Raw genomic sequence first — 72,089 nt, forward strand, 5'->3', positions numbered from 1 at the left:
GCTTCGTAAGGGGCTGATTTGGATCCATATGTTTCATGCTATGGTTAGGTTTACCTTAATACTTTTGCTGTAGTTGCGGATGCTTGCAATAGAGGTTAATCATAAGTGGGATGCTTGTCCAAGTAAGGACAGTACCCAAGCACCGGTCCACCCACATACCAAATTATCAAAGTACCGAACGCGAATCATATGAACGTGATGAAAACTAGCTTGATGATATTCCCATGTGTCCTCGGGAGCGCTTTTCTCTATATAAGAGTTTGTCTAGGCTTGTCCTTTGCTACAAAAAGGGTTGGGCCACCTTGCTGCACTTTATTTACTTTTGTCACTTGTTGCTCGTTACAAATTATCTTATCACAAAACTATCTGTCACCTATAATTTCAGTGCTTGCAGAGAATACCTTGCTGAAAACCGCTTATCATTTCCTTCTGCTCCTCGTTGGGTTCGACACTCTTACTTATCAAAAGGACTACGATAGATCCCCTATACTTGTGGGTCATCAAGACTCTTTTCTGGCGCCGTTGCCAGGGAGTGAAGCACCTTTGGTAGGTGGAATTTGGTAAGGAAAAATTTATATAGTGTGCTGAAATTTACTGTCACTTTTTACTATGGAATCTAATCCTCTGAGGGGCTTGTTCGGGGTATCTTCACCCCGACCAGTAGAGCAAAGAGTTGCTCCTAAACCTATTGAACCTACTGAAAATTAAAATGTCTACTTTGAGATTCCTTCGGGTATGGTAGGAAAACTGCTAGCTAATCCTTTTGCAGGAGACGGAACAATGCATCCTGATGAGCACCTAATATATGTGGATGAAGTTTGTGGATTATTTAAGCTTGCAGGTGTGCCCGATGATGTTATTAAGAAGAAGGTCTTCCCTTTATCTTTGAAGGGAGATGCATTGACATGGTATAGGCTATGTGATGATATGGGATCATGGAACTAAAAACGATTGAAATTGGAATTTCATCAGAAGTTTTATCCTATGCATCTTGTTCATCGTGATCGCAATTATATATATAATTTTTGGCCTCACGAAGGAGAAAACATCACTCAAGCTTGGGGGAGGCTTAAATCAATGTTATATTCATGCCCCAATCATGAGCTTCCAAGAGAAATAATCATTCAAAATTTATATGCTCGGCTTTCTGATAACAATCGCACCATGCTCGATACTTCTTGTGCTCGCTCTTTTATGATGAAGACTATTGAATTCAAATGGGATTTATTGGAAAGAATTAAACGCAACTCTAAAGATTGGACCTCGACGAAGGTAAGGAGTCAGGTATGACACCTAAGTTCGATTGTGTTAAATCTTTTATGGATACCGATGTTTTCCATAAATTTAGCACTAAATATGGACTTGACTTTGAAATAGTAGCTTCTTTCTATGAATCTTTCGCTACTCATGTTGATCTCCCTAGGGATAAGTGGTTTAAATATCATCCTCCCATTCAAGTAAAAGTAGCTGCACCTATTAAAGTTGAAGAAAAGACTGCCACTTATAATGATCCTATTTGTCGGTGTTCTGGGAACGGGGGTCCCCAGACTTGCGTGCGTGCGGCCTGCGGCGTGGCTCAAGTGGGGGCCCAGCGCGGCCCATCTTCATCAGCTCAAGCTCAAGACCCTCGCGAGGGGCCAAGCCTCACAGGGCGGACGATAGGAAGCTTCCTCAGAGGCAGCCACATCAGGCAGGCTCGCGAGGAGGCGGAGAGATCAAGGCAGGGGTACCTCGCGAGGAGCCCGTGACGCAAGCCATGACGATCGAGACCAGGCGGGCGCCAAGTGGGCGCCGGCCTGCGCAGTGTCCTTGTTTCCCCTTTGGTGCAACGGGGGCAAGCACAGGCCAAGGCATCGGGCAAAGGTTGCCATTCCAGTGCAACGAGACCAAGACCAACATAGCGGCAGGACGGAGGTCACCGTGGAGCCCAAGACGGCGTCATCACCAGTGCTTTTGGCAGCCAAAGACCACCTTTTGTCAGGATAACTTGTACTAGATGTTCCCGTTGAAAATGGCCAATTGTTGGCGCCCTTCCCGCTCATTATTTGGGGAGAGGCCTAGGGCCTCTATAAATAGAGCTAGCCACCACAGGCTAGAGGATCATCGATCGAGACATCGAGAGAGAGATCGACACACCCAAGAGCAGAGAGAGAGGCGACTGACTCATCCAAGCAGTTCATCACACCAGCTCAAGAACACCTCTCGCGAGGCTGTTCTTCCCTTGTACTATTCATCATCAGCCCCTGAGGTAATCCACCACACCACACACTGGAGTAGGGTATTATACCACAATGGTGGCCCGAACCTGTATAAACCTCGTGTCCCTTGTGTTGTTCGTTGTTCCCAGCTTAGATCACGCGAGGAGATTGGACGTAGATCGGAAGGGGAGAGATCTCCACGCGCACCTAGTGTTCGAACCTCAAGGGTCTGCCGGAACCTGAAATCCGACTTTTGGCGCGCTAGGTAAGGGTGCGCCGGAATCCTTCTTCCTCCGCATCACATTCCGTCACCTCGCCGTTTAGATGTCAAGCGACCCGGCTGCCAACACCGACCGCTGGGCAGCGTGGCCCACCCACGCCGTGTCACCAACCCAGGGTGACCTCAACCTTGCACCTCAGGAAGCCCGCGCTCCGCAGGGCGCTGCGGGGCGCGGGCAACGCGGCCAGACGCCGCCTGCCCTCACACCACGGCAGGTGCGGGCCACAGCAAGGGCCTCAAACCACGTTGCGGCCACGGTGCCGTACACCCGACGGGAGCAAGCGAACTCCAGGGCCGCGCTCACGGTGGCCCGAGAGCTGCTATGGTGCCGGCTACTGGAGGACGGCCACGACATGTTGCTGGAGCGAGTAGCCGAGCTCCTGGACGCCGACGCCTCGGAAACACCTCCTTTCTGCGTCCAGCTGCCACCCCAGGCCCCCGGCGGGCCGTATGGCGGCGTCGTGCGCGCGCACGCAACTTCCAGCGGACTCCAGGGCCCTTTCAGCGTCAACACCTCCGCCGGCACCGGGCGACAAGTCACGCCGGCCTCTTCTCTAGCCAGCGAAGGGGTGCACGCCGTGGCCTTTGGCTTCGGTGGACCGCCGTGCCATCACCCCCAAGACGGCGCTCCAAGCCAGGCTGCGTGGCATGCGGGGCTCTACGACGAGGCGCACGTTGCGGTGGCCCCAGAAGCTTATGTGCCCCGCATGGTGGATCAGGGGTGCGCACTGGAAGAAGATCATGGCTCATTCCTTGGGCCAGGCTGGGGCGAGGAGACGCCAGGGGCTGAGCTCTTTCAGGAAACCTAGGAGAGCCTCGACAACCGCACCTGCGGCGGCAACTATCGGGTACCACTCATCCCTCAGGAGGAAGCTTATGCTAACCATGGGTCGCAGGAGATACAGGTCGCCGCAGCAGGTGGTTGCCCCAATCCTGCAGCCTCATACCCCTCAAGAGGAGGGCGCAGGGGGCTGCAGGAGAGGGGCCAAGATTCGGGTTCATCCCCACGGCGGTCGGAGCAAGGCGTTCTCAGGAGGTAGGGCCCCTGCCGGGGAGGTGCCCCAGGGCCTGCCCCCGGCAGGGGACCCGTGGTCGTCGGGGGAACCGCTGGCGACCGCTCTGCCCCATTGGCGTACTCCTGGTTTTCGGTCACCGTCGATGGCGGCAGAGTGAGGTGCAAGGCGGGGCCCTCGTCTGGCGATATGAAGCAAGGCCGGTACCTGTGAAGAAGGCCCAGTGCCTGTGAAGCTCGCCGCCTGTGACACTCTCACGTAATAATGAGTGGGGTTGTACATGCCCCAGAGTCTCCGGAGAGCCGTCCTCGGGCCTCGGGGGCTCCCGCCCACGCCCAGTGGCAGCACTTAGCTCCGCGCTGGTGAGAAGACGTCGAATACTAGACTAGGTGCCAGACGCGGCCTTTTGCTTTTGCCTTTCCTTGTTGACAAAGTTCTTCGATTTGGATTTAAGTTGGATTTGAGCTCGATGCTTGCGTGTGTTTGGGGGAAGGGGTGTTTAGTCTCGTTCGAGCAATCTCTCACGTTCTGGTTTCGGCTTTGCGTCCAAAGTTAGCATCGGCTGCCCCCCCCCTCGCGAGCCCTTCGCGAGCCGGGCCGGGCCAGGCACGCTTACAACCAGGACCGCTATTACCGCACCCTTTCCGGAGGTTTTCATCGCAGAATCTACAAGTTAATCAGAAGACACCCGAGGTGCGGCGGCCCCCGCAGGCCCGCTCGGGACTCGTCGGGGTCTGAAGGTACACAAGATAGCTGACCCATCACCGGGCCAGCGGCTAAGTTCACATGCAACATTATGCTTACCGGGGTACTAATTGCAAACCTTTACATGAGGGGCTTCTCCTCCCAAAATGCTCTTACATTCTTCAGGGCTAAGCCCGAACCTTCTTCGTGCAGGATAAACAGCAGCGACATGCGGTCAGTCAGACATATCACTCACGGCGTCTTCTTGGGCATCCTCGGAGGCATCACTGGCGTCGTTGACATTGCCACCTCCAGCATCTCCGTCAGCGCCAGGCTCGTCCACAACACCGCCTTCATTGGCAGCCACGACCACGCCATCATCATCAGACGCAAAGGCCCTAATGAGGGCGTCCACATTGTCCTCCACCCATCGCGCCAGGTCGCCTCGGACGGCTATGGGCAAGGGTGCGATGGCAGCGTCAAAGTCGAAGTGGGGGTCCTTGCCCAGTAGATAGCTGAAGACGCGGGAGAATGCACGCCCGAGCAAGGCTCAGCTCCTCTCTTCAACAAGCCAACGGGACCTTTCGGAGTGGTTCTCCAGAAGCGTCACCACATCGGTGAAAAACTGGAGGTTGCCGGCGTAGTTGACCTCGTGCGGCTCCTTAGTGGCAGCCTCGCAGATGTTGCCCAAAGCTGTATTGGCCCTTTCTCTGAGCGTTTGAAGCATGGGGGCATGCTCACGCTCCAGAACCCGCCGCCGACGGATCTCGTCCTCATTCCGCTGCGCGACGGCCTCGGCGTCATCAACCCTCCGTTGGAGAAGAAGCTGCTCGGCCCGGGAAGAGGATAGCTCCGCCTGTGCCGCGCTGAGGGCGGCTGCGGAGGAGTCCACACGCCACGTCGCTTCGGCCTGTTTGGCCCTGAGGGCTGCGGTCCTGCCCTCAGCCTCGGCCCTGATCAGCCCCAACCTCGTCTCGTATTCACGCTCGAAGGCCGAGCGAGCCTCCGCCACGCGGCGATCGACTTCTTCCTGGGCCCGGGCTTCACGCGCGGCAACGTCATCCTCCGCCCGAGCCACTAGGTGCTCCCTCGTCTCCAACCGCTCAAGGTCAAGATTGCACTCGGCGGCCTCCAGCATCAGCGCCTCCTCGCGCTTCAGAAGCTCCACCCGGTCAACAGAGGGGCCCCCCATCGACTCAAGGGCCGCCTGGCACAGTTCCACTTGCTGCTCTAGGGAGTTTCTCCAGGCTTGGAGCTCCCATGCGAGCTCCTCCGCATCCTTGCGTCATCGGTCTGCCTCCCGAGCCTCCTCAACGGCCTGGGAGCAGGCCTCCCGCGAAGCTACCAGCGACGCTTCAGCCTTCGCGTTGTCGAGATCACGTTGGTGACGCGCGAGGGCGACGGCTACCCTTAGTTTGCGCCTCTCCTCAGCAAGGCGCAAACCCTCGGCCTCGAGGCGCGCATCCTCGTCAGCAAGCTCTGCCCCGATCTGGCTCACCGCATCCGCCGCCCTCTGGAGGAACTCTTCGCGAAGGGCGTGTCGCTCCCGGACGCGCCTGAGCACGTCATCCGCATCACCCTCTTCCACCGGAGCATGCGGAGGGCCCCGATGCAGCAAGCCCCCCTCCCGGTGCGGAGCTGGGGGCTGGCGCCCTAGCCATCGCTGAACGGACCTCTCTGGGAATCAGGCCTGGCATCGGTCCACCCACAGAGGAGGAGCCAAAGACAGACTTCAACCATTCACCATCTATGATTAGAGGAGGAACGCGGGGCAAGCCGGATGTGCCCTAGGAGGACTCATGAAGAAAGGACAGCGGGCGCGCAGGCTCGAGGTGCCCTATGGAACGGACCACTCCATCAACCGGTCTGGCAGCAGGGGTGCCGCTCAAGCTCGGTGAGCCCAGGGCCAACGGAGAAGGCGAAACTTGGGGGGATGGCTCCCGGGCTGACTCGGCGAGTCTCATAGGGCAGGACCTGAAAGGGCCACAATCAGTCGCAGGGATAGCAAAGTAAATGAGCAAAGAAAGAAGAAGACTTACTCGTCCATGGCAAAGTACTTCCTGCGCTTCAACAAGCGGCAAGGGTGGTCGTCGCCACCCAAGGCCTCCTTTCTCTTGCAGAGGGCCACGAAGTCTACGCGGAACCGACCTAAGCGCTCAGCGCAGGGGTCGGCCTCTGGTGCGGAAGAAGCGTCAACATAATCAGCGCTGGAGGAGTCATCCTGAGGGGCGCCATCAGGCGTCGCCTCATGAGGAACGGCTGGGGCCTCGGGAGCCCCGGCGTCAGGAACCATAAGCCACGACTCCGCACCCACCGCCGCTCCAGGGTGGGCCTCGGGAGACGCCGCCTTCGAGGCTTCTCGCGGCGTCGGCACCTCAACATCGGTCGCCTCAACTCCCGCCGGTTCTCGTCTCCCCGCCCTGTCGCCCGAGGAAGGACCGCTGTGGGCGGCAGGGGAAGCAACTACGGCGGCTGGGTTCTTGGGGGGCCCCATGAAGCCAGCCGGGCGCAGTCCCCACTCATCAAAGCTGGGCATCTGCCTCACAAAATCGGCCCTGCCAGAGCAAAGATACAAGAGGACACCATTGCTCCGAAGGCTGCCCAGGGAAGGATCGCCAGTCAAGACCCTGAGCACCGTCCGCAGCACTTCAGGCGCCAAGTCCTCCTCCTGAAACCGCATGCGGTCTCTATGCCCTGCAAAGTCCCACATCCGGCGAGAGTGGCATTGGAGAGGAGCAATGTGACATTGGAGGAACTCCTTCACCACCTTGAGCGCTGACACATTGAGCGCCCTCAAACTCTGAAAGCGGTGCCAGACGAAGGCGAGCCAGGGGCTCGCGAGCACCTCATGATCCCAGCCTGGGTTTGGAACAGCAGGCGAGGTCGGGTGCGAGAGCAAAGGGTTGGGCACTCCGACATCCACGTACAGCCAACGCTCTCTGAACCTGGCCTCAAGAGAAGGAAGGCCGAAGTCGATCCCTGAAGTGGTGGTCTCTGGCACAGCGAAGAAGCTCACACACCCTGAGCACTGAGTGGGGTCGCTCAGGCGCAAGGAAAAGAAGTGGTGCAGCAGGGCAACGGAAGGAGGAATGCCTATCATCGCCTTGCAAACAAAAGCGAATACAGCTAGAAGAGTAATGGACTCTGGCCCAAGGTGCATCATGTGGATCTGATAATGGGAGAGCACCGCATTGAAGAAGGCGGAAAGGGGGGAACCAGACCCGCCCATAGAGCATCGGCGAAGAATCGGACCTCCGTGATGATCCTATCAAGGGAGGCATGGGACGCAGGCCAGATTGTGGTCCTGCCGCACTCATTGAAGATCGTGGCAAGGGCGGAGCGGACCTTGTTCAAAGCTTCTGGATTGAGTATGATCGACCGAGAAACGGCGGGGGCCGCCGCCGGAGGTGTGCGGGGCGAAGGCGCGGGCTTCTTTACCCTTCCTTTCTTCGTCGGCGCCATGGCGGTGAAGAGAGGCAAGAACTCGAGCTGGGTTGGCGGCGGAGGCTGGAGCTCGAAGAGGAAGGAAAGGTAGGAGGTGGGCAAGCAGCGGAAAGGAGGAACAACTGTGTGCAACTGCGGGTCTGCTTAGCCGGGCGCACAACAAGGCGTCGTGGGGAAGCACAGACGCCCACGACCAATCAATCGCCACGCGATGCCCAAGGCCGCAAGCTATTGGGGCCCGCGGCGCTTCGCGCTTGCCTCTTTGCTTCCTTGCTAGGCCAAGCTCGGGCGCGCCTTAGGACCGGGGGGTACTGTCGGCGTTCTGGGAACAGGGGTCCCCAGACTTGCCTGCCTGCGGCCTGCGGCGTGGCTCAAGTGGGGGCCCAGCGCGCCCATCTTCATCAGCTCAAGCTCAAGACCCTCAAGAGGGGCCAAGCCTCGCGGGGCAGACGACGAGAAGCTTCCTCAGAGGCAGCCACATCAGGTAGGCTCGCGAGGAGGCGGAGAGATCAAGGCGGGGGTACCTCGCGAGGAGCATATGACGCAAGCCATGACGATCGAGACCAGGCGGGCGCCAGGCGGGCGCCGGCCTGCGCAGTGTCCTTGTTTCCCCTTTGGTGCAAAGGGGGCAAGCACATGCCAAGGCATCGAGCAAAGGTTGCCATTCCAGTGCAACGAGACCAAGACCAACATAGCGGCAGGACGGAGGTCACCGTGGAGCCCAAGACGGCGTCATCACCAGTGCTTTTGGCAGCCGAAGACCACCTTTTGTCAGGATAACTTGTACTAGATGTTCCCCTTCAAAATGGCCAATTGTTGGCGCCCTTCCCGCTCATTATTTGGGGAGAGACCCAGGGCCTCTATAAATAGAGCTAGCCACCACAGGGTAGAGGATCATCGATCGAGACATCGAGAGAGAGATCGACACACCCAAGAGCAGAGAGAGAGAGGGGACTGGCTCATCCAAGCAGTTCATCGCACCAGCTCAAGAACACCTCTCGCGAGGCTGTTCTTCCCTTGTACTATTCATCATCAGCCCCTAAGGCAATCCACCACACCACACGCTGGAGTAGGGTATTACACCACAACGGTGGCCCGAACCAGTATAAACCTCGTGTCCCTTGTGTTATTCATTGTTCCCAGCTTAGATCACGTGAGGAGATTGGACGTAGATCGGTAGGGGAGAGATCTCCACGCGCACCCCAGTGTTCGAACCTCAAGGGTCTGCCGGAACCCAAAATCCGACACTATTGTTCCTACTGCTTATGTTGAGAAACCACCTTTTCCTGTTAGGATAAAAGATCATGCTAAAGCTTCAACTGTGGTTCGTAAAAGCAATATTAGAACTTATACACCTCCTGAGCAAGTTAAAGTTGAACCTAATATTGCTATTGTTAAAGATCTCTTGTCTGATAATATTGATGGGCATGTTATTCATTTCTGTGATGAGACTGCTAGAATTGCTAAACCTTGTGCTAAAGATAAACATAGACCCGTGGTAGGCATGCCTGTTATTTCTGTTAAAATAGGAGATCATTGTTATCATGGCTTATGTGATATGGGTGCCAGTGCTAGTGCAATACCTATTGACTTGTACAACGAGATTATGCATGATATTGCACCTGCTAAGTTAGAAGATATTGATGTCACAATTAAACTTGCCAATAGATATACTATTTCACCAATTGAAATTGTTAGAGACGTTGAAGTCTTGTGTGGGAAAACTAAATATCTTGCTGATTTTCTTGTCCTTGGTTCCCCACAAGATAGCTTTTGTCCCATTATATTTGGTAGACCCTTCTTGAACACAGTTAATGCTATGATAGATTGCAAAAAGGATGTTGTTACTATTGGTTTAGGTGATATGTCTCATGAATTTAATTTCTCTAAATTGCGTAGACAACGCCGTGAAGAGGAATTGCATAGTAAAGATGAAATTATTGGTCTTGCTTCTATTGTCGTGCCTCCTAGTGATCCTTTAGAATAGTATTTGATAGACCATGAAAATGATATGTTTATGAACGAAAGAGGGGAAATAGATGAAGTATTCTTTAAACAGGAACCCATCCTGAAACACAATTTGCCTGTCGAAATCCTAGGGGATCCTCCTCCACCCAAGGGTGATCCCGTGTTTGAGCTCAAACCGTTACCTGATACTCTTAAATATGCTTATCTTGATGAGAAAAAGATATATCCTGTTATTATTAGTGCTAACCTTTCAGAGCATGAAGAAGAGAGATTATTGAAAACTCTGAAGAAGCACCGTGCTGCTATAGGATATACTCTCGATGATCTTAAGGACATTAGTCCCACACTATGTCAACACAAAATAAATTTGGAGAAAGATGCCAAACCAGTTCGTGATCACCAATGATGGCCGAATCCTAAGATGAAAGAAGTGGTAAGAAAGGAAATACTAAAGCTCCTTGAGGCAGGTATAATTTATCCCGTTGCTGATAGTTAGTGGGTAAGTCATGTCCATTGTATCCCTAAAAAGGGAGGTATTACTGTCATTCCTAATGATAAAGATGAATTGATTCCGCAAAGAATTATTACAGGTTATAGGATTGTAATTGATTTCCGCAAATTAAATAAGGCTACTAAAAAAGTTCATTACCCCTTACCTTTTATTGATCAAATTCTAGAAAGATTATCCAAACATACATATTTTTGCTTTCTAGATGGTTATTCTGATTTCTCTCAAATACATGTGTCAGCTGATGATCAATCTAAGACCACTTTTACTTGCCCGTTCGGTAGTTTTTCTTATAGACGTATGCCTTTTGGTTTATGTAATGCACCTGCTACCTTCCAAAGATGCATGATGGCTATATTCTGTGACTTTTGTGAACAGATTTGTGAGGTTTACATGGACGATTTCTCCGTCTATGGATCCTCTTTTGATGATTGCTTAAGCAACCTTGATCGAGTTTTGTAGAGATGTGAAGAAACTAACCTTGTCTTGAATTGGGAGAAGTGCCACTATATGGTTAATGAAGGTATTGTCTTGGGGCATAAAGTTTCTGAAAGAGGTATTGAAGTTGATAAAGCTAAGGGTGATGCTATTGAAAAGATGCCATGTCCCAAGGACATCAAAGGTATAAGAAGTTTCCTTGGTTAGGCCGGTTTTTATAGGAGGTTCATTAAGGAATTACCAAAATTTTCTCGGCCTCTAACTAATTTATTACAATATATACCATTTGTTTTTTATGATGATTGCCTAGAAGCATTTGAAATACTTAAGAAAGCATTGATCTCTGCACCTATTGTTCAGCCACCTGATTGGAATTTACCCTTTGAAATTATGTGTGATGCCAGTGATTATGTTGTAAGTGATGTTCTAGGGCAAAGAGTTGATAAGAAATTAAATGTTATTCAATATGCTAGTAAAACTCTAGACAATGCTGTGAGAAATTATGCTACTACTGAAAAAGAATTTTTTGTTGGGGAACGTAGCAGAATTTAAAATTTTCTATGCATCACCAATATCAATCTATGGAGTTATCTAGCATAGAGGGAAAGGGGAGTGCATCTACATACCCTTGTAGATCGTGAGCGGAAGCGTTCAAGAGAACGGGGTTGATGGAGTTGTACTCGTCGTGATCCAAATCACCGATGACCGAGCGCCGAACTGACGGCACCTCCGCATTCAACACACGTACGGTTGGGAAGACATCTCCTCCGACTTGATCCAGCAAGGGGGAAGGAGAGGTTGATGGAGATCCAGCAGCACGACGGCGTGGTGGTGGAAGCAACGGTGATCTCGGCAGGGCTTCGCCAAGCTCAGCGAGAGGGAGAGGTGTCACGGGAGGGAGAGGGAGGCGCCAGGGGCTAGGGTGCGTCTGCCCTCCCTCCCCCCCACTATATATAGGGCCCCTAGGGGGGCGCCGGCCCTAGAGATTGGATCTCAAGGGGGGGCGGCGGCTAAGGGGGGTGGCTTGCCCCCAAGAAAAGTGGGGCACCCCCCACCCCTAAGGTTTCCAACCCTAGGCGCAGGGGGAAGCCCAAGGGGGCGCACCAGCCCACCAGGGGCTGGTTCCCTTCCCCACTTCAGCCCATGGGGCCCTCCGGGATAGGTGGCCCCATGGACCCCCGGGACCCTTCCGGTGGTCCCGGTACAATACCGGTGACCCCGAAACTTTCCCGATGGCCGAAACAGGACTTCCTATATATAATTCTTCACCTCAGGATCATTCCAGAACTCCTTGTGACGTCCGGGATCTCATCCGGGACTCCGAACAAATTTCGGGTTACCGCATACTAATATCTCTACAACCCTAGCGTCACAGAACCTTAAGTGTGTAGACCCTACGGGTTCGGAAGACACGCAGACATGACCGAGACGACTCTCCGGTCAATAACCAACAGCGGGATCTGGATACCCATGTTGGCTCCCACATGCTCCTCGATGATCTCATCGGATGAACCATGATGTCGAGGATTCAATCAATCCTGTATACAATTCCCTTCGTCAATCGATACGTTACTCGCCCGGGACTCGATCGTCGGTATCCCAATACCTTGTTCAATCTCGTTACCGGCAAGTCACTTTACTCGTACCGTAATGCATGATCCTGTGATCAACCACTTGGTCACATTGAGCTCATTATGATGATGCATTACCGAGTGGGCCCAGAGATACCTCTCCGTCATACGGAGTGAAATCCCAGTCTCGATTCGTGCCAACCCAACAGACACTTTCAGAGATACCCGTAGTGCACCTTTATAGTCACCCAGTTACGTTGTCACGTTTGGCACACCCAAAGCACTCCTACGGTATCCGGGAGTTGCACAATCTCATGGTCTAAGGAAATGAAACTTGACATTCGGAAAAGCTCTAGCAAACAAACTACACGATCTTTGAGCTATGCTTAGGATTGGGTCTTGTCCATCATATCATTCTCCTAATGATGTGATCCCGTTATCAATGACATCTAATGTCCATAGTCAGGAAACCATGACTATCTTTTGATCAATGAGCTAGTCAACTAGAGGCTCACTAGGGACGTGTTGTGGTCTATGTATTCACACATGTATTACGATTTCCGGATAACACAATTGTAGCATGAACAATAGACAATTATCATGAACAAAGAAATATAATAATAACCATTTTATTATTGCCTCTAGGGCATATTTCCAACAGTCTCCCACTTGCACTAGAGTCAATAATCTAGTTACATTGTGATGAATCGAACACCCATAGAGTTCTGGTGTTGATCATGTTTTTCTCTAGGGAGAAGTTTAGTCAACGTATCTGCTACATTCAGGTCCGTATGTACTTTACAAATATCTATGTCTCCATTTTGAACACTTTCACGAATGGAGTTGAAGCGACGCTTGATATGCCTGGTCTTCCTGTGAAACCTGGGCTCCTTGGCAAGGGCAATAGCTCCAGTGTTGTCACAGAAGAGAGTCATCGGTCCCGACGCATTGGGAATGACTCCTAGTTCGGTAATGAACTCCTTCACCCAGATTGCTTCTTGTGCTGACTCCGAGGCTGCCATGTACTCTGCTTCACATGTAGATCCCGCCACAACGCTTTGCTTGCAACTGCACCAGCTTACTGCCCCACCATTCAAAATATACACGTATCCGGTTTGTGACTTAGAGTCATCCAGATCTGTGTCGAAGCTAGCATCGACGTAACCCTTTACGATGAGCTCTTCGTCACCTCCATAAACGACAAACATATCCTTAGTCCTCTTCAGGTACTTCAGGATATTCTTGACCATTGTCCAGTGTTCCATGCCGGGATTACTTTGGTACCTTCCTACCAAACTTACGGCAAGGTTTACATCAGGTTTGGTACACAGCATGGCATACATAATAGACCCAATGGCCGAGGCATAGGGGACGACACTCATCTTTTCTCTATCTTCTGCCGTGGTCGGGCATTGAGCCGTGCTCAATTGCATACCTTACAATATAGTCAAGAACCCCTTCTTGGACTGATCCATATTGAACTTCTTCAATATCTTGTCAAGGTACGTACTTTGTGAAAGACCAATGAGGCATCTCGATCTATCTCTATAGATTTTGATGCCTAATATATAAGCAGCTTCTCCAGGGTCCTTCATTGAAAAACACTTGTTCAAGTAGGCCTTTATGCTTTCCAAGAATTCTATATCATTTCCCATCAACAGTATGTCATCCACATATAATATGAGAAATGCTACAGAGCTCCCACTCACTTTCTTGTAAATGCAAGCTTCTCCATAAGTCTGCGTAAACCCAAATGCTTTGATCATCTCATCAAAATGAATGTTCCAACTCCGAGATGCTTGCACCAGCCCATAGATCGAGCGTTGGAGCTTGCACACCTTATTAGCATTCTTAGGATCGACAAAACCTTCCGGCTGCATAATATACAATTCTTCCTTAAGGAAACCATTAAGGAATGCCGTTTTGACGTCCATTTGCCATATCTCATAATCATAGAATGCGGCGATTGCTAACATGATTCGGACGGACTTCAGCTTCGCTACGGGTGAGAAAGTCTCATCGTAGTCAACCCCTTGAACTTGTCGATAACCCTTAGCGACAAGCCGAGCTTTATAGATGGTCACATTACCATCCACGTCTGTCTTCTTCTTAAAGATCCATTTATTTTCTATGGCTCGCCGATCATCGGGCAAGTCAGTCAAAGTCCATACTTCGTTTTCATACATGGATCCTATCTCGGATTTCATGGCTTCTAGCCATTTGTCAGAATCTGGGCCCGCCATCGCTTCCGCATAGTTCGAAGGTTCACCGTTTTCTAACAACATGATTTCCAAGACAGGGTTGCCATACCACTCTGGTGCGGAACAGGTCCTTGTGGACCTACGAAGTTCAGTAGCAACTTGATCTGAAGTTTCATGATCATCATCATTAATTTCCTCTCTAGTCGGTGCAGGCACCTCAGGAACATTTTCCTGAGCTGCGCCACTTTCCGGTTCAAGAGGTAATACTTCATCAAGTTCTACTTTCCTCCCACTTACTTCTTTCGAGAGAAACTCTTTCTCTAGAAATGATCCATTCTTGGCAACAAAGATCTTGCCTTCGGATCTGAGGTAGAAGGTATACCCAATAGTTTCTTTAAGGTATCCTATGAATACGCATTTTTCTGACTTGGGTTCGAGCTTTTCAGGTTGAAGTTTCTTGACATAAGCATCGCATCCCCAAACTTTTAGAAACGACGGCTTAGGTTTCTTCCCAAACCATAATTCATACGGTGTCATCTCAACGGATTTCGACGGATCCCTATTTAAAGTGAATGCGGCAGTCTCTAAAGCATAGCCCCAAAATGACAGCGGTAGATCGGTAAGAGACATCATAGATCGCACCATATCCAATAGAGTGCGATTACGACGTTCGGACACACCATTACGCTGAGGTGTTCCAGGCGGCATGAGTTGTGAAACTATTCCACATTTCCTTAAGTGCGTGCCAAATTCGTGACTCAAGTATTCTCCCCCATGATCTGATCGCAAGAACTTGATTTTCCTGTCACGTTGATTCTCAACCTCATTCTAAAATTCCTTGAACTTTTCAAAGGTCTCAGACTTGTGTTTCATTAAGTAGACATACCCATATCTACTCAAGTCATCAGTGAGGGTGAGAACATAATGATAGCCACCGCGAGCCTCAACACTCATTGGACCGCACACATCAGTATGTATGATTTCCAATAAGTTGGTTGCTCGCTCCATTGTTCCTGAGAACGGAGTCTTGGTCATTTTACCCATGAGGCATGGTTCGCACGTGTCAAATGATTCGTAATCAAGAGACTCCAAAAGTCCATCTGCATGGAGCTTCTTCATGCGTTTGACACCTATGTGACCAAGGCGGCAGTGCCACAAGTATGTGGGACTATCATTATCAACCTTACATCTTTTGGTATTCACACTATGAATATGTGTAACATTATGCTCGAGATTCATTAAGAATAAACCATTCACCAGCGGAGCATGACCATAAAACATATCTCTCATATAAATAGAACAACCATTATTCTTGGATTTAAATGAGTAGCCATCTCGAATTAAATGAGATCCTGGTACAATGTTCATGCTCAAAGCTGGCACTAAATAACAATTATTGAGGTTTAAAACTAATCCTGTAGGTAAATGTAGAGGTAGCGTGCCGACGGCGATCACATCGACCTTGGAACCATTCCCGACGCGCATCGTCACCTCGTCCTTCGCCAGTCTCCGCTTATTCCGCAGCTCCTGCTTTGAGTTACAAATGTGAGCAACCGCACCGGTATCAAATACCCAGGAGCTACTACGAGTACTGGTAAGGTACACATCAATTACATGTATATCACATATACCTTTAGTGTTGCCGGCCTTCTTGTCCTCTAAGTATTTGGGGCAGTTCCGCTTCCAGTGACCACTCCCTTGCAATAAAAACACTCAGTCTCGGGCTTGGGTCCATTCTTTGGCTTCTTCCCGGCAGCTTGCTTACCGGGCGCGGCAACGCCCTTGCCATCCTTCTTGAAGTTCTTCTTACCCTTGCCTTTCTTAAACTTAGTGGTTTTATTCACCATCAACACTTGATGTTCCTTTTTTATCTCCACCTCCATTGATTTCAGCATTGAATATACCTCAGGAATGGTCTTTTCCATCCCCTGCATATTGAAGTTCATCACAAAGCTCTTGTAGCTCGGTGGAAGCGACTGAAGGATTCTGTCAATGACCGCGTCATCCGGGAGATTAACTCCCAGCTGAGTCAAGCGGTTATGCAACCCAGACATTTTGAGTATGTGCTCACTGATAGAACTATTTTCCTCCATCTTACAACTGAAGAACTTGTCGGAGACTTCATATCTCTCGACCCGGGCATGAGCTTGGAAAACCATTTTCAGCTCTTCGAACATCTCATATGCTCCGTGTTGCTCAAAACGCTTTTGGAGCCTCGGTTCCAAGCTATAAAGCATGCCGCACTGAACGAGGGAGTAATCATCAGCACATGACTGCCAAGCGTTCATAACGTCTTGGTTCTCTGGGATAGGTGCGTCACCTAGCGGTGCTTCTAGGACATAATCTTTCTTGGCAGCTATGAGGATGATCCTCAGGTTCCGGACCCAGTCCGTATAGTTGCTGCCATCATCTTTCAGCTTGGTTTTCTCTAGGAACGCGTTGAAGTTGAGGGCAACATTAGCGTGGGCCATTTGATCTACAAGACATATTGCAAAGATTTTAGACTAAGTTCATGATAATTAAGTTCATCTAATCAAATTATTCAATGAACTCCCACTCAGATAGACATCCCTCTAGTCATCTAAGTGAAACATGATCCGAGTCAACTAGGTCGTGTCCGATCATCACGTGAGACGTTCTCGTCAACATCGGTGAACATCTTCATGTTGATCGTATCTTCTATATGACTCATGCTCGACCTTTCGGTCTTTCGTGTTCCGAGGCCATGTCTGTACATGCTAGGCTCGTCAAGTCAACCTAAGTGTATTGTGTGTGTAAATCTTGCTTACACCCGTTGTATTCGAACGTTAGAATCTATCACACCCGATCATCACGTGGTGCTTCAAAACAACAAACCTTCGCAACGGTGCACAGTTAGGGGGAACACTTTCTTGAAATTATTACGAGGGATCATCTTATTTAAGCTACCGTCGTTCTAAGCACATAAGATGTAAAACATGATAAACATCACATGCAATCAAATAGTGACATGATATGGCCAATATCATCTGCTCCTTTTGATCTCCATCTTCGGGGCGCCATGATCATCGTCACCGGCATGACACCATGATCTCCATCATCGTGTCTTCATGAAGTTTTCTCGTCATCTATTACTTCTACTACTATGGCTAACAGTTTAGCAATAAAGTAAAGTAATTACATGATGTTTATGTTGACACGCAGGTCATAAATAAATTAAGACAACTCCTATGGCTCCTGCCGATTGTCATACTCATCGACATGCAAGTCGTGATTCCTATTACAAGAACATGATCAATCTCATACATCACATATATCATTCATCACATCCTTTTGGCCATATCACATCACATGGCACATGCTGCAAAAACAAGTTAGATGTCCTATAATTGTTGTTGCAAGTTTTTACGTGGCTGCTATAGGTTTCTAGCAAGAACGTTTCTTACCTACGCCAAAACCACAACGTGATATGCCAATTTCTATTTACCCTTCATAAGGACCCTTTTCATCGAATCCGATCCGACTAAAGTGGGAGAGACAGACACCCGCTAGCCACCTTATGCAACTAGTGCATGTCAGTCGGTGGAACCAGTCTCACGTAAGCGTACATGTAAGGTCGGTCTGGGCCGCTTCATCCCACGATGCCATCGAATCAAGATAAGACTAGTAACGACAAGTAAATTGACAATATCGACGCCCACAACTGCTTTGTGTTCTACTCGTGCATAGAAACTATGCATAGACCTAGCTCATGATGCCACTTTTGGGGAACGTAGCAGAATTTAAAATTTTCTACGCATCACCAAGATCAATCTATGGAGGTATCTAGCAACGAGGGAAAGGGGAGTGCATCTACATACCCTTGTAGATCGCGAGCGGAAGCGTTCAAGAGAACGGGGTTGATGGAATTGTACTCGTCGTGATCCGAATCACCGATGACCGAGCACCAAACGGACGGCACCTTCGCGTTCAACACACGTACGATTGGGAAGACGTCTCCTCCAACTTTATCCAGCAAGGGGGAAGGAGAGGTTGATGGAGATCCAGCAGCACGACAGCGTGGTGGTGGAAGCAACGGTGATCTCGGCAGGGCTTTGCCAAGCTCAGCGAGAGGGAGAGGGAGGCGCCACGGGCTAGGGTGCGGCTGCCCTCCCTCCCCCCACTATATATAGGGCCCCTAGGGGGGGTGCCGGCCCTAGAGATTGGATCTCAAGGGGGGCGGTGGCCAAGGGGGGTGGCTTTCCCCCCAAGCCGAGTGGGGCGCCCCCCACCCCTAGGGTTTCCAACCCTAGGCGCAGGGGGAGGCCCAAGGGGGGCGCACCAGCCCACCAGGGGCTGGTTCCCTTCCCCACTTCAGTCCATGGGGCCCTCCGGGATAGGTGGCCCCACCCGGTGGTCCCGGTACAATATCGGTGACCTCGAAACTTTCCCGATGGCCGAAACTGGACTTCCTATATATAATTCTTCACCTCCGGACCATTCCGGAACTCCTCGTGACGTCCGGGATCTCATCCGAGACGAACAACTTTCGGGTTACTGCATACTAATATCTCTACAACCCTAGCGTCACCGAACCTTAAGTGTGTAGACCCTACGGGATCGGGAGACACACAGACATGACCGAGACGACTCTCCGGTCAATAACCAACAGCGGGATCTGGATACCCATGTTGGCTCCCACATGCTCCACGATGATCTCATTGGATGAACCACGATGTCGAGGATTCAATCAATCCCGTATACAATTCCCTTTGTCAATCGGTACGTTACTCGCCCGAGACTCGATCGTCGGTATCCCAATACCTCGTTCAATTTTGTTACCGGCAAGTCACTTTACTCGTACCGTAATGCATGATCCCGTGATCAACCACTTGGTCGCATTAAGCTCATTATGATGATGCATTACCGAGTGGGCTCAGAGATACCTCTCCATCATACGGAGTGACAAATCCCAGTCTTGATTCGTGCCAACCCAACAGACACTTTCGGAGATACCCTAGTGTAGCTTTATAGTCACCCAGTTACGTTGTGACGTTTGGCACACCCAAAGCACTCCTACGGTATCCGGGAGTTGCACAATCTCATGGTCTAAGGAAATGATACTTGACATTCGGAAAAGCTCTAGCAAACGAACTACACGATCTTTGAGCTATGCTTAGGATTGGGTCTTGTCCATCACATCATTCTCCTAATGATGTGATCTCGTTATCAATGACATCTAATGTCCATAGTCAGGAAACCATGACTATCTTTTCATCAACGAGCTAGTCAACTAGAGGCTCACTAGGGACGTGTTGTGGTCTATGTATTCACACATGTATTACGATCTCCGGATAACACAATTGTAGCATGAACAATAGACAATTATCATGGACAAAGAAACATAATAATAACCATTTTATTATTGCCTCTAGGGCATATTTCCAACATTTTTGGCAGTTGTATTCGCTTGTGATAAGTTCAGACCTTATATTGTTGATTCTAAAGTAACAATTCACACGGATCATGCTGCTATTAAATATCTTATGGAAAAGAAAGATGCTAAACCTACACTTATTAGATGGGTTCTCTTGCTACAAGAATTTGATTTGCATATTATATATAGAAAGGGAGCTGCGAAACCCGTTGCAGACAACTTGTCTAGGCTAGAGAATGTTCTTGATGACCCACGACCTATTGATGATAGCTTTCCTGATGAACAATTAAATGTCATAAATGCTTCTCGTACTGCTCCATGGTATGCTGATTATGCTAATTATATTGTTGCTAAATTTATACCACCTAGTTTCACATACCAGCAAAAGAAAAAGTTTTTCTATGATTTGAGACATTACTTTTGGGATGACTTACATCTTTATAAAGAAGAAGTAGATGGTGTTATTAGATGTTGTGTACCTGAGCATGAACAGGAACAGATCCTACGCAAGTGTCACTCCGAAGCTTATGGAGGACACCACGCTGGAGATAGAACTGCACATAAGGTATTGCAATCCGGTTTTTATTGGCCTACTCTCTTCAAGGATGCCCATAAGTTTGTTGTATCTTGTTATGAATGTCAAAGAATTGGTAATATTAGTAGACATCAAGAAATGCCTATGAATTATTCACTTGTTATTGAACTTTGATGTTTGGGGATTTGATTACATGGGACCTTTTCCTGCCTCTAATGGATATACACATATTTTAGTTGCTGTTTATAACGTTACTAAGTGGGTAGAAGCTATTCCAACTAGTAGTGTTGATCATAACACCTCTATTAAGGTGCTCAAAGAAGTTATTTTTCCGAGGTTTGGAGTCCCTAGATATTTAATGACTGATGGTGGTTCACATTTTATTCATGGTGCTTTCCGTAAAATGCTTGCTAAGTATGATGTTAATCATAGAATAGCATCTCCTTATCACCCACAGTCTAGTGGTCAAGTATAATTGAGTAATAGAGAACTAAATTAATTTTGGAAAAGACTGTTAATAGATCTAGAAAGAATTGGTCCAAGAAACTTGATGATGCATTATGGGCCTATAGAACTGCATATAAAAATCCTATGGGTATGTCTCCGTATAAAATGGTTTATGGAAAAGCATGTCACTTACCTCTCGAACTAGAACATAAGGCTTATTGGGCTATTAAAGAGCTCAATTATGATTTCAAACTTGCCAGTGAGAAAAGATTATTTGACATTAGCTCACTTGATGAATGGAGAACCCAAGCCTATGAGAATGCCAAATTGTTTAAAGAAAAAGTTAAAAGATGGCATGACAGAAGGATACAAAAGCGTGAGTTTAATGTAGGTGATTATGTATTGCTATACAACTCTCGCTTAAGATTTTTTGCAGGAAAACTTCTCTCTAAATGGGAAGGTCCTTACGTTATCAAGGAGGTTTATCGTTCCGGTGCCATAAAAATCAACAACTTCGAAGGCACAAATCCAAAGGTGGTTAACGGTCAAAGAATTAAACATTATATCTCAGGTAATCCTATAAATGTTGAATCCAATATTATTGAAACCGTAACCCTAGTGGAATACATAAGGGACACTTTCCGGAACATTTCAGACTCCAAAAAGGAATAGGTATGTGATACGGTAAGTAAACCGACTCCAAAACAGTTCTAATGGCAATTTTTCTCTGTTTTGGAATATTTAGAAAAATAGAAAAATAAGAAGCAGTCCGGGAAGGACACGAGGGATCCACAAGGGTGGAGGGCGCGCCCTACCCCCCTGGGCGCGCCCCCGACCTCATGGGCACCTCGTGTGCTCTCCGGACTCCGTTTTCTTGCACATTACGTATTTTGGTCGGTAAAAATTCATTATATAATCTCCCGAAAGTTTTAACTCCCGTATCACGCAAATATCCTCTGTCTTTGTTTCGAGCTGTTTTTCTAACAGATCCAGGTCGTCATGTCGTCTTCAAGTGTCCCCAAGGACCAGTTCTTCGAGAAGGTCATCAACCCCTACCTCGCGGAAGTGCTGCAACACCCTCAAACCATTGAGATGCGTGAGGGGTTGTTGCACATCCGCGATGTTGAGGGACCAAGGAAGACCGGAAGCACGGAGGCAAGGCTCGAGGCATTGGAGCAAGAAGTTTTCAAGTGTCAAGAGATGGTGGAGCATGGACTTGACTCCAATCACATTATGATCACGGAGTTCACCAACAACCACAAGCTGGACGTCAAGGACGTTGGGGAGGACATCTTCAAGCTTTATGAGAAAATCGAGCACCTCCAAGCCCAGATCTATGACCTGCAAAATCAAAACTGTGAGTATGAATATAGATTCAAGAGGATGAGTTTGGCTGCAGATTTGAGGTTTCAGGAGACTCGATCATCCTTCTATGATGGTGATCCTATGCCTTGGAAGAGGGACGACAAGCCTACGCCATCAACAAAACCATCACCATCTTCACCAACAAAGAAGAACTGAGCATCGGGTATGGGCACTCCCCTTGGCAACTGCCAAGCTTGGGGGAGGTGCCCCGGTATCGTATCACCATCACATCTCTATCTTTATTGTTTTTCTTAGTTCGATCCTTTTAGAAATATCTTGATCTAGCAGAATAAATTTTTTGGTATGATCTAGTTTTGAGTTTTGCTTTATGATCCCTCTATGTAATCGAGTCCCTGAGATATATAATAAAGATTAGTGTTGAGTAAAGGGCTTGATTATCTTGCTATGATCTTGAGTGAATAAAATAAAAGAGAAGAAATAAAAAGAAACAAAGAGATCATATGGATCTTATGGAGAGTAATGAGCTCGCATATAAAGAGTATGATGAATAAAAGTTGTTGAGAGTTGACAAACATTGTTTTGGTCATCGTAGCAATTAATAGGAAGTAATAAAGAAAGAGAGGTCTTCACATATAAATACAATATCTTGGCATCTTTTATGATTGTGAGCACTCATTAAAATATGACATGCTAAAGAGTTGACGTTGGACAAGGAAGACAACGTAATGGGTTATGTTTTCTTACATCTGAGATAAATTATTTTGTCATGGATCATCCAACATGATTGAGCTTGCCTTTCCCCTCATGCTAGCCAAATTCTTTGCACCAAGTAGAGATACTACTTGTGCTTCCAAATATCCCTAAACCCAGTTTTGCGATGAGAGTCCACCATATCTACCTATGGATTGAGTAAGATCCTTCAAGCAAGTTGTCATCGGTGCAAGCAATAAAAATTGCTCTCTAAATATGTATGACTTATTAGTGTGGGAGAAAATAAGCTTTATACGATCTTGTGATATGGAAGAAATAAAAGTGACGGACTGCATAATAAAGGTCCATATCACAAGTGGCAATATAAAGTGACATTCTTTCGCATTAAGATTTTGTGCATCCAACTATAAAAGCGCATGACAACCTCTGATTCCCTCTGCGAAGGGCATATCTTTTACTTTTATCTTCTACCTTATATAAGAGTCATGGTGATCTTCACCTTTCCTTTTACATTTTATCCTTTGGCAAGCACAATATGTTGGAAAGATCCTTATATATATAGCTAATTGGATGTGAGTCTTCATGAACAATTATTGTTGACATTACCCTTGAGGTAAAATGTTGGGAGGCAAAATTATAAGCCCCTATCTTTCTCTGTGTCCGATTAAAACTTCATACCCATAAATATTGCGTGAGTGTTAGCAATTGTGAAAGACTAAAAGATGGTTGAGTATGTGGACTTGCTGAAAAGCTCTTATATTGACTCTTTCCTATGTTATGATAAATTGCAATTGCCTCAGTGACTGAGATTAGAGTTTGTTGGTTCTCAATGAAGTTTATGATTCATACTTGAAATTGTGATTGAATTGTTATTTTAGCATAAGAGATCATATGACAATATATATATGTTGCTGTTCTAAGAATGATCATGATGCCCTCATGTCCATATTTTATTTTTATCGACACCTCCATCTCTAAACATGTGGACATATTTTTCGATTTCAGCTTTCGCTTGAGGACAAGCGAGGTCTAAGCTTGGGGGAGTTGATACGTCCATTTTGCATCATGCTTTTATATAGATATTTATTGCATTATGGGTTGTTACTACACATTATGTTACCATACTTATGCCTATTCTCTCTTATTTTACAAGGTTTACATAAAGAGGGAGAATGTCGGTAGCTGGGATTCTGGGCTGGAAAAGGAGAAAATATTAGAGACATATTCTGCACAGCTCCAAAAGTCCTGAAACTTCACGGAAGCTATTTTCAGAATATATGAAAAAATACTGAGCGCAAGAAGTTCCAGAGGGGGCCCACACCCTGGCCACGAGGGTGGGGGCGTACCCTACCCCCCTGGGCGCGCCCCCTGCCTCGTGGGCCCCCTGGTGGCCCTCTGATGCCCATCTTCTGCTATATGGAGTCTTTCGTTGAGGAAAAAATCATAAGCCAGCTTTCGGGACAAGACTCCACCGCCACGAGGCGGAACCTTGGCGGAATAAATCTAGGGCTCCGGTGGAGCTGTTCTGTCGGGGAAACTTCCCTCTGGGAGGGCGAAATCATCGCCATCGTCATCACCAACGATTCTCTCATCGGAGGGGGTCAATCTCCATCAACATCTTCACTAGCACCATCTCCTCTCAAACCCTAGTTCATCTCTTGCATCCAATTCTTGTCTCTAAGTCCGGGATTGGTACATGTGGGTTGCTAGTAGTGTAAATTACTCATTGTAGTTGATGCTAGTTGGTTTATTTGGTGGAATATCATATGTTCAGATCCTATAAGCATATTAATACCCCTCTGATTATGAACATGAATATGCTTTGTGAGTAGTTACGTTTGTTCCTGAGGACATGGGAGAAGTCTTGCTATTAGTAGTCATGTGAATTTGGTATTCGTTTGATATTTTGATGAGATGTATGTTGTCTCTCCTCTAGTGGTGTTATGTGAACGTCGGCTACCTAACACTTCACCATTATTTGGGCCTAGAGGAAGGCACTGGGAAGTAATAAGTAGATGATGGGTTGCTAGAGTGACAGAAGCTTAAACCCTAGTTTATGTGTTGCTTCGTAAGGGGCTGATTTGGATCCATATGTTTCATGCTATGGTTAGGTTTACTTTAATACTTTCGTTGTAGTTGCGGATGCTTGCAATAGAGGTTAATCATAAGTGGGATGTTTGTCCAAGTAAGGACAGTACCCAAGCACCGGTCCACCCACATACCAAATTATCAAACTACTGAACGTGAATCATATGAACGTGATGAAAACTAGCTTGACGATATTCCCATGTGTCCTAGGGAGTGCTTTTCTCTATATAAGAGTTTGTCCAGGCTTGTCCTTTGCTACAAAAAGGATTGGGCCACCTTGTTGCACTTTATTTACTTTTGTCACTTGTTGCTCGTTACAAATTATCTTATCACAAAACTATCTGTCACCTATAATTTCAGTGCTTGCAGAGAATACCTTGCTGAAAACCGCTTATCATTTCCTTCTGCTCCTCGTTGGGTTTGACACTCTTACTTATTGAAAGGACTATGATAGATCCCCTATACTTGTGGGTCATCACCAGCTGCAAGAAAACGCCCCAGCGCTCCCGGCACCACGACAAGACCGCGTGCCGCCTGCGCCGGCGATGCGCGAACATTAAGGGAAGGCTCCACCCCTGCAGAGGGCCCCAGTGGCCACCGCAGGCTGCCGCACCTGCGCTCCCGAGCTGCACACTGTCGTTTGGCCAGGCAAGTTCAAGATCTGCCTCCGCTCTATGACGGCACCCCTGACCCTGCGGAGTTCCGGCAGCTCTACGAGCTGAGCATTGAGGCGGCCAACGGTGATGAAAAAGTCATGGCGAACTGGTTTCCCATCGCTCTCAAGGATGGCGCCCGCTCATGGCTCCTCAACCTGCCCGCGGGATCAATCTCCTCCTGGGGAGAGATGCGCAACCGCTTCATCGCCAACTTCCAGGGTACTCGTGGCCGTCCTCCGACCGCGGGTGACCTGCGCTGCATCAAGCAACAGCCGGGAGAGACCCTGCAGAAGTACATCTAGCACTTCAATAGCGTTCGTCTCAAGATCCCAAGGTGACGGACGAGGCCATCATATCAGCGTTCTCCTATGGCGTCCATGATGTCAAGATGAAGGAGGAGCTCGCCATCCACGAGGAGCTATGCACAACTCTGGAGCTGTTCAACATAGCAACCAAGTGTGCAAGAGCTGAGGAGGGGCGTCTCTCCCTCCTCAAGCTCCCCGAGGCCAACCTAGAGGAGAAGAAGGCCAAGATCAAGGACGTGAAGCGCAAGGGAGTGGCCGTACTCGTGGCAGAGTCAGACATGAAGCGCGGCCGGGACCACCCCGAGTCGTCCAAGGGCAGCCGTCCGTTCTACGCCTTCCACAACGTACATAGCCACAACACCAACGATTGTCAAGAGCTCAGGGCCATCTGAGATGGACGCTTCGGTTGACGACCCGAGCGCAACGATCGGGGCTATGGCCGAGGAGGAGGACGAGGTGGAGGACGCTGGGACGACCGCGGCCCCCGCCAGGTGTGGCGCGACCGGCCTCGTGAGGACCACTGGCAAGAGCAACCTCGTGAGGGCGCCTGGCGCGACCAGCCTCGCGAGGACCGTCCTCAGGGCAATGTCGGCCTCCCTCCGCTGCCACCTCCACCAAGAAGGAATGACGACCACCATCAAGATGAGGGGGCTGGGGGCTTCCAGGAACCGCGCGCCATCGCTTGCATCTTGGGTGGTGCTCAGGCCCCGACCTCCCAGCGCATCTTCAAGCAGTTCTCTTGCGAGGTGAATGCAGCCCTCCCCAGGCTCGAGGCCACGCGCCCGCTCAGGTGGTCCAAGTACGCCATCACCTTCAGCTCGGCTGACTAGCTCAAGTGCGCGGCAATCGCCGGCGTCCTCCCGATTCTCTATTCACCCGTCATCAGCAATGTCCAAGTCACCAAGACCCTCATCGACGGCGGCGCGGGGCTCAGTGTCCTGTCCGTCGAGACGTTTGATAGCCTCCAAGTGCCATACGATCAGCTTCAACCCACCAAGCCTTTCTCAGGAGTGACTGACGGCTCCACCACCCCGATAGGGCAAGTTCGTCTCCCTGTCACCTTCGGTCAGCGCGACAACTACCACACCAAGCTCGTCAAGTTCGACGTCGCCCACATCCGTCTGTTGTACAACGCCATCCTCGGGTATCCGGCTCTGGCCAAGTTCATGGCAGTGGCCCACCATGGCTACAACGTCCTCAAGATGCTAGGAAGCGGCGGAATCATCACAGTCCCCTGCGAAGAAAGAGATGCGGTGTGCTCCCTCGAGCGCGCCTTCCAAGCCGCAGCAATTGAAGACCCTGACAGCAAGGGTGCGTACCCTCTGGAGGCCACCCCTAAGAAGAAGAAGCAACTACTCTGCACAGGGCCTCAGGGGAGCGGCGCCTCTAGCAGTGCCACATCAGGATCGGCGCCTGCAACTGGGGCGCCTCCCTCCCTCGCATAGGAAGGCACGCCTGGCGCCCTCCTCGGGCAGGGCTTGGGGGCTCTCTTCTGGAGGGCCTCAGACCTGGCCAACATCATGAGGGAGGCGCTCGGGCACCACGTGGAGGCGTGCTTCGCGGCATGTTTCCCACAGGAGGGCACCGGGCAAGGAGCGTCTGGCGATCAGGAGTTCATCGACAAGGCCACCCAGGAGCATCAGGAAGCAAGGGCGATACGCGGCGACCATCGCCCACCTGGTGCAGCTCCCCATCCATGCGAGGGTGGCGAGCTGCGTGTCTGCATCGACATCCCAGGGCTCAACAGGGCCGCGTCTCAGGAGCGCTTCTGGCCTTCGCTTGTGGGACGTTGCGAGGGCCCACCTCACAGCTATGTCCGCATGCCAGGAGCATCCTGGCAACCCAGGAGGCCAAGCATCATGCGGTCCTGGCGGAGAGAGAGATGGTCCTCGGGGAGCCACCCAAGCCCCCAGAGCCTCCCGAGGCTCACGATCTTGGCGGCTTGTGAGGAGCGACTTCTTTAGCGCGCGCCTTCAGCTACCCCAACGCTCCTTCGACAACCAAACCAGGTGATATTTTCCAAGTTCATTCAGCTCGGAGCGCCCCTTGGGCTGCATTATTCCCACGTCGCGTGGGCCTGTCCCTGCGGCATGTATCCTTTTTACGTCTTTAGCTTACTTTACTGGGGGCACCCCTCAGGCTGCATCATCCCCAGGCCGCTCGGGTCCGTCCCAGCGGCATGTATCGTTCTCGCATCTATCTAAGCTATCCGGTTCCCATGCATGGATTATTTATAGTCATCACCTGCTTGGTTGCCGCCCACCACGGGAGCCATTCATGCTGGCACGACGCTTGTGCTCAGGTCCGTCCCTGCAACGCTGGCAAATCTGAGCGGTCGAGCTCTGGCTCGCAGCACGCCCGTGCATGTCACCTCACCAAACCCTCAGTGCCTTCATCTTCTTGCGGAGCGACCAGTGGCAAATCGGCAGTCGTAGTGGCAATTTGTGTCCCACCTCACTGAAGGAAATATGCCCTAGAGGCAACAATGAAGTTATTATTTATTTCCTTATTTCATGATAAATGTTTATTATTCATGCTAGAATTGTATTAACCGGAAACATAATACATGTGTGAATACATAGACAAACAGAATGTCACTAGTATGCCTCTACTTGACTAGCTCGTTAATCAAAGATGGTTATGTTTCCTAACCATATACAAAGAGTTGTTGTTTGATTAGCGAGGTCACATCATTAGTTGAATGATCTGATTGACATGACCCATTCCATTAGCTTAGCATCCGATCGTTTAGTATGTTGCTATTGCTTTCTTCATGACTTATACATGTTCCTATGACTATGAGATTATGCAACTCCCGTTTGCCGGAGGAACACTTTGGGTGCTACCAAACGTCACAACGTAACTGGGTGATTATAAAGGAGCATTACAGGTGTCTCCAAAGGTACATGTTGGGTTGGCGTATTTCGAGATTAGGATTTGTCACTCCGATTGTCGGAGAGGTATCTCTGGGCCCTCTCGGTAATGCACGTCACATAAGCCTTGCAAGCATTACAACTAATATGTTAGTTGTGAGATGATGTATTACGGAACGAGTAAAGAGACTTGCCGGTAACGAGATTGAACTAGGTATTGGATACCGACGATCGAATCTCGGGCAAGCAACATACCGATGACAAAAGGAACAACGTATGTTGTTATGCGGTCTGACCGATAAAGATCTTCGTAGAATATGTAGGAGCCAATATGGGCATCCAGGTCCCGCTATTGGTTATTGACCGGAGACGTGTCTCGGTCATGTCTACATTGTTCTCGAACCGTAGGGTCCGCACGCTTAAGGTTTCGATGACAGTTATATTATGAGTTTATGAGTTTTGATGTACCGAAGGAGTTCGGAGTCCCGGATGAGATCGGGGACATGACGAGGAGTCTCGAAATGGTCGAGACGTAAAGATCGATATATTGGACGACTATATTCGGACATCGGAAAGGTTCCGAGTGATTCGGGTATTTTTCGGAGTACCGGGTAGTTACGGGAGAAGCAATGGGCCTTGATGGGCTTTAGTGGGAAGAGGAGAAAGGGCCAAGGGGCTGCTGCGCCCCCCCCCCCTCCCCTCTAGTCCGAATTGGACTAGGGAAAAGGGGGCCTGCCACCTTTCCTTCTCCTCCACTTCCTTCTCCCTTCCTCCCCTCTTGGTGGACTCCTACTAGGACTTGGAGTCCTAGTAGGACTCCACATCTTGGCCGCACCAAGCCTTGGCCGGCCTCCTCCTCCTCCATCCTCTATATACTGAGGCAAGGGGCACCCCATAGAGACACAAGTTGATCTTCATGATCGTTCCTTAGCCGTGTGCGGTGCCCCCTCCACCATATTCCACCTAGGTCATATTGTTGCAGTGCTTAGGCGAAGCCCTGCGACGGTAGAACATCAAGATCGTCACCACGCCGTCGTGCTGACGGAACTCCTCCCCGACGCTTTGCTGGATCGGAGCCCGGGGATCGTCATCGAGCTGAACGTGTGCCAAGAACTCGGAGGTGCCGGAGTAACGGTGCTTGGATCGGTCGGATCGGGAAGACGTACGACTACTTCCTCTACGTTGCGTCAACGCTTCCGTTGTTGATCTACAAGGGTACGTAGATCATACTCTCCCCTCTCGTTGCTATGCATCACCATGATCTTGCGTGTGCGTAGGAAATTTTTTGAAATTACTACGTTCCCCAACAGTGGCATCCGAGCCTAGGTTTTATGGTTTGATGTTATATGCACGAGTAGAACACAAGTGAGTTGTGGGCGATATAAGTCATACTGCCTACCAGCATGTCATACTTTGGTTCGGCGGTATTGTTTGACGAGACGACCTGGACCGACATTACGCGTACGCTTACGCGAGACCGGTTCTCCCGACGTGCTTTGCACATAGGTGGCTTGCGGGCGACAGTTTCTCCAACTTTAGTTGAACCGAGTGTGGCTACGCCCGGTCCTTGCAAAGGTTAAAACGGAGTCAAATTGACAAACTATCGTTGTGGTTTTGATGCGTAGGTGAGATTGGTTCTTACTTAAGCCCGTAGCAGCCACGTAAAACTTGCAACAACAAAGTAGAGGACGTCTAACTTGTTTTTGCAGGGCATGTTGTGATGTGATATGGTTAAGACATGATGCTAAATTTTATTGTATGAGATGATCATGTTTTGTAACCAAGTTATCGGCAACTGGCAGGAGCCATATGGTTGTCGCTTTATTGTATGCAATGAAATCGCGATGTAATGCTTTACTTTATCACTAAACGGTAGCGATAGTCGTAGAAGCATAAGATTGGCGAGACGACAACGATGCTACGATGGAGATCAAGGTGTCACGCCGGTGACGATGGTGATCATGACGGTGCTCTGGAGATGGAGATCACAGGCACAAGATGATGATGGCCATATCATATCACTTATATTGATTGCATGTGATGTTTATCTTTTTTGTGCATCTTATCTTGCTTTGTTTGACGGTAGCATTATAAGATGATCTCTCACTAATTATCAAGAAGTGTTCTCCCTGAGTATGCACTGTTGCCAAAGTTCGTCGTGCCCAGACACCACGTGATGATCGGGTGTGATAAGCTCTACGTCCATCTACAACGGGTGCAAGCCAGTTTTGCACACGCAGAATACTCGGGTTATACTTGACGAGCCTAGCATATGCAGATATGGCCTCGGAACACGGAGACCGAAAGGTCGAGCGTGAATCATATAGTAGATATGATCAACATAATGATGTTCACCATTGAAGACTAATCCATTTCACGTGATGATCGGTTATGGTTTAGTTGATTTGGATCACGTGATCACTTAGAAGATTAGAGGGATCTCTATCTAAGTGGGAGTTCTTAAGTAATATAATTAATTGAACTTTAATTTATCATGAACTTAGTCCTGGTAGTATTAGCATATCTATGTTGTGGATCAATAGCTCGCATTGTTGCTTTCATATGTTTATTTTGATATGTTCCTAGAGAAAATTGTGTTGAAAGATGTTAGTAGCAATGATGCGGATTGGATCCGTGATCTGATTTTTATCCTCATTGCTGCATAGAAGAATTATGTCCTTGATGCACCGCTAGGTGACGGGCCTATTGCAGGAGCAGATGCAGACGTTATGAACGTTTGGCTAGCTCAATATGATGACTACTTGATAGTTTAGTGCACCATGCTTAACAGCTTAGAATCAGGACTTCAAAGACGTTTTGAACGTCATGGACCATATGAGATGTTCCAGGAGTTGAAGTTAATATTTCAAGCAAATACCCGAGTTGAGAGATATGAAGTCTCCAACAAGTTCTATAGCTAAAAGATGGAGGAGAATCGCTCAACTAGTGAGCATGTGCTCAGATTGTCTGGGTACTACAATCGCTTGAATCAAGTGGGAGTTAATCTTCCAGATAAAATAGTGATTGACAGAATTCTCTAGTCACCATCACCAAGTTAGTAGAACTTCATGATGAACTATAATATGCAAGCGATGACAAAAGTAATTCCCAAGCTCTTCGTGATGCTGAAATCGACGAAGGTAGAAATCAAGAAAAACATCAAGTGTTGATGGTTAACAAGACCACTAGTTTCAAGAAAAGGGCAAAGGGAACAAGGGGAACTTCAAGAAGAACGGCAAGCAAGTTTCTGCTCAAGTGAAGAAGCCCAAGTCTGGTCCTAAGCCTGAGACTAAGTGCTTCTACTGCAAAGGGACTGGTCACTAGAAGCGGAACTACCCCAAGTGATTGGCGGATGAGAAGGATGGCAAAGTGAACATAAGTATATTTGATATACATCTTATTAATGTGTACTTTACTAGTGTTTATAGCAACCCCTCAGTATTTGATACTAGTTCAGTTGCTAAGATTAGTAACTCGAAACGGGAGTTGCAGAATAAACAGAGACTAGTTAAGGGTGAAGTGACGATGTGTGTTGGAAGTGGTTCCAAGATTGATATGATCATCATCGCACACTCCCTATAATTTCGGGATTAGTGTTGAACCTAAATAAGTGTTATTTGGTGTTTGCGTTCAGCATGAATATGATTTGATCATGTTTATTGTAATACGGTTATTCATTTAAGTAAGAGAATAAATTGTTGTTCTGTTTACATGAATAAAACCTTATATGGTTACACACCCAATGAAAATAGTTCGTTGGATCTCGATCGTAGTGATACACATAATCATAATATTGAAACCAAAAGATGCAAAGTTAATAATGATAGTGCAACTTATTTGTGGCACTGCCTTTTAGGTCATATTGGTGTAAAGCGCATGAAGAAACTCCATGCTGATGGACTTTTGGAATCACTTGATTATGAATCAGTTGATGCTTGCGAACCATGCCTCATGGGCAAGATGACTAAGACTCCGTTCTTTGGAACAATGGAGCGAGCAACAGATTTGTTGGAAATCATACATACTGATGTATGTGGTCCGATGAATATTGAGGCTCGCGACAGGTATCATTATTTTCTGATCTTCACAGATGATTTGAGCAGATATGAGTATATCTACTTGATGAAACATAAGTCTGAAACATTTGAAAAGTTCAAAGAATTTCAGAGTGAAGTGAAAAATCATCGTAACAAGAAAATAAAGTTTCTACGATCTGATCGTAGAGAAGAGTATTTGAGTTACGAGTTTGGTCTTCAATTAAAACAATGTGGAATAGTTTCACAAACTCATGCCACCTGGAACACCACAGCATAATGGTGTGTCCGAATGTCATAACCATACTTTATTAGATATGGTGCGATCTATGATGTCTCTTACCGATCTACCACTATCGTTTTGGGGTTATGCATTAGAGACAGCTGCATTCACATTAAATAGGGCACCATCTAAGTCCGTTGAGACGACACAATCTGAACTGTGGTTTGGCAAGAAACCAAAGTTGTCGTTTCTTAAAGTTTGGGGTTGTGATGCTTATATGAAAAAGTTTCATCCTAATAAGCTCAAACCCAAATCGGAGAAATATGTCTTCATAGGATACCCAAAGGAGACTGTTGGGTACACCTTCTATCACAAATCCGAAGGCTAGACTTTTTGTTGCTAAATTCAGAGTTTTTCTAGAGAAGGAGTTTCTCTCGAAAGAAGTGAGTGGGAGGAAAGTAGAACTTGATGAGGTAACTGTACCTGCTCCCTTATTGGAAAGTAGTTCATCACAGAAATCTGTTCCTATGACTACTACACCAATTAGTGAGGGAGCTAATGATGATGATCATGTAACTTCAGATCAAGTTACTACCAAATCTCGTAGGTAAACCAGAGTGAGATCCACACCAGAGTGGTACGGTAATCCTGTTCTGGAAGTCATGTTACTAGACCATGACGAACTTGCGAACTATGAGGAAGCGATGATGAGCCCAGATTCCGCGAAATGGTTTGAGGCCATGAAATCTGAGATATGATCCATGTATGAGAACAAAGTATGGACTTTGATGGATTTGCCCGATGATCGGCAAGCCATAGAAAATAAATGGATCTTCAAGAGGAAGACGGACACTGATAGTAGTGTTACTATCTACAAAGCTAGAATTGTCGCAAAAGGTTTTCGAAAAGTTCAAGGTGTTGACTACAATGAGATTTTCTCACTCGTATATATGCTTAAGTCTGTCCGAATCATGTTAGCAATTGCCGCATTTTATGGAATCTGGCAAATGGATAAACAAAACTGCATTCCTTAATGGATTTCTTAAAGAAGAGTTGTATATGATGCAACCAGAAGGTTTTGTCAATCCTAAAGGTGTTAACAAAATATGCAAGCTCCAACGATCCATCTATGGACTGGTGCAAGCATCTCGGAGTTGGAATATACGCTTTGATAAGTTGATCAAAGCATATAGTTTTATACAGACTTACGGTGAAGCCTGTATTTACAAGAAAGTGAGTGGGAGCACTACAACATTTCTGATAAGTATATGTGAACAACATATTGTTGAACGGAGATAATGTATAATTTTCTGGAAAGCATAAAGGAATATTTGAAAGGAGTTTTTCAAAGAAAGACCTCGGTAAAGCTGCTTACATATTGAGCTTCAAGATCTATAGAGATAGATCAAGACGCTTGATAAGTTTTTCCAATGAGTACATACCTTGACAAGATTTTGAAGTAGTTCAAAATGGAGCAGTCAAAGAAAGAGTTCTTGCCTGTATTACAAGGTGTGAAGTTGAGTAACACTCAAAGCCTGACCACGGCAGAAGATAGAAAGAGAATGAAAGTCATTCCCTATGCCTTGGTCATAGGTTCTATAAAGTATGTCATGCTGTATACCAGATCTATTGTATACCCTGCACTGATTTGGCAAGGGAGTACAATAGTGATCTAGGAGTAGATCACTGGACAGCGGTCAGAATTATCCTTAGTAAAATAAGGATATGTTTCTCGATTATGGACGTGACAAAAAGGGTTCGTCATAAAGGGTTACGTCGATGCAAGTTTTTGACACTGATCCAGATGATTCTAAGTCTCAATCTGGATACATATTGAAAGTGGGATCAATTAGCTAGAGTAGCTCCGTGCAGAGCATTGTAGACATATAATTTTGCAAAATACATACGGATCTGAATTTGGCAGGCCCGTTGACTAAATTTCTCTCACAAGCAAAACATGATCACTCTTTGGGTGTTAATCACATAGCGATGTGAACTAGATTATTGAATCTAGTAAACCCTTTGGGTGTTAGTCACATGAAGATGTGAACCAATCACATAAAGATGTGAACTATTGGTGTTAATTACATAGCGATGTGAACTAGATTATTGACTCTAGTGCAAGTGGGAGACTGAAGGAAATATGCCCTAGAGGCGATAATAAAGTTATTATTTATTTCCTTATTTCATGATAAATGTTTATTATTCATGCTAGAATTGTATTAACCGGAAACATAATACATGTGTGAATACATAGACAAACAGAATGTCACTAGTATGCCTCTACTTGACTAGCTCGTTAATCAAAGATGGTTATGTTTCCTAACCATAGACAAAGAGTTGTTGTTTGATTAGCGAGGTCACATCATTAGTTGAATGATCTGATTGACATGACCCATTCCATTAGCTTAGCATCCGATCGTTTAGTATGTTGCTATTGCTTTCTTCATGACTTATACATGTTCCTATGAACTATGAGATTATGCAACTCCCGTTTTGCCGGAGGAACACTTTGTGGTGCTACCAAACGTCACAACGTAACTGGGTGATTATAAAGGAGCATTACAGGTGTCTCCAAAGGTACATGTTGGGTTGGCGTATTTCGAGATTAGGATTTGTCACTCCGATTGTCGGAGAGGTATCTCTGGGCCCTCTCGGTAATGCACATCACATATAAGCCTTGCAAGCATTACAACTAATATGTTAGTTTGAGATGATGTATTACGGAACGAGTAAAGAGACTTGCCCGGTAACGAGATTGAACTAGGTATTGGATACCGACGATCGAATCTCGGGCAAGAACATACGATGACAAAAGGAACAACGTATGTTGTTATGCGGTTTGACCGATAAAGATCTTCGTAGAATATGTAGGAGCCAATATGGCATCCAGGTTCCGCTATTGGTTATTGACCGGAGACGTGTCTCGGTCATGTCTACATTGTTCTCGAACCGTAGGGTCCGCACGCTTAAGGTTTCGATGACAGTTATATTATGAGTTTATGAGTTTTGATGTACCGAAGGAGTTCGGAGTCCCGGATGAGATCGGGGACATGACGAGGAGTCTCGAAATGGTCGAGACGTAAAGATCGATATATTGGACGACTATATTCGGACATCGGAAAGGTTCCGAGTGATTCGGGTATTTTTCGGAGTACCGGGTAGTTACGGGAGAAGCAATGGGCCTTGATGGGCTTTAGTGGGAAGAGGAGAAAGGGCCAAGGGGCTGCTGCGCCCCCCCCCCTCCCCTCTAGTCCGAATTGGACTAAGGAAAAGGGGGCCGGCCACCTTTCCTTCTCCTCCACTTCCTTCTCCCTTCCTCCCCTCTTGGTGGACTCCTACTTGGACTTGGAGTCCTAGTAGGACTCCACATCCTGGCCGCACCAAGCCTTGGCCGGCCTCCTCCTCCTCCATCCTCTATATACTGAGGCAAGGGGCACCCCATAGAGACACAAGTTGATCTTCATGATCGTTCCTTAGCCGTGTGCGGTGCCCCCTCCACCATATTCCACCTAGGTCATATTGTTGCAGTGCTTAGGCGAAGCCCTGCGACGGTAGAACATCAAGATCGTCACCACGCCGTCGTGCTGACGGAACTCCTCCCCGACGCTTTGCTGGATCGAAGCCCAGGGATCGTCATCGAGCTGAATGTGTGCCAAGAACTCGGAGGTGCCGGAGTAACGGTGCTTGGATCGGTCGGATCGGGAAGACGTACGACTACTTCCTCTACGTTGTGTCAACGCTTCCGTTGTTGATCTACAAGGGTACGTAGATCATACTCTCCCCTCTTGTTGCTATGCATCACCATGATCTTGTGTGTGCGTAGGAAATTTTTTGAAATTACTACGTTCCCCAACACTCACGCTAACCTGCAGGAACCTCCTGAGGACAACAGCAGGCGGACCGCAGGCTCCCTCTTCTCCCATGCAATTCGCGTGTGCATTAAAAGGGGGGCTCCTGAGCATCGTAACTCAGGAACTCTTACTGGCTCTCCAGCCCTCACCCCCTAGCCTTGACCACGGCACCGCGACCTGGCATACTAGCGGGCGGCTGAGCTCGCTCGAGGGCCGGGACCTAAGGACGTAGAGCACATAAGAAGAGCGTGGAGAAGAGCGGAAGGCCCACGCGGGCCTAACCTGGCTACGTTACGGCCGGTGACGCACAAGCCTGGTGCAGCACAAGGAATCAACTCTGGACTACCAAGATAAGTTTCGCACCCGGGTTGACCGAACACTATGGCATAAGATACCCATCTTTCGCAGCCCTGTTGCGGCGGCGTCGCCTCCCTTTCCCACCTTTAGGTAGCTACTTGCGCGCTAAAGGGGACCTCTTGAGCATCGCGCCTCAGGAGCTCTTAATGGACCTCGAGCCGCTCATCTCCTGGCCTTGACCACGGCATCGCGACCTAGCATACCAGTGACGGCTGCAGCCTGCCTGGGGACCGGGACCTGTCGGCGTAGAGCACCAAGCTGCCGCGGGGTTGGAAAGGGGAGACCGAGCCGAAGCAGGACATGCATTTGCAAATTTTTATAATAAGGATAATATCAACAAAAAATATTACGGACCCTTTACACGCCCCCACGGGGTCCATCTTAATTCCTCGCACAGAGCAAAAGAAGGAAGTTTCTAGGGGCCCTATCCACACGTGCCAAACGCTGCCGACGCCATCATCAATAGTGGGCCATGGAGGCCAGCGCCAACCTCATCCAGATCAGTGACGGTGGCAGCCGGACGCTGCGGCCTTGCTCCGGGTGCGGCGAGAGCTCGGGGGCACGTAGCTGTCATCGCTCATCTCCGGAGTCTCATCGGGCTCGGGAGAATCGCTGGACCAACAGGAGTCACCGCTGCCGCTGGAGGAGCTGCTGGCGAGGCCAGCGGTAGGCACGGTGTTGGCCGCTGCGCCGTCCTGGCAACCTCCTTCGGGACAGCACTCCAAGCGGCGGCCTTCCTCGTCGAAGACCTTGAAGAACATTGTGGATGCATCATCGTACTTGAAGTGGATGGCGATGGCGCCTTCCGCATGGCAGACTCGGGCAACCTCGCCCTAGCCACAGGTCATAAAGATCTTGCCTAGGGAGGCGGCTTCGACCTCTGCTCCAGTCGCCGGGGCGTCGCAGTCGGTGTGCTGTAGCCAAAGCTCGAGGGGGGCCCTCGGTGACATCCCGGCGGAGAAGAACTGTGGGAAATGAATCCAAGTGCGCGGAGGCAACGCCGCCCACATCACGAGGTCATTTGAGGAGTCCGCGGCGTGGGCTCTTGGGGCGACGACGTGCATCACCACGGCGTGGGTGGCGCCGCTCGCTGCCCCTCCCTCCGGAGCCCTCGGCTTGGGCGTACAGAGGCAGCAGATACCCAGGAGGTGGCCGCTCACACCAAGGCCTCGACACCTCTGGCCTCACGACCATGCCGTGGTGGTGGGCCAGCCTCTTGTTTGGCGGAAGTGGCCCGGGCTCGTCGAGGGGGGTTTTCCCTTCTCTGCGGCCGAGAACCTCCGTATCGGTGCCATGATTGTCGCTCCTAGAGAGGAAGCAAGGGAGAAGAAGCAGGAGAAGCAAAGGAAGAGATGGGTGATGGGGGCTCCGCTCCCCCTTTCCCATTTATAGCCAAGAGGAGGCCAACCGCCGGCCTCCATGATCTAAGGTAATAATGACCTTTTTTTGCATGCAGTAGGGACTCGTTGATGCGGAGCATCCTACAGTCATCCCCATGGACCTACCATCGCCTCACGAAGTACCAAGAGGACCTATGACTCAAGCGGAGCTCTCGAGACCGAGGTGACTTCTCTCCTTAGTGATATTACATATGATCCTCTCGAGACATGGCTACTACCTAAGTCTGAGATCTTGTGCATGACTAGGTACCAAGAGGACCCTCCTGAAGATGTATGTGAAGACGGACAAGCCGCCAAGTTCATGGATGAAGCGAACCGACGGAAGGAGTCAAGAACAACTCCCAGGCCTCGGACATCCGGGCATGACCCCGGACATCCGGCCCCTGGAGGTGTCACCTGCAGCAACAGACCAGCGGCCAAGTCTATAGGGCCCAGAAATCCGGCGACCGGCCAGGACATCCGGCCCCGACCCGGAAATCCGGCCTCCCGCCTAGATACCACCGATCCAGAAGACAGAAGAGGTGCCCCGTCAGCCCAGACATCCGGCTCCTCCCGAAGGCCCGGACATCCGGCCCGACGCCCGGACGTCCGGCCCCGTCTGTCTGCGCACAGTAAAGGGTCGAAGCCCATGTACCCTTTCACCCCCCTAGACTATATATACTCTCCTCCTACCTACATTTTAGGGTTAGCAAATGATTAGCTTATATTTGTGTGAGAGCTTTGCTCATCCACTTGGTTACCTTCTCCTCAGAGATCGCGCCTCCTTCGGAGAACATCCCCCAAGCAGATTCAAGACCCCCTAACGGGAAGAACTTCAAGACCTCCTCATGGAGAAGATTGTGCTACTTGTATCGTCCTTAGTTGACCGTGGATCATGTATCTCTTATGTGTTTGAGGATCTAGCATATGTGTGACTATTTCTTGTTGGTTTTAGTGATTCTCTCGTGTTTCCCCACGTGATTTCCCTCGTTTTCCCCCTTGTGTTCTTCGCGGGATCCGCTCCTTTCGTGAAAGATCGGCCCCTAAGGTTCCCACCCTACATCATCTTGGTATCTAGAGCCATGTTGATCACGATTTCGGAGCCTCCCCGTTGTGTTTCTAGCCTTGTTTTTGTTGATTTTGTCCCTAATTCAAAAATTTCCCCACAAAAATAGCCCCAATTTTTTTTGTGATTTGTTGGTGTGATGATATTTTGTTGGATTTGATCCGCGGATTTCATGTGTTGCAGGTAGATCTAGCTTTCCATCCGCTTTTCCCCAATTTCCATCTACAAATTTCTCTGAATTTTCCCGGATTTGAACTCTCCACGCGAAGATCTTCGAGTTCGTCCACGGATCCAGAGCCCGGACATCTGGCCGACAGCCCGGACATCCAGCCATCAAGCCCGGACATCCGGCCCCTGGCAGCATCAGTTACATCCATCGCCCGTTTTTCGTCCATATTTCGCCAAATTTTGTTCCGGTGCCCACATACACTTTCGCATACCACCACCACTTCCGCATAGCACCGCCATATACCACATACACCACCATCGCTTACCACCACCAACTCCAACAATTTTGTCCCGTTTTGCTTTGAGAATTTGAGTTGCGGTTCCGTGTCCTATTGTGTTCCGGCTATTTAGGTACGGTTCAACATCAACATCACCGCCGCTCATCTTCACCACGGACGTGTCATCGACAACAACCACTACACCATCTTGACACCATACCGTAAGCAAGAAGCGGTAACCTCATCTTGGTATAGTGATACATCATTCTTGCCATTACATTGATAGCCATCATAGCCTTACACCTTTGCGTCACTTGCCCATCGAGACTAGCCTTTGAGTATTGTCGGCAACGTGACTTGTGCACATTAGTGATCATACTTCCCATAGCATACATACATATCTTGGTATCATCTCTTGTGTCACTAGGTTGTCATCGCATACACAATTGCTTTCTTGGTTCGTGAAGCATTGAATGAGAAAAGAGCTCAAACACAAAGAGCCAAACAAGCTTTTAAGAAAAAAGGAAAGATAAGCAAAGAGCTTTTAAGCAAGAACCATAGCATCATACAACATTAAGATTGTCATACTAGATCATCTTGGATCATATCATCGAAACACCATACATAGAGCATACTTGGGATAGAAGTCGTTGCATTTTTGCTTAGTAGGTTGTGCACAAGTCTTCGTATCCGCCTATTGTGCAATCGTGCTAGCATCTCTCTAGTGTTGTGCAACAAGATCATCTTCGTGGATTCCACATTTTGGCTCATCCTTTGTTGCACGACCCCACTTATCTCTTTGTGTGTGTGTTTCCGTGTACCTTATATTGCTTGGTCTACTTGTTGAATTTCAAACTTGTGAATCTTTTCCAACATTATTGAAGCTCACTAACAATTGCATCAAATTTTGTGCCACCATCCTAACCAAGCTCAACCATAAGCTTTTACTTGTGTAGGTGTGAGAAACCGACAAGAATTGGTACCAATTGTGCTATTTCCTTGTTCCACATTGGAGTGATCTTTGATCCACCTTCAACTTTGGTCCAGGTACATTTGGTATACGTTCTTCTCTTTCTACCACTCACATATTTTCCTTGGAATGATGGATAGGCCAAGTACTTCTACCAACCCACTCTTCATCGGGCAAGACAACGACATGAACTCCAACGTCACAAAGAGCCACCTCTTTGGTGCACAATGTGCTTTGCATCAAGAGAAACAAGCAATGAGTGAACGCATCGACAACCTCGCCACCGACTTCCGACTCTCTGAGCAACGTACAAGAGACTACTTCGACCACAAGCTCGATGATCACAAGCAAGAGAATGATGCAAGAATGGACGAGATTCGTGCTTTGTTGCTCAACCGCCCTTCTTCCACTTCGTCCTCATCAAGATGGAGCCGCTCAAGTCGACACTCCGACTTCACTCTCTACGGCTCAAGTACACGGACATCGAACACTCTTCGACTTGCCACGTGCAACGATCGTCAAGCAAGCCTCAATCCTCTACGCGACAATGACTCTCAAGAGCACCGACACCGTCAAAACCAAGCTACCTTTGCGCAAGCACTAGAACGGCAACGACAACGCCAACGGGAAGAGGAAGAGCGAGCACACCTACACCAAGATGCACAAGATGCCGAGGCACAACGCCATGGACAACAACTACGTGAAGCTCAAGCACTTGAGGCGCAATGTGCCCTTCGAGATTCAAGTCACGCCGTCGCCACACGCAATCGCCATTAGCATGAACAAGAAGAAGCACTTCATGAAGAACTTCAAGAGAGGATTTACCAATCATGTGCACATCGTCAAGTTCCTCAAGTTCGTCCTCGAGCTCGACAATCTCCTCCACAAGCTCCACAAGAACCCCAAGTTCACCAAGAGTATGAAGACAATGGAAATCCTCCACGACAAGAGCAACATGAGGATGACAACCCTCCTCATCAAGAGCAACACGAGTTTGCCAATCCTCAACAACATGGGCATCGTCATCCTCGACCCCAACACAATGAAGAGCAACGCTACAGCAAGCTAAAGTTCACCATGCCCAAGTTTTCCAGAAGCAATGATCCCGAAGAGTACCTCTCATGGGCATTGAAGGTTGACAAAATCTTCCGTTTGAACAACTATGAAGAAGATAAGAAGATCGCGATGGCATCCCTTGAGTTCCAAGACTATGTCCTCATTTGGTGGGAACAAGTCATTGAGCGCCGAGAGGCAAGAGGCGAACCACCAATCACTACATTGACGCAAATGAAGGATGTCATGAGAGCACGCTTCGTGCCAACCTACTACAACAGCGACCTCTTCAAGAAACTCCAACTACTCAAGCAAGGAACCAAGAGCGTTGAAGAGTACTATAAGGAAATGGAGAGTGCCATGATACGAGCCAATGTCATGGAAGATGATGAGCAAACTATGGCATGTTTCTTGAATGGACTCAATCACCCCATCAAGAAGATCGCCGACTTCCAACCATACTCGAACCTCATCGAGCTAGTGCATCAAGCTACCAAAGAGGAACGTCAAGTGCAAGAAGACTTCAAGTATGCCAAGTTCTCATCCAAGTCATACGGCTTCTCCAACACCCAAGCTTTAACGACTCCACCACCGTCTACCTCAACCAAGCCTTCTACAAGCAACGTCGACAAGTAGAGTTACAAGAAAATTCGACAACTCCAAGTCATCCTCCTACTACAAGCAGCTTCAAGCCGAGAGCTTCATCATCATCTACCCAAACCGATGAGACCGTCAAGACGAGTTCCTTCAAATGCTTCACATGTGGAGGCCGAGGCCACAAGTCCTTTGAGTGTACCAACAAGCGGACCATGATCCTCAACGACGATGGTACATACGACTCCATGAGTGAAGGAGAAACGGAAGCACTTGAGCAAGTCGCCATGCACCGGCAAGTGAACGATGAAGAGGAACAAGTCTTTTGTGATGAAGATCCAAGTCCCGCTCTAGTTGTATCCAAGGTCTTGACCCTTCAACCTCACCAACAAGAAGACCAACGATGCCACATCTTCCATGCCAAGGCCGGCATCAATGGAAGGTCCATCAAGGTCATCATCGATGGAGGGAGTTGTCATAACCTAGCAAGTGAAGAACTTTGCTCCAAGCTCCAATTGCCCAAGATGAAGCACCCACATCCCTACAAAGTTCAATGGCTAAGCGACTCCGGCACTATTCAAGTCGAGCATAGAGTGCAAGTCTCCTTCAAAATCGGCGCTTACGAAGACACTTTGGAGTGTGATGTCGTTCCAATGACCGTTTGCCACCTTCTTCTTGGTCGGCCATGGCAATTTGATAGAGGTGTCATCCATAATGGCCGAATGAACCACTACATCTTCAAGATGAAAGAAAAGGAGGACGTACTTCGCCCTATGTCTCCAAGCCAAGTGATCGCCGACAAGCAAGCCACCCATCATGGAGAGAATAGTGAGAGAGCGAACCACCAAAAAGAGAGTGAGCACCACAAGCCCAAATCGAGTGCCTCCACGATGAGCGAAAATAAGAACCTAGTTCTATTTGCCACCAAACGTGAGATAAGAGAAGTGTGTGATAACCATCTAGTGTGATACACTACATCCTTTTGTGCAAGGATAACACACCACAAGCTAACACCTCTCACAGTCTACCTTTAGTGTTGTCTTCTCTTTTGCAGGAATTCCAAGAAGTTTTCCCTGACGAGCTACCTCCGGGACTACCCCCACTATGAGGCATCGAGCACCGCATCGACCTCATCCTCGGAGCACCTCTTTCGAACAAAGCTTCGTACCGTGTCAACCCCGAAGAAACCAAAGAAATACAAAGGCAAGTAAAGCATCTCATAGACCATGGACATGTGCGCGAAAGTTTGAGTTTTTGTGCCGTTCCGGTCAGTCTTGTGCCAAAAAGAGACGGTAGCTTTCGCATGTGTTCCGATTGTAGACCTATCAATGCTATCACCGTTCTCTATAGGTATCCCATTCCACGCCTTGATGATATGCTTGATGAACTTAGTGATGCCACTATATTTTCCAAAATTGATCTTAAAAGTGGTTACTATCAAATCCGCATACAAGAGGGTGATGAACGGAAGACCACTTTCAAAACAAAGTTTGGTTCGTATGAGTGGTTAGTCATGCCTATGGGTTTATCGGAAGCACCGGGTACTTTTATGCGTCTTATGAATTATGTGTTTCGCCCTTACATTGGTGAGTTTGTTGTTGTCTAATTCGATGATATCCTTGTTTATAGCAAATCTCTTTAAGATCATGTCACCCATGTTTGAACCGTTTTGCAAACTCTTCGAAAAGAGCATCTCTATGCTAACATGGAAAAGTGCCTTTTTGGCGTTGATAAGCTCGTTTTCTTGGGTTTTGTTGTTTCCTCTAAGGGTGTTCATGTTGATGACTCCAAGATCAATGTTATTAAAACTTGACCACAACCAACCAACTTGCATCAAGTGCGTAGCTTCCTTAGTTTAGTCGGTTTCTACCATAGATTTGTGAAGGACTTTAGCACCATTGCTTCACCTTTGCATGCTTTGATCAAGAAAAATGCGCCTTTTGTTTGGGGACTATCCCAAGATACCGCTTTCAATGAGCTTAAGAATTTGCTTACTCATGCTCTCGTGCTTGCATTACCCAACTTTGACAAGCCCTTTGAGATTCATTATGATGCTAGTGGTAATGGCATAGGAGGTGTGTTAACGCAAGAGAAGCGCCCCATAGCTTACTTTAGTAAGAAACTTTCCGGAGCACAAATTACCCCATCCATGACAAAGAGTTATATGCTTTAGTGCGAGTTTTGCATGAATGGGAACATTATCTTCGCCCTCATGAATTTATCATTCATACCGATCATGGAACGGTTAAATACCTTAAGGGTCAAACTAAGTTGAACAAGCGTCATGCTAAGTGGAGTGAATTCATTGAGTCTTTTCCTTATGTCATCAAGTACATCAAAGGTAAGGAAAATGTTGTGGCGGACGCTCTTTCCCGCATATGCATGCTTGTTACTCAACTTGAATTGGATGTCATTGGCTTTGAGCACATAAAAGACTTGTATGCGCATGATCCAACTTTTGCTACTCCTTATGCAAAATGTTTGACGCATACATCTTGGGAATGCTATTACATCAAAGATGGATATCTTATGAGAGCTAACAAACTTTGCATCCCCGAGTCTTCTCTTCGTTTATTGCTTTTGTAGGAATCTCATGTAGGAGGACTAATGGGACATTTTGGACGTAACAAGACTTTTGCTACGATCTCCAAGAACTATTATTGGCCCAATATGTTTCGTGACGTCAACAGCTTCACCAACCGATGCTCTACATGTCGCAAAGCTAAGTCTAAAGCTCAACCCCATGGCCTTTACATGCCTCTCCCAATTCCATACCAACCATGGGAAGATATTAGCATGGATTTTGTACTTGGTTTGCCTAGAACTACAAATGGAAAGGATTCGGTATTTGTTGTTGTGGATCGATTCTCTAAGATGGCACATTTCATTCCTTGCAACAAGATGGACGATGCTTCACATGTTGCCAATCTCTTTTGTAGGGACATATTGCGTCTACATGGAGTGCCAAAGACGATTGTCTCGTACCGCGACGTCAAGTTCCTAAGCTACTTTTGGAAGAACCTATGCGTCAAGCTCGGAATCAAGCTACTCTTCTCCACGGCTTACCATCCTCAAACCGACGGCCAAACAGAGGTGACCAACTACACACTCTCCGCTCTACTTCGAGTGCTAATCATGAAGAAAATCAAGGAGTGGGAGGAGTGTCTACCTATCGCCGAGTTCGCCTACAACCGCGCAAGACACTCAACTACCTGCAAGTCCCCCTTCGAGGTCGTCTATGGATTCAACCCATTGTCCCCTTTGGACATTCTACCTCAACCACTAGAAGAGCGCATCAATATGGACGCAAGTGCACGTGTGCACCATGTCAAGAAGGTGCATGAAGATACAAGGCACACCATCAAGCACCAAGTGCAACGACTTGCGACCAAGCGCAACATCAACAAGCACCACATGGTATTCAACATTGGAGATCTTGTGTGGCTACACCTTCGCAAGGACCGCTTCCCCGACAAACGCAAGTCCAAACTTTGACCACGAGCGGATGGACCTTTCAAGGTGCTTAAACGCTACAACAACAATGCCTACAAGATAGACATTGCACGCGACAAGTACTCCATGAGCGACATCTTCAATGTCAAATATCTCTCGCCCTACCATGGTGATGAGGATTTCGATCCGAGGTCGGATCTTCCCCAAGGAAGGGGAGATGATGCGGAGCATCCTACGGTCATCCCCATGGACCTACCATCGCCTCACGAAGTGCCAAGAGGACCTATGACACGAGCTAGAGCTAGAGCTCTCGAGACCGAGGTGACTTCTCTCCTTAGTGATATTACATATGATCCTCTTGAGACATGGCAACTTCCTAAGTCCGAGATGTTGTGCATGATTAGGTACCAAGAGGACCCTCCCGAAGATGCACGTGAAGACGGACAAGCCGCCAAGTTCATTGATGAAGAGAACCGATGGAAGGAGTCAAGAACAACTCCAGGCCCCGAACATCCGGGCATGACCCCGGACATCTGGCCCCTGGAGGTGTCACCTGTAGCAACGGACCAGCGGCCAGGTCTACAGGGCCCAGACATCCGGCGACCAGCCCGGACATCCAGCCCCAACCCGGAAATCCGGCCTCCCGCCCGGATATCCGGACACCACCGATCCAGAAGACAGAAGAGGTGCCCCGTCAGCCCGGACATCCGGCCCTAGACCCGGACGTCCTGCTCCTCCCGAAGGCCCGGACATCCCGCCTGACGCCCGGATGTCCGGCCCTGTCTGTCTGCGCACAGTAAAGGGTCGAAGCCCATGTACCCTTTCACCCCCCTAGACTATATATACTCTCCTCCTACCTATGTTTTAGGGTTAGCAAAGGATTAGCTCATATTTGTGTGAGAGCTTTGCTCATCCACTTGGTTACGTTCTCCTCGGAGATCGCGCCTCCTTCGGAGAAGATCCCCCAAGCGGATTCAAGACCCCTTAATGGGAAGAACTTCAAGACCTCCTCACGGAGAATATCGTGCTACTTGTGTTGTCCTTAGTTGACCGTGGATCATGTATCTCTTATGTGTTTGAGGATCTAGCATATGTGTGACTATTTCTTGTTGGTTTTAGTGATTCTCTCGTGTTTCCCCTCGTGATTTCCCTTGTTTTCCCCCTCGTGTTCCTCGTGTTCTTCGCGGGATCCGCTCCTTCCGTGAAAGATCGGCCCCTAGGGTTCCCACCCTACATCACTCATCAAGTCGTGCAGTTGCCGAGGCGGCGTGAGGAAGTGGAGACGCCCACGTCCCATCAATCGCCACACGTCAACCGAGGCCGCAGGTTGTTGGGGCCCGCGACACTCTGCATTTGCCCCTTCGCTTCGCCTCGAAGCCAAGTCCAAGCGTGCCTTGGGCCCGGGGGCTACTGTCGGTGTCCTGGGAACTGGGGTCCCCAGATTTGCCTGCCTGCGGCCCATGGCGTGGCTCTGTCAGCGGCCCCGTACGGCCCATCTTCACCAGCAAACACTCAAGACCCTCGCGAGGGGCCGAGCCTCGCGAGGCAGACGACACAAGACCTCCTCGGGGGTGGCCTCACCAGGCTGGCTCGCAAGGGGCGGAGAGATCAAGGCAAGGGGCACCTCGCGAGGTTCCTATGACGCAAGCCATGACGACCAAGGCCAGGCAGGCACCAGGTGGGCGCCAGCACGCACAGTGTCCTCGTTTGCTCTTTGGTGCTAAAGAGGCAAGCACAGGCGAGGAGTCCCGAGGCATCAGGCAAAGGTTTCCATATTGGTGCAACGAGACCAAGACCAGTAGGACGGAAGGACGGAGGTCACCGTGGAGCCCAGGACAGCGTCACCACTAGAGCCTTTGGCAGGCGAAGACCATCTTTTGTCAGGATAGCTTGTACTAGCTTCCCCCTTCAAATTGGCCATTGTGGCATCCCTTCCCGCCTAATATTTGGGAAGAGGACCCGGGCCTTTATATATGGGACTAACCACCACCGTAGGGAGGCATATCATCTTGGACCGGATCCATTCCACCAAGGCCACCACACAAACTCACCAAGAACAAGAGCACCTCTCCTCAGGAGGTTGTTCTTCCCTTGTAACTGTCCATCCTCGGCCCAAGAGGCAATCCACCACACCACACTAGAGTAGGGTATTACACCACATCGGTGGCCCGAACCAGTATAAATCTTGTGTCCCTTTGTTCTGCGAGTTCGATGCACTGAGCCTTGAGGTCGCGGTGAGGGCGTGAGCTAGAGGGAGGAGAGTTCGTCGTGCACACCCCAGTGTTCGAACCTCAAGGGTTTTGCCGGAACCCGAAATCCGACAAGCGGAGAAAGAGATGGAGGCCGACTTGAAAAGGATAGATGCCATGGAAGAGGATCAAGAAGTTACTTCTCGTTTCCGAGTCGGATTCACGATGGGGGAACTACAGAGCTCAGCTATTTCAAACTTGGTCATCCCTTCCAATGTTAGATTTCTTTCTTATGAAAATATGAAAAAGAGTGTTACTTGTTCTCCCGCAGCTATGCAACATACATGGGTGAAAGGAGCTTTAGCCGTCACGGGCAAGCTCCGTAAGGGAATAATGGACCTCAAGCAACAAGTTAATAAGCTCGAGGAAGAGAATTGCATCCTGAGGGGCATCATCGCCAATAATATCGCATCACCACCTTCGAAGAAAGAGACATAAATACATGGGTATGGGCACTCCCCTTGGCAACTGCCAAGCTTGGGGGAGTGCCCCGGTATCGTATCACCAACACACTTTTATCTTTACCGTTTTTCTTAGTTCGATCCTTTTGGTTATATCTTGATCTAGTAGAATAAAGTTTTAGTATGATTTAGTTTTGAGTTTTGCTTTATGATCCTTCTATGTAATCGAGTCTGTGAGCCATATATAATAAAGATTAGTGTTGAGTCAAGGGCTTTGCCATCTTGCTATGATCTTGAGGGAATAAAAGTAAGAATAAAAAGAAATAAAGAGATAATCTTGATCTTATGGAGAGTAATGACTTCACATATAAAGAGTATGATGAATAAAAGTTGTTGAGAGTTGACAAGCATAGTTTTGGTCATTGTTGCAATTAATAGGAAGTAATAAAGAAAGAGAGGTTTTCACATATAAATATACTATCTTGGACATCTTTTATGATTGTGAGCACTCATTAAAATATAACATGCTAAAAAGTTGATGTTGCACAAGGAAGACAACGTAATGGGTTATGTTTTCTTACATATGAAATAAATTATATTGTCATGGATCATCCAACATGTTGAGCTTGCCTTTCCCCCTCATGCTAGCCAAATTCCTTGCACCAAGTAGAGATACCACTTGTGCTTCCAAATATCCTTAAACCCAGTTTTGCCATGAGAGTCCACCATATCTACCTATGTATTGAGTAAGATCCTTCAAGTAAGTTGTCATCGGTGCAAGCAATAAAAATTGCTCTCTAAATATGTATGACTTATTAGTGCGGAGAGAATAAGCTTTATACGGTCTTGTGATATGGAAGAAATAAAAGCGACGGACTACATAATAAAGGTCCATATCACAAGTGGCAATATAAAGTGACGTTCTTTTGCATTAAGATTTCGTGCATCCAACCATAAAAGCGCACGACAACCTCCGCTTCCCTCTGCGAAGGGCCTATCTTTTATTCTTGTTTTATACTTCATAAAACGAGTCATGGTGATATTCACCTTTCCTTTTTAAATTTTATCCTTTGGCAAGCACAATGTGTTGGAAAGATCCAGTGCAATGTGTTGGAATTCTGCAGCTGGAATTCGATTACAAGGTCAAAAGATATACCTTCAAGCGCTAACCTCCTCGGCAACGGCGCTAGAAAAGAGCTTGATGTCTACTACACAACCTTCTTCTTGTAGACGTTGTTGGGCCTCCAAGTGCAGAGGTTTGTAGGACAGTAGCAAATTTCCCTCAAGTGGATGACCTAAGGTTTATCAATCTGTGGGAGGCGTAGGATGAAGATGGTCTCTCTCAAGCAACCCTGCAACCAAATAACAAAGAGTCTCTTGTGTCCCCAACACACCCAATACAATGGTAAATTGTATAGGTGCACTGGTTCGGCGAAGAGATGGTGATACAAGTGCAATATGGATGGTAGATATAGGTTTTTGTAATCTAAAAATATAAAAACAGCAAGGTAGCAAGTGGTAAAAGTGAGCACAAATGGTATTGCAATGCTAGGAAACAAGGCCTAGGGTTCATACTTTCACTAGTGCAAGTTCTCTCAACAATAATAACATAATTGGATGATACAACTATCCATCAACATGCAAAAAAGAGTCACTCCAAAGTCACTAATAGCGGAGAACAAACGAAGAGATTATTGTAGGGTACGAAACCACCTCAAAGTTATTCATTCTGATCGATCTATTCAAGAGTCCGTAGTAAAATAACACGAAGCTATTCTTTCCGTTCAATCTATCATAGAGTTCATACTAGAATAACACCTTAAGACACAAATCAACCAAAACCCTAATGTCACCTAGATACTCCAATGTCATCTCAAGTATCCGTGGGTATGATTATACGATATGCATCACACAATCTCAGATTCATCTATTCAACCAACACAAAGAACTTCAAAGAGTGCCCCAAAGTTTCTACCGGAGAGTCAGGACGAAAACGTGTGCCAACCCTATGCATAAGTTCACGAGGTCACAGAACTCGCAAGTTGATCACCAAAACATATATTAAGTGGATCACGTGATATCCCATTGTCACCACAGATAAGCACATGCAAGACATACATCAAGTGTTCTGAAATCCTTAAAGACTCAATCCGATAAGATAACTTCAAAGGGAAAACTCAATTCATCACAAGAGAGTAGAGGGGGAGAAACATCATAAGATCCAACTATAATAGCAAAGCTCGCGATACATCAAGATCGTTCCAAATCAAGAACACGGGAGAAAGAGAGAGAGAGAGAGAGAGAGAGAGATCAAACACATAGCTAATAGTACATACCCTCAGGCCCGAGGTTGAACTACTCCCTCCTCGTCATGGAGAGTGTCGGGATGATGAAGATGGCCACCAGAGAGGGATTCCCCCCTCCGGCAGGGTGCCGGAACGGGTCTAGATTGGTTTTCAATGGCTACAGAGGCTTGCGACGGCGGAACTCCCAATCTAGGTTCCTTTCTGGAAGTTTGGGTATATACAAGAGATGTTGGAGTCGGTAACAAGTCAGGGGGTCCCCGAGGTGGCCACGAGGTAGGGGGCGCGCCCAGTGGGTAGGGCGCGCCCCCACCCTCGTGGTGGCCTCGGGACTCTTCTGGCCCATCTCCGGTACTCTGTGGGCTTCTTCTGTTCCAAAAATGATCTCCATGAAATTTCAGGCCAATTGGACTCCGTTTGGTTTTCCTTTTCTGTGATACTCAAAAACAAGGAAAAAACAGAAACTGGCACTGGGCTGTAGGTTAATAGGTTAGTCCCAAAAATCATATAAAATAGCATATAAATGCATATAAAACATCCTAGATGGATAATATAATAGCATGGAACAATCAAAAATTATAGATACGTTGGAGACGTATTAAGCATCCCCAAGCTTAATTCCTGCTCGTCCTTGAGTAGGTAAATGATAAAAACAGTATTTTTGATGTGGAATGCTACCTCACATATTTATCAATGTAATTTTCTTTATTGTGGCAAGAATATTCAGATCCATAAGATTCAAGACAAAAGTTTAATATTGACATCAAAATAATAATACTTCAAGCATACTAACCAAGCAATTATGTCTTCTCAAAATAACATGGCCAAAGAAAGCTATCCCTACAAAATCATATAGTCTGACTATGCTCTATCTTCATCACACAAAATATTTAAATCATGCACAACCCCGATGACAAGCCAAGCAATTGTTTCATACTTTTGATGTTCTCAAACTTTTTCAATCTTCGCGCAATACATGAGCGTGAGCCATGGACATAGCACTATAGGTGGAATAGAATGGTGGTTGTGGAGAAGACAAAAAGGAGAAGATAGTCTCACATCAACTAGGCTATCAACGGGCTATGGAGATGCCCATCAATAGATATCAATGTGAGTGAGTAGGGATTGCCATGCAACGGATGCACTAGAGCTATAAGTGTATGAAAGCTCAAAAATAAACTAAGTGGGTGTGCATCCAACTCGCTTGCTCACGAAGACCTAGGGCATTTTGAGGAAGCCCATCATTGGAATATTCAAGCCAAGTTCTATAATGAAAGTTTCCCACTAGTATATGAAAGTGACAACATAGGAGACTCTCTATCATGAAGATCATGGTGCTACTTTGAAGCACAAGTGTGGTAAAAGGATAGTAGCATTGCCCCTTCTCTTTTTTTTCTCATTTTTCTGTTTTTTGTTTTTTTGGGCCTTCTCTTTTTTTATGGCCTCTTTTTTTCTTTTTTTTTTCTTTTTCGTCCGGAGTCTCATCTCGACTTGTGGCGGAATCATAGTCTCCATCATCCTTTCCTCACATGGGACAATGCTCTAATAATGATGACCATCACACTTTTATTTACTTAGAACTCAAGAATTAAACTCGATACTTAGAACAAAATATGACTCTATATGAATGCCTCCGGCGGTGTACCGGGATGTGCAATGATTCAAGAGCGACATGTATGAAATTATGAATGGTGGCTTTGCCACAAATACGATGTCAACTACATGATCATGCAAAGCAATATGACATGATGGAGCACGTCATAATAAATGGAACGGTGGAAAGTTGCATGGCAATATATCTCTGAATGGTGGCTGTTTTGAGGAAGGTAATGGTCGGTCTATGGTACCGGCGAAATATGCACGGCACAAGAGAGGCTAGCAATGGTGGAAGGGTGAGAATGCGTATAATCCATGGACTCAACATTAGTCATAAAGAACTCACATACTTGTTGCAAAAATCTATTAGTTATTGATACGTCTCCAACGTATCTATAATTTTTTATTGTTCCATGCTATTATATTATCAACCTTGGATGTTTTATATGCATTTATATGCTATTTTATATGATTTTTGGGACTAGCTTATTAACTTAGAGCCCAGTGCCAGTTTATGTTTTTTCCTTGTTTTTGAGTTTTATAGAAAAGGAATATCAAACGGAGTCCAATTGACGTGCCAATTTTTGACGATTTTTTATGGACCAAAAGAAGACCCCGAAGTAAAAGAGTTGGGCCAGAAGAGTCCCAGGCCGTCCATGAGGGTGGGGGCGCGCCCACCCCCCCCCCTCCCAGGCGCGTGGGCCTGCCTCGTGGACGACTCGGGAACCTTCTTGACGTGAGACCGATGCCAAAAAATCCTATAAATATAGAAACCTCCAGAAAATATAGAAACCGCCATAAGCCTCCGTAGCCACCGAAAACCAATCTAGACCCGTTCCGGCACCCTGTTGGAGGGGGCAATCCCTCACCGGTGGCCATATTAATCACCTCGGCGCTCTCCATGATGAGGAGGGAGTAGTTCACCCTCAGGGCTGAGGGTATGTACCAGTAGCTATGTGTTTGATCTCTCTCTCTCTCGTGTTCTTGAGATGGTATGATCTTGATGTATCGCGAGCTTTGCTATTATAGTTGGATCTTATGATGTTTCTCCCCATCTACTCTCTTGTAATGGATTGAGTTTTCCCTTTGAAGTGATCTTATCGGATTGAGTCTTTAAGGATTTGAGAACACTTGATGTATGTCTTGCATGTGCTTATCTGTGGTGACATTGGGATATTCACGTGATCCACTTGATGTATGTTTTGGTGATCAACTTGCGGGTTCCGCTCGTGAACTCATGCATAGGGGTTGGCACACGTTTTCATCTTGACTCTCTGGTAGAAACTTTGGGGCACTCTTTGAAGTACTTTGTGTTGGCTGAATAGATGAATCTGAGATTGTTTGATGCATATCGTATAATCAGACCCACGGATACTTGAGGTGACATTGGAGTATCTAGGTGACATTAGGGTTTTGGTTGATATGTGTCTTAAGGTGTTATTCTAGTACGAACTCTTGAATAGATCGATCCGAAAGAATAACTTTGAGGTGGTTTCGTACCCTACAATAATCTCTTCATTTGTTCTCCGCTATTGGTGACTTTGGAGTGACTCTTTGTTGCATGTTGACAGATAGTTGTTGAGAGAACTTGCACTAGTGAAAGTATGAACCCTAGGCCTTGTTTCCTAGCATTGCAATACCGTTTACACTCACTTGTATTACTTGTTACCTTGCTGTTTTTATAATTTCAGATTAGAAAAACCATTATCTACTATCCATATTGCACTTGTATCACCATCTCTTCGCTGAACTAGTGCACCCATACAATTTACCATTGTATTGGGTGTGTTGAGGACACAAGAGACTCTTTGTTATTTGGTTGCAGGGTTGCTTGAGAGAGACCATCTTCATACTAGGCCTCCCATGGATTGATAAACCTTAGGTCATCCACTTGAGGGAAATTTACTACTGTACTACAAACCTCTGGACTTGGAGGCCCAACAACGTCTACAAGAAGAAGGTTGCATAGTAGACATCAGTTATCGAAACAAAGTACTATGCGCATGCTCCTAGGGGGTAGATTGGTAGGAAAAGACCATCGCTCGTCCCCGACCACCACTCATAAGGAAGACAATCAATAAATAAATCATGCTCCGACTTCATCACATAACGGTTCACCATACGTGCATGCTACAGGAATCACAAACTTTAACACAAGTATCTCTCAAATTCACAACTAATCAACTAGCATGACTCTAATATCACCATCTTCATATATCAAAACAATCATCAAGTATCAAACTTATCATAGTATTCAATGCACTTTATATGAAAGTTTTTATTATACCTATCATGGATGCCTATCATATTAGGAATAACCAAAGCAAATTACCATGCTGTTCTAAAGACTCTCAAAATAATATAAGTGAAGCATGAGAGTTCAACAAATTCTTCAAAATAAAACTACCGCCGTGCTCTAAAAAGATATAAGTGAAGCACTAGAGCAAATGACAAACTACTCCAAAAGATATAAGTGAAGATCAATGAGTAGTCAAATAATTATGCAACTATGTGAAGACTCTCTAACATTTAATAATTTCAGATCTTGGTATTTTATTCAAATAGCAAGCAAAACAAAAGAAAATAAAATGATGCTCCAAGCAAAACACATATCATGTGGTGAATAAAAATATAGCCTCAAGTAAAGTTACCGATAGACGAAGACGAAAGAGGGGATGCCTTCCGGGGCATCCCCAAGCTTAGGCTCTTGGTTGTCCTTTAATATTACCTTGGGGTGCCTTGGGAATCCCCAAGCTTAGGCTCTTGCCACTCCTTATTCCATAGTCCATCGAATCTTTACCCAAAACTTGAAAACTTCACAACACAAAACTTAACAGAAAACTCGTAAGCTCCGTTAGTATAAGAAAATAAATCACCACTTAGGTACTATTGTGAACTCATTATAAATTCATATTGGTGTAATATCTACTGTATTACAACTTATCTATGGTTCATACCCTCCGATACTACTCATAGATTCATCAAAATAAGCAAATAACACATAGAAAATAGAATCTGTCAAAAACAAAACAGTCTGTAGTAATCTGTAGGTTTCGAATACTTCTGTCACTCCAAAAATTCTGAAATAAATTGATGGACCTGAGGAATTTATCTATTAATCATCTTCAAAAAGAATCAACCTACACGCACTCTCCAGTAAAAAAATGGCAGCTAATCTTGTGAGCACAAAAGTTTCTGTTTTTTACAGCAAGATCGCAAAGACTTCACCCAAGTCTTACTGAAGGTTCTACTTGGCACAAACACTAATTAAAACATAAAACCACATCTAAACAGAGGCTAGATGACTTATTTGTTACTAAACAAGAACAAAAATAAAATTGGGTTGCCTCCCAACAAGCGCTATCGTTTAACGCCCCTAGCTAGGCATGATGATTTCAATGATGCTCACATAAAAGATAAGAATTGAAACATAAAGAGAGCATCATGAAGAATATGACTAGAACATTTAAGTCTAACCCACTTCCTATGCATAGGGATTTTGTGAGCAAACAACTTGTGAGAACAAGAATCAACTTGCATAGGAAGGTATAACAAGCAAATCTTCAAGATTTTCAACACATAGAGAGGAAACTTGATATCATTGCAATTCCTACAAGCATATGTTCCTCCCTTATAATAATTACATGTAGGATCATAAGAAAACTAAAAAATATAGCTATCACAAAACATATTCTTAACACGATCCACATGTATGCAAAGTTGACACACTTCCAAAATAGTGGGATTAACATTAACTAAAGTCAAGACCTCTCCAAACCCACTTTCATAATTATCACAATAAGATTCAACGCCCTCCAAAATAGTGGGATCATTACTTCCAAAAGTTGACACTCTTCCAAACCCACTTTCATCAATATAATCATCATAAATAGGAGGCATGCTATCATCATAATAAATTTGCTGACCAAAACTTGGGGGACAAAAAATATCATCTTCATCAAACATAGCATCCCCAAGCTTGTGGCTTTTTCATATCATAAGCATAATCACTCTCATCATCAATACTATGTATAGCACCAATAGTATAACAATTATCATCATCACAATGAGTAATAGGAGCAACATCATTTGGGAGAGATACCATTTATCTTTTCTTTCTCTTCTTCACATCATGTGTGGGTTCAATCCTCCTTTTGGAGCTCCTTATTAATGAGATTGGTTGAATAGAAGGCTCATCCTCGTTACCTGATTCATCATAAGAAATAATAAGAGGATATTGAGAAGTCTCTTCCCTTTCATTAGTATTCTCTTCATCTTCTATTTGTTTTCTTGTCTTTATGTAATTGGCAATATAAGGATTTTCAATGCAATTCACCGCACAATACATATAAATTTCCTCTAAATCAAAATCAAGAACTTTATCAAGGACAAACTATGGAAAATCCTTAGTTATACATTTCATTTCTTCATAACCCAGAAGCAAACTAAGTTCATTATGATGCGCAAGGGAAATCTAGTCATGACAATTTTTGGACACGGTTCGATCATGAAACAATTTGCAAAGTTCACAAGGATGGCTAAGAAAATTTAAATTTTCAGCACAAACATCTAGCCTTTCTTGCAACCATTTAGTTTCTAAATACTTACGCCTCTTGCAAAATCTATCTTCCCTATTTGGTGTGTACTTGCAAACTCTATGCACTCCACAAAAATTGGCATGCTTATAAGAGACATTTTCATCATGACTAGTGCACTCATCATTAGTATTATGGATATTCAAAGAGTTCGTACTAACAACATCACAAACATGCTCATCATACAAAGATTTAGTGCCAAACATTCTAATGAATTCTTCTTCTAACACTTCGGCACAATTATCGGAATCCTTATTTTCATGAAAGACATTAAAAACATGAAGCATATGAGGCAACCTTAATTCCATTTTTTGTAGTTTTGTTTTATAGACTAAACTAGTGATAAAACAAGAAACTAAAAGATTTGATTGCAAGATCTATAGAGATACCTTCAAGCGCTAACCTGCCCGGCAACGGCGCCAGAAAAGAGCTTGATGTCTACTACACAACCTTCTTCTTGTAGACGTTGTTGGGCCTCCAAGTGCATAGGTTTGTAGGACAGTAGCAAATTTTCCTCAAGTGGATGACCAAAGGTTTATCAATCTGTGGGAGGCGTAGGATGAAGATGGTCTCTCTCAAGCAACCCTGCAACCAAATAACAAAGAGTCTCTTGTGTCCCCAACACACACAATACAATGGTAAATTGTATATGTGCACTAGTTCGGCGAAGAGATGGTGATACAAGTGCAATATGGATGGTAGATATAGGTTTTTGTAATCTGGAAATATAAAAACAGCAAGGTAGAAAGTGGTAAAAGTGAGCACAAACGGTATTGCAATGCTAGGAAACAAGGCCTAGGGTTCATACTTTCACTAGTGCAAGTTCTCTCAACAATAATAACATAATTGGATCATATAACTATCCCTCAACATGCAACAAAGAGTCACTCCAAAGTCACTAATAGCGGAGAACAAATGAAGAGATTATTGTAGGGTACAAAACCACCTCAAAGTTATCCTTTCTGATCGATCTATTCAAGAGTCCGTAGTAAAATAACAAGAAGCTATTCTTTCCGTTAAATCTATCACAGAGTTCGTACTAGAATAACACCTTAAGACACAAATTAACCAAAACCATAATGTAACCTAGATACTCCAAAGTCACCTCAAGTATCCGTGGGTACGATTATACGATATGCATCACACATTCTCAGATTCATCTATTCAACCAACACAAAGAACTACAAAGAGTGCCCCAAAGTTTCTACCGTAGAGTCAAGACAAAAATGTGCCCCTATGCATAAGTTCACAAGGTCATGGAACTCGCAAGTTGATCACCAAAACATCCATTTAGTGGATCACGTGATATCCCATTGTCACCACAGATAAGCACATGCAAGACATACATCAAGTGTTCTCAAATCCTTAAAGATTCAATATGATAAGATAACTTCAAAGGGAAAACTCAATTCATCACAAGAGAGTAGAGGAGGAGAAATATCATAAGATCCAACTATAATAGCAAAGCTCGCGATACATCAAGATCATGCCAAATCAAGAACATGAGAGAGAGAGATCAAACACATAGCTAGTGGTACATACCCTCAGCCCCGAGGGTGAACTACTCCCTCCTCGTCATGGAGAGCGTCGGGATGATGAAGATGGCCACCGGAGAGGGATTCCCCCCTCTGGGAGAGTGCCGGAACGGGTCTAGATTGGTTTTCGGTGGCTACAGAGGCTTGCGATGGCGGAACTCCCGATCTAGGTTTCTTTCTGGAAGTTTGGGTATATATAAGAGGTGTTGGAGTCGGGAACAACTCTGGGGGTCCCCGAGGCGGCCATGAGGTAGGGGGCGCGCCCAGGGGGGTAGGGCGTGCCCCCCACCCTTGTGGTGGCCTCAGGACTCTTCTGGCCCATCTCCGGTTCTTCGTGGGCTTCTTCTAGTCCAAAAATGATCTCCGTGAAATTTCAGGTCAATTGGACTCCATTTGTCTTGGGGATATTACTATTGGGCGTAAACCGGCCAGGAAAGGCTGGGTTAACTTCATCCGTAGTGGATTATGCTTGAAGCCCATGTAGACATAAGAGGAAAGGCCCAGGGCCCAGAAACCGGTTTAAGGCCTGTAGTCGTGAACCAGAATTAGTATTTAACTTGCATTGTAAGATAGAAAGAGTGGAGACCGAACCGGACACGTTTATGAGCCGGTTGCGGGACTCTGTAAACCGACGGGCGCCACCCATGTATATAAGGGGACGACCCGGCAGCGGTTCAGGAGAGAGACAACAACTCGAGAGCCAGACAAAGCAGATTCACTCCCTGGCCTTCGAAACCCTAGCAATACCAATCACAACTAGACGTAGGCTTTTACCTTCCTTGAAGGGGCCGAACTAGTATAAAACTCCCCGTGTCCCCTTGTCCGGTTTAACCCCTTTAAGCTAACCCGTTGCGATGGCTCCATGACTAAGTCCTTTCACAAGGACATCTGTCGTGACAAACCCACGACAGTTGGCGCCCACCATGGGGCTATCGCACGATGGTTTTGATTTCTTTAAGGGCATCTTTGATGGACTCAAGGGATACGCTGTGGGCCGGATGACGAAGAGTCCCCGCGGCAAGCTCTACATCGACAACGCAGGATGGGGTCCTGAGGCCGATTCAATTGAATATGGATACCGGGTCCCCTTTGGTGGGATTCACATCTTCATCGGCAAGATTGGCGAACTGGCCCTGAGCTGGACACCTGCACCGACATCATCGAAATGGCTCGGCGTGCAAGTTCTTCGCCGGTTCAGCCCATGATGAAGCATGTTTTCGTAGGTGTCATCCATGGAGCAGAATACGAGGACGGACCGGCGGCCGATCGAGAAACCGTTGTCTGTTCCGACGACGAGTCTTCCGGAGAGACCGAATCGCTCTATCAGTTGCAGGATGGCCGGATTGGTGGACGATCCGGGGGCAACAGTATTTCGGACCCCCCTGATCTGCCAAACGGGGCCGCTATCTTCATGGCCGGTACACAGTCGGTGCCTCACTCATCAACTGCTGCAGCAATACTCTCCGGTTCAACAAAGGCCACGCCGGCGGGGGCAGGAAGCTCTGCGCCACCTCCGGCTCAAGTCCTGTCTAACCTGTTCGACGCTTTGGCAACATTGATGGCCGCAGAGGTGGATGCAGCAGCCCGGGATCAGCACAACACGGAGATTGCGAAGGTGAAGGATCAAATAGCTCAGGCTAAAGTAGACCTAGCGGCAGAGAACGCTAGGATGGCTACAGAACGGGCCGAGTTGGAAGCTCAGGCCTACCGGATTAGACTGGATCAGAACGCTTCCGAAGAAGTCATGAGAAGAAGGTACCGATCACATCTCCCGTCGGGTTATGAGCCACGAAATCTCTTCAACACACCAGGAGCAGGAGCTAGTAACCAGCCAATACTAAACCGGGCGGAGGCACCAGGAACAAGAGCGCCGGTTCAACCGCGCACGATGGACCCGCCTTGTCAAAACAACGTTGTGCCACAGTATGTACCAACACCTCCCGGGCATTATTCCAACCCGTTGGACAATATCGTGGCCGCCGCTTCATGCCTGGCAGCCCTCCCAATCGATGGCAAATCACCAGTTGCGATTGAGGCACGTCGGGCCAGAGATCTCCTTCAAACGGCGCTAAATCAGCAGCAGGCATATTCACACAGTCGTGAGAGGATTCATTCCACTCCCCGTCCGAGCCGGAGCTATAGCAGACATGTTGAAGATGAATCGGCTGTGTCAAGCAGTGCACGCCGCCGTAATTCACCATGAGCACACAACTCGGCAGGGGGAGGCGCTAATGCACAGGATGTTGTGGATCACGGTCGCGCGCATCGGGAGGCCGAGTTAGCAGCTCGACACGGAGCGCGTCAACATACTCCGGTTCACCCTACCACTTCAGTAGAACCAGGTGTAGTATTCAGTTCCTTAGGGGTGTCATGTCTCACCCCCGCTTTGCGTAATGTGAGATTGCCCAAGGACTTCAAGGGACCTCGTAAGGTACCAAATTACACCATCGATTTACAACCAGAGACATGGGTTGAAAGCTATGAGATGGCAATGGAGATGTTAGATGTGGATGAGGCAGTGTGTGCTAAATACTTCACCATGATGTTGGAAGGAACAGCTCGTACTTGGTTGAAGAGCTTACCAACTAACTCCGTCGGATCATGGGCCGAATTGAAGAACCGGTTTATCCAGAACTTCAAAGATACTTGTAAGGAGCCCATGTCAATCGTGGATCTGGCCTCTTGTGTCCAAGAGGAGGGGGAGTCCACGACCCATTGGGTCAAGCGGGTCTCAGCGATTTTACATTCATCGGATCGTATCAATGCAGATACCGCAGTACTAACATTGGAGGGCAATTGACATTTTCTGCCGCTCAAATAGAAGTTATGAAGGCTCAAACGTCACTAGAATGATATGTCAATGCTCATGGCCGCTTTGGTTAAGTACGCCGATTTAGATAATACCAAGGACCCGGACTCAGAGGAGGATAAACCGGGGAAAGGGAAGAAGAACGGCAAGCCAAGGGTCAGCAGCATAATCCGGCAGGCCACGGGAACAGTGGTAAGCGCAAGGCCGACAGCAGCTTGGACTTTGTCGCTAACACCAATGCTCAGGAGAATGGCCAGCACCGCAAGGGCCAGCAGCCCCAGAGGGGCGGAGGTTCAGGCCCCAATTTGGAGCGCCTGTTAAATTAGCCCTGTCCAAAGCATGGATCAAAGGAGAAACCAACATCGCATCTTTGGAAGGACTGTTATATCATGCGGGATTTTAAGAACTCCAATATGTTCCAGTATGATAATGGCCCGCCCGGCGGTTCAGGAGGTGGTTTCCACGGGCCGGGTTACGGAGGTAGCAGTTCCGGTTCAGGATTTCAAGGTAATCAAACCGGACACATCAATCAAGGGCACCAAGGCAACCAGGGAGGCTACAACCATCAAGGGAACCAGCAGCAGCAGTCAGGTTATCAGAGCAATCCTAAGAAGTTAAATAGTGGGCAATATCATGTCTTCACTACTAGCTTGTGTAAGCGTGACCAGAAGCTTCACAAGAGGGCAGTAAACTCTGTTGAACCGGCAGTGCCTCAGTATCTACGCTGGTCTGAGCAACCCATTTTGTGGAGTAGAGAGGATCACCCACCCCGAGTTGACAATCCGGGTCACTTGGCCCTAGTAGTGGCCCCTCAAGTTGGGGGATATAAGTTCACTAAAGTGCTCATGGATGGGGGAAGTAGTATCAACATTCTATATTATGATACATTCCGCCGAACGGGGTTGACAGATAAGAAACTTAAACCGTCAAATACCATTTTTCATGGTGTGGTGCCTGGTAAGTCCGCATATCCAGTGGGCAAGATAGCCTTAGAAGTGGCTTTGGAGATGATTATGATTCAAGGTCAGAAACATTGACTTTTGAGGTGGTGAAAATCAAAAGTCTGTATCACGCCCTGTTTGGGCGGCCGGCTTATGCTAAATTCATGGTGAGGCCGTGTTATGTTTATCTGCAGCTTAAAATGCCAGGTCATAAGGGGACTATCACACTACATAGAAGCAGAAAGATCGCTTTGGAGTGTGAGGAAGGTGATGCGGCTTATGCTGAGTCGGTTTGTGCCACGGAGGAGTTGAAATTCTATAAGGAGCAAGTTGATCCGGCAGATATGACCTCTTTGAAAAAGCCGACTACGGAACATGATCCGGCGTTGAAGTTCAAATCGGCTACAGGCACTAAGATGATTGATTTTGTTCCTGGCGACTCATCCAAGCAATTCAACATCAGTGCTAACCTAGATCCCAAATAGGAAATCGTGCTCATCGAGTTCATCCTTGAGAACCAGGACATCTTTGCATGGAAACCTTCTGACATGCCAGGTGTACCGAGGGAACTCGCTGAGCACACACTTAACATTGATCCTAAGTTTAAACCGGTCCGGCAGTTTCTCCGATGCTTCAATGAAGAAAGGCGTAAGGCTATCGGTGAAGAGGTAGCTTAGTTGTTGGCCGTAGGGTTTATCGTGGTGGTCTTTCATCCAGAGTGGTTGGCTAATCTGGTGCTGGTTCTTAAGAAAAATGGCACTTGGCGTATGTGTGTGTATTACACAGACTTAAACAAGGCTTACCCTGCAGACCCCTTTGCCCTCCCTCGTATTGATCAGATAATTGATACTACGGCAGGTTGTGGCCGTTTGTGTTTTCTGGATGCTTATTCTGGTTATCATCAGATCAAAATGGCGGTTAAGGACCAGGAGAAGATAGCTTTCATAACTCCCTTTGCAGCCTTCTGCTATGTCTCCATGCCCTTTGGACTCAAGAGTGCCCAGGCAACTTACCAGCGTTGTGTTCAGAATTGCCTTCATAAGCAGATTGGGCGCAATGTTCATGCATACGTGGATGATATTGTGATAAAGTCCAGAAAGGAGGAAACATTGATGGATGATTTAAGAGAAACCTTTGACAACCTCCGGGTTTACAAGATGATGCTCAATCCGGAGAAGTGTGTCTTTGGTGTCCCGGCAGGCAAGCTCTTGGGTTTCCTGGTGTCAAACAGAGGCATTGAGGCTAATCCGGAAAAAAATCAGCAATCACATCTTTGTCTAAACCGGCGTGTATCAATGACGTTCAACGTCTGGCCGGCCAGATTACAGCTTTGAGCCGTTTTATCAGTCATCTCAGGGAGAAGGCCATCCCTTTATATCAGATGCTCAAGAAAACAAATAATTTTGTCTGGAGCGAGGCAGCTGATAAAGCGTTTGAGGATCTGAAGAGGCAGTTAGCTAAACCGCCTGTGCTTGTAGCACCGATCGATAAGGAGCCATTATTGCTATATGTGGCTGCAAATGCCTGAGTTGTTAGCGTGGCGATCGTGGTGGACCGCAAGGAAGTTGGCAAGGAGTATCCGGTTCAACGGCCGATTTATTATATCAGTGAGGTACTCATTGAGTCAAAGCAGAGGTATCCACATTGGCAGAAGCTGGTGTATGGAGTGTTTATGGCAAGCCGGAAGCTTAAACACTATTTTCAGGGCCATCCCATCACAGTGGTCAGTTCAGCCCCTCTGGGAGATATCATTCAAAACAGAGAAGCAACTGGCCGGATTGCCAAGTGGGCTATTGAGCTTGGACCTCATGGGCTCAAATATATACCCCGCACAGCGGTCAAATCCCAGGCACTCGTGGACTTCATCAATGATTGGACGGAGTTACAGGCACCAGAAGAGAAACCAGATAATACGTATTGGACTATTCATTTTGATGGATCCAGGCAGTTGGAGGGCTCGGGGGCTGGAGTCATACTAACTTCCCCACGAGGTGACAAGTTTTGTTATGTCCTCCATTTAATGTTCCCTTGTACTAACAATGCAGCTGAATATGAGGCTTTGCTCCACAGTCTTCGGATGGCTAAGGAGATGAACTTAAGCCGGGTTAAGTGCTTCGGCGATTCAGATCTGGTGGCTCAGCAGGTGTCTAGCACTTGGGATTCTAAAGACCCGCTCATGGCTGCATATCGGCGAGAGGTGGATACAGCGGCTGGTCACTTCAAGGGTTATCAGGTGGACCATGTAGACCGGCGAAAGAATGAAGCGGCAAACGCTTTAAGTCGTCTTGTTTCTCAGCGTAAACCGGTTCCACCAAATGTCTTTCTTGACGTATTGCATAGTCCGTCAGTCAAGGTACCAATAGAAGAAGAATTGGCTATTCCTGATCCGGAGGCTCAATTGGTGGCAGCTTTGCACGTCATACCGGATTGGACAATCCCATATCTGGCTTACATGAACCGGGGCGAGTTACCAGACGATGAAACGTTGGCCCGACAGATAATCTGGCGTTCCAAGTCCATGACCATACTCAACGGGGAGTTACATCGTTACAGCGTTTCAGGAGCAATTCAGCGTTGTGTTTCTCCTCAAGAGGGTTGTGAGATTTTGCGAGAAATCCATGAAGGGGATTGCTGTCACCACGCCGGTTCAAAGTATATGGTTGCTAAAGCTTTTCGCCATGGTTTTTACTAGTTAACAGCACATGCTGATGCGGAGGATTTAGTCAAGAGATGTGACAGTTGTCAAAAATTCGCACGCCGTGATCACGTTCCGGCTCAGGAGTTGAGGATGATTCCAATAACTTGTCCGTTTGCGACTTGGGGGCTTGATATGGTTGGACCCTTCAAGCGATCCAAGGACAAAAAGACCCACTTATTAGTGGCAGTTGATAAATTCACAAAATGGGTGGAAGCAGAACCAGTCAGTAAGTGTGATGCGGCCACGGCGGTTCAATTCATCAAAAAGGTGATATTCCGGTTTGGTTTTCCACACAGCATTACAACTGATAATGGTACTAATCTGTCAAAGGGAGAGATGGAGGAATTTTGTCAACGTGAGCACATCCGGCTTGATATAGCATCAGTGGCTCACCCCCAATCTAATGGTCAAGCGGAAAGGGGAAATCAAGAAATTTTGAGAGGTATTAAACCCCGGCTTATGGTTCCTTTGAAGCGGTCACCGGGTTGTTGGGTGGAGGAATTACCTTCTGTGTTATGGAGCATCAACACCACACCTAACAGATCGACGGGTTACACACCTTTCTTCATGGTTTATGGAGCAGAGGCGGTTCTCCCTAGTGACATCCGTCACGATTCGCCCCGGGTGGTAGCTTATGTTGAAGCGGATAATGAGACAGCACGTCAGGATTCTCTGGACCTGTTAGATGAAGAATGTGATCTTGCAGCAGCACGTTCGGCGATTTATCAACAGGATTTTCGACGATATCATAGCCACCGGGTTAAGACCAGAACCTTTCAAGAGGGCGATTTGGTGCTCCGGCTCATTCAGGATCAAGCTGATATGCACAAATTATCCCCACCTTGGGAAGGACCTTTTGTGGTCAGCAAGAATCTACACAACGGGTCATAATACCTCATTGATGTTCAAGAGCACCAAGACTCACGTAAATCTAAGGAGGAGACCAAGCGGCCATGGAACATAGCTCTTCTTTGGCCTTACTATACTTGAGCCATAGGCTCTTCATATGTACATATTTATGACGATGTATATATTATATAATAAACCAGAGCCTCCATTAAAGCGGGGTATCTGTTCTTTTTACATCATGTGTGTGCTTACAAGAGTTTTCTACTGCTAAAGTGGAGTTTTTTGTTAATCCGGTCTCTGCAGCCGCACACATATAAAGAAAATCACTAGGGGGCTTGGTCATATCTGAACCATAGCTACACCTCTTGATTGGTTTGAAACCACAAAGGGATATCACTAGGGGGCTTGGTTGTTATCGCACCATAGCTACACCTCTTGGTAGGCGTTTAAGCCACAAAGGAAATTATGTGGGGCCAAAGAGAGTGTTGCACAAAGCACAAACTCAAACATGGGCACCCACTGAGCACAGCTCACAAAGTTACTTGGGGGCTCTTTTTGCAAAGCAACAAAGAGTTTGAAAGGACCCTCGTAATTGGCTATCAAGCCACGGCTTGGAAGCCTGGTGTATTCACCTAAAACCCCGGGTTAACCTGCCTTCATCAAGTAAGCCACTCCTGTCCAGGTAATCCTGGTATGACCCGTCGAACGTTTGACAAGTCAATCTTTTACATGCCCTGAACTTTTCAAAGTTAAAACGACGATTGGTTAATTGGAGGCCCATCTTAAAAGGCTTAGTTAAATGGTTTAACTCAGAGGCCTGACAGCCCATGAAAAGCCTCGATTTGGAGCCTGGCAGCTCGTAAAAAGCCTTGCATATTTCCTTTATGACTCTTATTTGTTAAGGTTTTTTACTTTATAAAAGTTCATAAATGTCTTCTGATAAACCGGTGCCCTTGACCCGGCTTGCCTTTCAACTACAAGTTGTCAGTACATGATCAGTTATAAACCGGTGTTCGTTGCCCCGGTCTGGTTTGACTAAATTGCCAGTGCTATAAAGAAAACTCGATGATTATTATATCCCGGTACAGTTTATTATCATAATCCGGCACTATAAGGATGGAGTTATTAATACTCCGGATTGGTGTTAATGCCTTTACCAAACAGTTGGTCAACCAACGAGGTATGTTGCACATATTAATTTTTATACAACAACTTTGATCATTCATCTAAGTATTGTATATATGTTGAGCATCATAACCCGTCCAGTGGTAAACCACTAGGACACTTGGCAAGTTTTTGTATTCAGGAATGAAACTATTCCTGGGTTAAGGATAAATCGATCCCAAAAGGTAGAGCAAGTTTTCACATCAGCAAAGTGTCACAAAACATGCTCGATGGCATGACAGATAAAAGGAGTTTTCTGCTATCCTATTACATGAAGCTTTCAAATGGTTCCAATTGACTAGGTGTTTTTAAGCATTGGCACACAATAGCTGGTAAACCGGCGGACGGTTTAAGATGCTTCGTTTGGACGGTTTGATGGTTGAGGGTCAGTTGGTGCGACCACTTCTTCTTCATCCCTCCCTAGATGCTGGAAATCAACCGTCGACCAATCGATTCCAGTTAACGCTTGAAACACAGCCTCTTCATGGATAAGGCTGGAAGGGTTAATATCAGGAGCGTAGGTATGCTTATGAATTGGAGGTATAAGTTCTTCAACTTCATGGATTTCGGCAGGCTGTTTCTTCCCTTCAGCGTCATAAGCCGGTTGGAAATGAGACAAGTCTGTGTCCTCTGCCAGTTTGCTGGCTACTGGCCGCATTTCTTTGGTCAGCCTTCGGAGGTCATCATTGTCGAAGTTTGAACCGTCCTCCTTTACACCTGGGTATCCTTTGATAATGTCCTCCGCTTCAAGATCAGGGATCCATGCCTTTGCCCTGATTAGTGCAGTTAATGCACCTGCTCTTGCGGCTGCTTTCTTCAATTCAGCAATCCGGGCTAGTAACATGGCCAGCTTCTCAAGAGTTTCCTTTATCAGCGTTAGCGCCGGTTTATTATATGCCGCTGTGCAAATAGCCTGCTGCGACCCAGAATACAGCTGTTCAATCAAAGTATATGCCGCTTTAAGCATCATTCGCACATCGGTGCCGAGATGAGCGATGCGAGTGCCTGTCACGGTTTAATGTCAGCATTCTGATCAATGATAAGGTTCCATGAATTGCACAAAACACATAAGGAGATACTTACCAAAGATAGCAGAAGTCATAGCGTTGATTTTCTGTTTCAAGCCAGCTAGTTCATCTACAACTGGTTTCAGGGCTGCCTCGGCGTCTTCAGCTCTTTTTGTTAAACCGGATTTTTCGGTTTCCCAGTCAGCACGATCTTTGTTCAAAGATTCTTTCAGCTTTTCCATTGCAGCCAGGGCTTTGGTCAGCTCCTCTTTGGCTTTCGCAGCTTCTGCCTGTTGTGTCTTCACATTCTGTTGCAAGTCAGCGTTTCGGGCATCTCTATTACTCAGTTCAGCCTACAACATTGAAGATATGTCAAACAGCAGGATATATATATATGTGTGTTCTAAAGTACAAAGTGTATAACAAGTTATGCACTTCGTACTTGGGGGCTAATGCCTATTTGCTCTAAATCACTACGTTTTATATAAGTCTCCAGAACAATGCAAGCATTATCCTTGACACTTGGGGGCTAATGTACGTCTGTTCAAAACGGACGCATGGATTAAAACCCAGATTAACTTGCCAAGTTAAACCGACCTTTGGGGGCTACGCTGCGGAAAGTTCTATAATTGATAAAGGATGGATCTTGGTTTTTATTAGAGACCTGACATTTTGAGGTTCAATGAAGAGAGACTTAAAGTGCTACGAAGACCCGGTTTATGATTAACATCATAAAATGGCCCTTGGGGGCTACTTGGGTTAGTATTTCAACTTTGAACCAACAAGCAAAGGGAGATGAAAATACCTCATATCGTTCCTTCATCAAATTCACCAAACCGGCTTCATAGTCACGGTTTGAGTGCAAACGGTTTAAAAACCGGAGTGAAGCTCTTCAGCGTTGAGATGGGCATAACTTGATAGATCACTATTCCATTTGCCTTTTTCCCTAGCAGCCCGCTCTTCTTTGGCACTATGTTGAGCCAAGACTACGGGATGGCCAGGAGAGCTGTGGCCCATTCCAGTAATGATAACATCGTCTCCTTGGCCTTCAGTGTTTTTGGCTGGTGATAATGGAGTCTCAGCATCTCTCACCGGACTAGCCCGATTTGGTGCTGCCGGTTCAGTAACAGGCGCGGCGGGCTCAGTGTCTATTGGTTCATCAGTTTTTGGACCTTGAAGGGGCGGGTCGTCAGAGGCGGCTTCAGGATGAGGGCCCTCCGGTTCACAAGTTTGGTTCGGTTCACCTCTTGGTTCTTCTTAAAAAGTGGCCGGGTCTTCGGGCGGATTGTTGACCCGAGCTTTCTTGCTGGGTCTGGCTTTGGCTCTACAGACAAAATTAAAAGAGGTTTAGCATCTTATTCAAGGTTTACAACACATTGAAAGGAAAGGTTTTAAAAGCTTACCCAGCCACAGTTTTTAGAGGAGGGAGTTGAGTTACTATTGACTCGCCAGAGGATGAGGGAGGTGTCACCTGATAATTTGAATCGGACGGATTAAGAGGTTGTCTGAAATAACCTGCCTTGGGGTAAGAATTGTCAGAAGTGGGAGAGACCTCAGACCGGCGCTTCCGAACTGGGGTGTCAGGTAAACCGGCCGAAGTGACCTGTTGGCCACTGTGTCGGGTTGTCCGGCAAGCTTCATGCTGCTGAGTCTTCAAAATAAATGTTGGGTCCAAGTAAGCAAGAGGATGAGAAAATCTTACTTTCCGGACTACTTGACGGGTTTTTTGTGTTGGCATAGAGTCTGAACCGGAGGAAAGGGTAATTACCTCTACGCCATCAGCTTGGCTGCCTTCTACGTCCTCCTGATAAAGATCATTGTTAATGAGGTGCATGAAAAGGGAGCCAAGTGAGTCAAGTTCTACCTCAACTTCCGGATCATCAGCATCGTCATCAAGTTCCATGTTGATCCGGTCAACCGTTTTCCATTTTGACGTCTGCTTGACAGCTTTGGTTTTGGGGCGAGATGGTTTGACCACTTTATCCCCGGTTGGCTTTACTGCTTTCTCTACGGATTTCCATTTCCAGAAGGGATCATCACCCTATACATACATACACAGAAGAAGGATTACAAGTTGAGCAAATTAAAAATATCAAAGATGAAAAGGAAGTATAGTGCTTACAGCAGGCGGTTTGTTCTTAGTATAGAAGGGGTTCAAGCCGGTTTGACTACAGACTAATTCCGATTCATTCAAAATTTTCTTTACACCTTCGGTGACTTCTTCATCGGTCACCTGAATGTTGCAATGGCGTTGAGGGTCTTCAACATCACCGGTGTACTCACACATTAAACCGGGGCGCCGGCTTAACGGCAAGATGCTCCAAGATATCCAACAGCGCACGAAATCAACGCATGTTAAACTATTGGCCGTAAAAGCCCGTAGTTTGGCGAGTTGAGGGGCATATTTGGCCCTTTCTATGGAACTTAAGCGTTGTGGCATTGGATGGGTGTTGGAAAGCCGGTAATCACGAAAGCCTGGGAGGGGATTCTCATCTTCAGGAGAAGTATCTCTACAGTAAAACCAAGACCGGTTCCATTCCTTAGGGTGGCTATGCAATTTGGCATGAGGAAATTCAACTTCCTTCCGCTTCTGAATTGAGACACCACCCAGTTCAGTGTTGGGGCCATTTACAAATTATGTGCGCTGGTTCAGATGAAAGAAGTCCCGGAATAGCTCCGCAGCTGGTTCTTCCTGTAAGTACACTTCACAGAAGACCTGGAAGTTGCATAGATTGGATACTGAGTTGGGCCCGATGTCTTGAGGATGAAGTTGGAAACTGGCAAGCACATCTCGGTAAAACTTTGACCCTGGCGGTTTGAAGCCACGGCCTATGTGGTCGACAAAGACCACCACCTCACCCTGCCTCGGGGTCGGAGGATTTTCTGCTCCTGGAACTCGCCATTTAATTTCGGTTTTCTTCGGCAAAGTACCAATGCTAACCATATCGTTCAATTGTTCCTCGGTGACCCGGGAACGAGCCCAGTTGCAAGCAGTAAATTGCTTGGCCATTGTTAAGAAAAAAAGGCTGGAAAAGAAAGGCCGGTTTACAAATCACTCGGGATGACATGCAAGATGTAATGAAATCAACATATACTGGTACATAAAATTGCGTAAACCGGAGACTGATATAATAGTGAAGGACAAGGTCATATCAAGGATATAAGCATATTCCTAAACTAGAGTTGGCAATTCTATACCAGAATTTACTAAATAAAGGCTATAAGGGGAAGTACATTGGCGGTTCAACAAGGGGACTAATGGTGTGTACCGGATTATCATTCTTGCAAAGTTAAACCGCCTATATTGGTGTGAGGAGTACAGATCTAAAAATACCTAAGTAAGGGGAAACAGATTTCACAGAGTTATATGAAAATTTCAGATCTAAAGTATGATGGGAACTGGAATATATTCAGGTTCAAGCTTTAGGTATTTAAACAGTTCGGCAGATTCAGATAAGTTGTTATTGATATAAAGGGGGAGTTTAATGAGCAGAATACGATTATGGCTACGGTCGCGCAAGAATAACAGGTCCAACCTAGCCTTGGATGCTACAGAGAAGAAAAGAGAAGAATAGCACTAAGGTTTTCGATGAACTCCGACGAACAGTGAAACCCTAAAAGACAAGATCTAGGGTGGAAGTAAAGAAGGGTTACCAGTGTCACAGGAACGGCGGAGAGATGCCGCGGTTTTCTGGTTCGATCAGGGTGATGCAGCGGCCGACGATGAAGCAGAGGTGAAGCTTGATGATGGCGGCGGCGCTCAGGAGCGGAGGCCTTGCGAGGAAGAAGAAGGGGCGAAGGGGTAGCGGAAAGAAAAGAAAAGGGTCCCCTGCCCCTATTTATAAGGCGAAGCGATACAACGGCAAGTGTAG

Source organism: Triticum urartu, chromosome 7 (genome assembly GCF_003073215.2).
Source record: "Triticum urartu cultivar G1812 chromosome 7, Tu2.1, whole genome shotgun sequence".
Lineage (NCBI taxonomy): Eukaryota > Viridiplantae > Streptophyta > Magnoliopsida > Poales > Poaceae > Triticum > Triticum urartu.